General features: G+C 40.9%; 1 protein-coding gene, 2 long non-coding RNA genes and 1 pseudogene across 3 annotated transcripts; 2 read left to right on the forward strand and 2 right to left on the reverse strand.

Moving 5' to 3' along the window:
• Positions 1-10098: 10098 nt before the first annotated feature.
• On the forward strand, positions 10099-52638 carry LOC116037630 (collagen and calcium-binding EGF domain-containing protein 1-like). Its single transcript, XM_031281592.2, has 11 exons — positions 10099-10479; positions 14154-14234; positions 42720-42772; positions 44380-44514; positions 44779-44916; positions 45277-45410; positions 45549-45663; positions 46756-46895; positions 47662-47697; positions 48124-48159; positions 48709-52638. Exons 1-11 carry the CDS (start codon positions 10367-10369, stop codon positions 48895-48897), a joined length of 1170 nt encoding a protein of 389 aa, XP_031137452.1. The 5' UTR covers positions 10099-10366; the 3' UTR covers positions 48898-52638.
• On the forward strand, positions 21717-38842 carry LOC118494694. Its single transcript, XR_004896829.1, has 3 exons — positions 21717-21971; positions 26012-26016; positions 38831-38842. It is a non-coding gene; the product is annotated as an uncharacterized LOC118494694 (long non-coding RNA).
• On the reverse strand, positions 48803-56421 carry LOC118494693. Its single transcript, XR_004896827.1, has 3 exons — positions 56323-56421; positions 51005-51034; positions 48803-48865 (listed from the first exon to the last, which is right to left on the reverse strand). It is a non-coding gene; the product is annotated as an uncharacterized LOC118494693 (long non-coding RNA).
• A 15063-nt stretch (positions 56422-71484) lies between these two features.
• The window catches only part of LOC118494782, a 2030-nt pseudogene continuing 1425 nt past the window's right edge, over positions 71485-72089 (reverse strand).

The raw sequence follows: 72089 nt of genomic DNA on the forward strand, positions 1-72089 counted from the left end.
GCTGTTAGCTGCTAGCTGCCGTCCGTGATAAGTGTATTCAACCAAAATATCACGCAGCAGTTCCATGTGTATTTGTCATAGACAGTATATAAGAATGGACCAACAGATCCCGTTGCTCTGGACGGAGACCAGTGAAGGCCATTAGAAGCACTTTTCCGGTGAGCACCGAGCTCCAACTGAGAGAGACGACGTAAATGTGCCGTGAGCAACGTGTCTAAAAGTTGTAAGCCTTCTGGTAGCTGTGCCAAGAGAAATCTCAATCATTCCCAATCTTGCAGAGACGGAGAGCGTAGGTATATGTAAGGAGATAACATGGACACAAGCTAATTATTGCTAACTAAAATGCTAGTTAACATTAGTAATTAAACTTACAGTACTTCCTGTACTGTGCGACAGTAAGTCGCGTGGTTATGACACAATTGTTAGCCTATTTTTACAAAAACGTCTGCTATGGAGCCATAACGTATGGTACAAGGTAATGGAGCATTTTATACATTGTCGTGTTTCTTTACAAATAAACAATGGACAAATAGAGTCTTTAAACGCTTCAGATGTAAAGTTATTCGCTGTCAAAGTTACGTCAAAATGAATGGCAGTCAATGGAATGCTAACGTGGGGTGATGGCTTATTAGCATCAAAATGGCGCCATAGGAGGTTCGGGTTGTGAGGAGACGCTTACCCCCTTGGTATTTGTAGCTCATCCATTTTGTGTGTGATCAATCTGGTGTTGGTGAGTAGGAGGCTTGGCAGCTGCCTGCACCGATTCAGGTCGGGTTTTTTTTAATTGAAAGTACACGCATATTTATAGCGATCAAGATTAACGTAAAAATTGGCCAGAATTCTCCTTTAAGACATAAAATATTTCCTTTGAGCGTGAATGGAATGATGGATAATCCTGTCCTTTCCATTGTGTGTGTCCTACCACCATCTTTGTGTGTGACTTACTGCATGCAGGAATGTTTGTCCCAGGCCACACAGCTGTGCTAGGTATGGTGCAGCCTGACTGCACAGCCTGATTCACGACAAGGGTTTCACATTATCTTTTCAGAGCTGTTTAATTCGCAGTTTAGTCCACAGATTTATACATTTTCCCCATTCAGTTCCCCACTTCATGCTGTCAGAGTGTAAATTAAAACTCGGCTGGGAGAATAGCGTTCCAACTACACACACTTTTTCACTGTCGTATATCTGACTTTTGCCTGCATGTGGTCCCATTTAGCTAAAGTGGTAGATCACTGCCAGACGTAGGGCTCTGATTCCTGTGACAATGCAGGCTGGAAAAGAATATGCAATCACACAGTATGCTACATTTGATTATGGATTTTGAATGTCATATAGTGCAATAGGCTCAAGTATTTAACCTTTCCTGTGAAGGAGGTCTACATTATAGAGATCCTGATGCAAAAAAACTAAACACTATAGTGTTTTCCTTCCCCCCCCCAAGTATTTGTATTGCAGATCTTTCAGACTAGAGTCAGTCAGGGGGTCTTTTAAACCTTGTAAACCTGCATGTGCAGAAAAATTGTCGAGGGCAGCACCTAAAAGTCACAGACTTCCTTTGTGGCCTTGTGATGTTGCTGATCTGCAGGTCTGACCGCAGGATATGTGTGGAAAAAAAGAAGGTCCGTCCTCTCCCATAGCTTGTAATCCCTCCCGTCCGAGGAGGTCACGGCCGCGTAGGGAGGCATTCCAGACATAGCCACCGTTTCTACCCCATTAAACCGATCACTGAACACACACAAAGTGTGAGCTTTCTTCGCCCGGGTCACGGTGCTACTGCAGCGGGATCCCCTTCTGGCCTGACTGATTAGCATGTAGTTGAGGGTTACCCACCTGAATCAGTTTACACAGCTTTTTATTCATCAAAATACACCCTCCCACTAAGCCAGTATAAACCCTTACCACTGCCGTGACTGATGGAGGTCACACATGGGACAGGATTTTTTTTTTGTGTGTGCGAAAGATAAATTCCCTCCCAATTTCAAAAGATAAACTAATAGCCTACTGTAAGTAAACCATTAGGGAGTAATTGTACTATTGCAACAGTTGCTGCAGGTGGTTCAGCCCAATAACTCAAAGTTGTATCTACAACTTGAACTTCCTTGGTAACAGTCTTTTGTGCTTCTCTCAGTAAATTAAAATTGTCATCTTTTAATTCCTTGTTGTCTGACTTTAGTGATATCTCCTTGCTGTGGTATTTCTTATCTACACTGCACCTCTTGTAAAAAACAAAAACATTGTGACATGTTTTACCTAAAATATTGCATTGATAAGGACTGAGTTTCTACAGGTAGTGCTCTTTTTGTTTATTCAATCATGCAAGCTAGATATTGCTATTGCTCATGTTGGAGGTGATGAACAAAAAACTGAGGTCGTTTGTTTTTGGAGCAAAAGAGGAACAATTAAAAGTGAGCGCTCAGCTTCAATCGACAAACAACGGACAAAGCCAAAAATCGTGCTGTAGTCATGGACTCAGACCTGAATTTCAATAGCCACATTAAGACAATTACAAAGTCAGCCTATTGTCACCTTAAGAATATAAAGGACTTACTGTATGTCTCAGCAGGATTTGGTCTTTACTAGACTCGACTACTGTAACGGTGTCTTTACAGGTCTTACTTTAAAATTAATCCAACAGCTGAAGCTGATTCAGAACGCTGCTGCTCGAGTCCTCACTAAGACCAAGAAAGTAGATCACATCACTCCAGTTCTGAAGTCTTGAATTCAGAATTAATTGATTTCCAAATACTTCTGTTGGTTTATAAAGCACTAAACGGTTTGGGGCCAAAATACATTTCTGACCTGCTGCTACACTATGACCCACCCAGACCTCTCAGGTCTTCTGCGACAGGTCTGCTTGTTGTCCCCAGAGTCAGAACTAAACAGGGGGAGGCAGCGTTCAGTTTTTATGCTCCACATATCTGGAACAAACTCCCAGAAAACTGCAGGTCTGCTGCAACACTCAGTTCTTTTAAATCAAGGCTTAAATCTTTTTGATGCTGCCTTTCTTTAAATAATTGTTCATTTCCTATACTGCACTGTAACTTTTATTTTATATTTTAAATTGTTTTAACTCCTCTTTAATGTTTTTTTGTAAAGCACTTTGAATTGCCCTGTTGCTGAAATGTGTTATACAAATAAAGCTGCCTTGCCTTGCCTTAAAGAAATATTTCAACATTTTGTTAAATTGGCATATTCAATTTCTTGTCTTTCTTTTTAGATGTGAAGATTGATAGCTCTCTTCCATGGACACTGAATAAGAAGCTACAACCCACACCGGTTAGCTTAGGGCACAAAGAGTGGAAAAAGCTAGCCTGTCTCTGTCTGAAAATAACAACATTTTTAATTTAAATTGATCCCTCATTGAAAAAGTATTTTAGTGCCAGAGAGCATAATGTGACAGACACATTAAGAACAGCAAATTATCAAATTATAGTTTGAATGAACCGGTTCCAACATTGCAACGTTTTTGTCCCCCATTACATTGCAGCCTGATGTCTCGCAGCATCTCACCTGTGATAATGCTCAGGCTTTGAAACTGATGTTTCATAATTTGTCCCCAGAATCTTCCTTTACTGTTGTTGTTCTTTTTTCTACTTTATCACGTCATCATCTGCCGAGCTGAGCCAAATCCATCACAGTTGACAGAGGTTCAGCACATGGCTGAAGTGCTGCACAGTGCGACATGTGTTGAGGTCTGAGTTATGTCAAAGCCAGACTTGCTTTTAAAGTGGTTGTGTTTTCAGCTGCTGACTGCTGGGTGCACCTGTGAGAGTAAAAGAAACTCTCCCTTTGAAAGCGTTTCTCAAATTATAAATCATAGGAGCTTGTGCAGGTACAGTAGGTGTAGGATTTAAAGGGAGCACAATTGCAGCGTGAATTCACATGGGAGTAATGGTGTGAGCTGCTGAGAAAACTTTTAGCCAGAAACCAGCTTTTGATTATGGCAATTTATCTCCACCATTACCTCATACATGAACATTTCATAAATTGCTTTGGCTAGGATTGTATTTCACAATGAATATTCTTAAACAACTGAGAAAGCGTGCTAATCAGGATGGTAGAAAACATGTTGCCTCTGTGTCATGTCTATTCATACACTTTTAAAGGTCCCATATTGTGAAAAGTGAGACTTCCATGTCTTTTTTGATTATAAAGAAGGTTGAGGTGCTACATAAATACTATGAACGTATCAAAACGCTCAATCCACAGAGAAATGCCCACAGCCCATATTCAGAAACTGTGTCTTCGTGATGTCACAACTACACTATATATAGGTATAGAGTGCCGCTACAGTGCCGTTACAGTCATTCCCAGGCTGCAATGACGGTGCAGAGACGCAGAGTACACAGATGCGAAAGACCCAGAAACGCTGTCCAATCAGAGCAGACTGGGCTTCTTCGGGAAGGGGGGGCTTAAAGAGACAGGTGCTCCTACAGAGTGTTTCAGACAGAGGGTGAGTACAGGTATATTCAGACAGACGGTATGAGATAAATTATGTGGGGTTTATTTAACATAAAAGTATGCAAACATGTTCTAGTAGAAACCCAAAACACAAGTATGAACCTGAAAATGAGCATGATATGGGACCTTTAAGGCATACAACTTTTCAACTTTTCATGTTCACTATGAGCTGTCAGTCATTCTGATTTGTTTACTACCCGTTGCGTGTGTGCACATCTCCCAATAATGTTGCTTGGAAACCCGTCTCTGTAGACGAAATGCAGGAGACAGGATTTTATGGTTTACAGTGAAATACTGCAGACAAATGGGAAACTGAGAGATTTGAGTAGTTTGACAGTTCTAGGAAATTTGTATAAATGATTTGATTGTACATGAATTTTACCTTTAGTCAACACAGCGAACCTGTATTAAAAATAACATTTTCCAAAAGAGAGCTGGTTCTCAAGCGGAAAGTCAGATGTTGAACAGCAGTTGGAAGGTGGAAGGACTTTTAAAGTAAACCAAAAAATAATTTTCCATTGGTTGTGCCACATCTCTAGAGCTTTTTATAACCAGGAAAGAAATGTACTTTTTCCAGTTTGAATTTCATGAAACAATAAGAAGTGATGCCGCTGCGTTCAAGTTCATACATGGTCCCGGTGGAGCAAAGGCCCCAGGTCCGTGTTAGTATGAGAATAAATACTGTACTACATGACACCTTGACCTCAACTCCTGCCGAAAATGTAACAATGAGACCCAATGAAGATATTTAAAAGGAGTAGTCTGTTGAACAGGCTCTGCTAAATCTATTGCTGTCTGTTGTAATAAAACCAACAAATTGTCCAAAAAAATGATGATGTAAAGAAACAAAAAAGCAAGTCAAAGCATGTGTCCAAAGGTCAGCCAAATGTCAATTTATTAACTTTTGTGTCTGCCAAACATAAACCGACACCAAAACCTTTCAGTTGTGCAATGTATGTCATATTACAAAAGAGGTTTTCCTTCCACAGTTCTGACACTGATGGATCACTTCTGTGTTATTTGGCTTGAACAGTTAGGTGTTTACTAGTTGATAAGAAAGGCATGCAGCACTCATATTTCTGTATCTCCCTCAGTTTCCAAGCAACAGAACTACATTACAATAGAAACGGAATTGCAGCAACATATCAACTTGGAAGACATGAAAACTTTGGCCAGGTTTGCTCTCCCTGTCAGTATTCTATTGACAAGCAGCGTTCGATGGGGGGTGTTGCTAATGGCAGTAAAAGACTATTAATTATGAATAACTCACACAGATGATGTCTGTGTGATGTCCTCTGAGCACACTTGCAAAAATAAGTTATCTCTGTACAGCTCTGCGACAAGCGTTTATGACACTTGGGTTACGTTTATCAAGCAAGGGAGATGTTAATATTTTACTACGAATAGAGACTGGGAAATGTTACATGTCCAATGCATTTAATGATGGACTGTAAGGACAAAAAGCATAATGAGAAAATAGAATAGAGAAAATAGAATTAGTCATAGTCATTTTCTAATTCTGATCTTTTTTGTGTAAGATGACAAATATGTCTCTGTTGTGCAGGCGTTTGACTGGATTAAATGTCAATGAATGCCAAAAACTACAAAAGTGCGTGCAGTATCTTCTCTCTTAACATTGTGTAATGTCTGCAGTGTATAAGACTGTTTTTCTTCTTACTTTATGAAAGGGGACACCGGCTCTTAAAAAAGACTGACAGCACCACATTGAAAGAAGTGATGTTTGTTTGAAGGAGCGTTTGAGAGATGGCTTGAGAAATGATTTGAGAAATGGTTTGAGAAATGGAGTCTATTCAAAGGTAAAGAAATAATTAAACCATACAATTTCTTTGAAAAAGAGTAGAAAGGCGTCAAGCTTATCAGAGTCAAAGTTGAAGATAAAGGAACACTTTTCACACATATTCCTACATTACATTCCTATTTTCCTTCCCACTGCTACTTCTGCTACTTGGGCGGCGTGATTTGCTCGCAGCACCTGAGAAGCCCTGTGGTGAGGTGCAGAAAGTAACAACGGTGCTTTTCAGGTGTTGCGCTAATCACTCCGCCCAAGTAGCAGTGCTTCGCCTTCTGAGAATATAGTTCCCAGTATGTATACGTTTAGAAGATGGCTGTGTCTCATGTGACCTTGTTATTCGTACATGCTGTGACTATACAAATCACAACATGTAAATAGTAAAATGTTGGCATTATTTTGTCACTTATTGGGAGCAGTAGGCTAGATAGAGCTGTTGCTAAACTAGGCTAGCGGTGGGGGTGTCAGACAGAGTTACGACACGCACGGAGATGAGAAGGGTATGTATGGACTTATCTAACTCTGGGGGATACGTTGAATAAGCAAAAGTCCCAATAAGTCGGCATTTTCCTTTAAAGACTGTAGTGTGTAAAAGCAGACAGCTGGACATGCTGTGTCCTGGTGGAGGGAATACTTTTCTAGTTTTGTACGAGTGAAAGCCATGCAGTGGGAGGGATGGATTCATCACATCCTTGAGCTGAGAGATTGCAGCGATTTGGGGCAGTGCCTTGTTTGATGACCAGCAGTAGGTCATCAACTGACATACTTGCGTGGGTCAGTACTTTGAACTGATGAAGGAGCTTTGATGCCTCTTCACCACGTGAGCAATTGGAGCCATAAACTCTCCAACCAGATACAACAACAGCATGTATTACATTCAAGGAATTTGTAACTCGTACCATTTCACATGTGCAAATGCTGAACCTCCACTTGCATGGACTTGTCTGAAAGAAGAGACTTAAAAAGATAACGCTTCTAGAGAGGCTAATGTCTTTCACATACTCAACAGAGATATTATCATCAAGGCCTGTGCTCCTGAAGCTAATGTAGGTCAAAAATAAGAATGGAAACCACACACATCCTTGAAGTACTCCTGATTGTGTGTGTTGTTGCTAAAAACTCATTGGGTCCTGCAATGAAAGTACTTGTAAGTTCTAGATTATATCAGAAAAAAACGCAAAAGACAGTTATGATTTAGTGTGTCTTTTAGTAGACAAGTGGGTGTTAAATGGCTAAAAAGATTATTATTATTTTCATTTAATGCACACTTTTCCCAGGAGTCCCAGGAGGTAGGAGAAACTGGTCTGAACTGAATGGTGTAGAACAGGGGTGTCAATTTCACTGAGGGCCACGCTATGAGAATCACATATAGGGCCAGAAATTTATAGTTTATTGACATGCTTTTATTTAATTGAAAAAGTAAAATATTTTCGACTGTATGATGGCATGTCCCATATAGTTTCTCTTACAGTTTGGTCAACATAAAGCCCTTAAAAAGTCAGCAAAAATCAAGCAAAGCAATCATTCTGATTACATTTTAAGTAGGCTACTGCACAGCTGAGTCACAGCAACCTGTTTCACAGCCTGAATATGCAAACTCTCTGCTTCTGTGGGAAATTTCTGAGTCTCAAAGTCAACAAATCTGACAAATTCTGCTTTGAGTGTTACATAAATACAGTTTTAAAAAACGGTTTTCCATCTTTTTGGTTTGGCGCACAACTAGGAGGGCCAAAATTTATTGTGAAGCTAAAGTGATATATGCGGGTCGGATCAAAACGTGCTAAGGGTGGAATTTGGCCTGCAGGCCTTGAGTTTGACACGTGGTCTAGAAAATGGCTTTGTTTCAACTGTCAAATCATAACAAAATTCCCAATCGCAATTAGTACAATTTTCTCAGTGTCTTCATCAGATCAGTACAAACAGTGCATGCCTTTAAGTAATCTACTGGGAACTTTAGTTGTTATGTTAGCTGATTAGTAGTAAGTTGTACTAAGTGGTAAATGCACCATATTCACGGTGGCTTAAGGTGATGAGCAACAAAGCTGTGCCCATTTTATGCCACAAGTTTACAATCTCCTCTAAAGGTACTGGCTTTTATGTGTTCCACAATTTGGCAGTTTTATCCATGAATGACATGAAGTTGGTCGCTAGAAGGTGGCCCCAGCCCTCAATGAAAAACACATTTATTTCAGTCTGCTTATAAGCAGATAGACAAACACCAAATAAAAACCACAACCAAAGTAAACCAAGAAAGGAGACTCTCCTTCGTGGGAACAAGAGAAACCGTGACCTGTGTGGTCGTAATAATGAAGCAGAGACTGCCATTTCAACAGCTGCGTTTTGCTGCGGTTCTTTTATAATGTTGCTTTATATATTTTATGAATTCATTTGATTCTAGAGGGAATGGAGCCAAAGGAGACCATGCAGTTTAATTTGATGTGCTAGAAGACCAAGTTACCGTGTGCATGCATGTATACAGTATGTGTGTAAGTGAGTGCATGTGTATTTTTAACATGATTCATTTGTGGTGAATAAAACCAGCTGTTTCTATTGAATGGTGGCCAAGAACCCCATGCACCACAGGGAATAGGCGGCGTAAGAGACCATTGAGTACAGAGTTACCTAACATCGCCTGACCATCCACTGACCACCGCGCCGCGCTTTCTACTGAGGTGATTATTGGTCAAATCTGATCTCACAACAATGGAATAACCCTTTATTTCTTCTGAGGAATCATCAGGAACTCAAGTAATGCAACTGGCAACCAAATCACCCTGAATAAAATATCATATTCAGGGACAACAAAGTGTTTTTATTCAGAAAGGGCCTTGTGCTGTGTGTGATACTCTGTGTGAACTAATGATACCTTATTCTACTATCTGCCATTTCTTCAATCTTATATGAAAGTATTAGTATATACATTACTGAATGCACTAACAGTTTTGCAGGGATGTATGTGTAATATGCCACTAAAATGTATTACAGGATTACTATAGTTTTTTTTTTTTCTGAACATGTTCTGTAGGCAGAAAAGGTTAAGCAATACTGGACAATTTGGCTCTGATTTCATTCAATTACTTATTCAGGGTAGGCTCTAATTTGTATTAATGTCATTTTATATTAAACATATGTCAAGCAGACAAATAAAGACACAGCACCTTCTTAGCTGGCCAGCACAGAGATTATTTATTTCACAGTAATAAGAAAGACATGTGAAAGTAATGAAGAATATCTTTTCAGCACCTATAAAAAGAAACGAACATGTACAAGCAACAGGGCTCGCATGAGTTCATTAGTGTTGAGATGTTAATGTGGATATTGCAATTCATCACAATCATGTGAAAAAAAAAACTAATTATGTACATTGTGTGCTTGGTTAATCAGATAGCAGTGTACATGCAGGCCAACTTTAAACTTACAGCTCAAGTAATCAGGCTGTGATTGCAAGTATGATTAAAAAAAACAGAAATAATGAGCAGATGATTATGCATAGAAAATTGACCTCTACATGGAGGCTATTTTTAAAATCTTTCTTTTATTTTTTAGTCCTCCTCCATTCAACCTTAGCCTATTTTCCAAACGAAACTTAACAGATAAGTGTGTTGGGATCTTGTTTATTTCGAAAATTTAAAAATGTGTTGACTTTCAAAATATCAGCACTATAAATTTACATTTTGGGATTAAGGGCGCTGTTCAAGTTATTTGATGATGTGTACTTGTATTATTAGTAGTAGTACTATACGTCATCACCACCAGTGAGCAGTGCGGTGATACTCTTCTCTTCTTTAAAGGCAGGAATGTAAATCCAGAGGGATTAGTGAGAACACACTGGGCTGTAAACCCTTCAGTAGCTCTCTAAGGGGTCTCTGCCTTAGTGCGTAAAGTTAAGGACGGTGCTCCGGACGCACCGCGCAACACTTATTATCCCTCAGGCTCCATGTGCGTCACCTCTGCGGGATACTTGACAAGGATTTCTGATATTTTGATACTACTACCCGCGCAGGTCACTGACGGATGAAAACATTAGCGTTTTGCTGATGTGAAGGCGTTTTATCCTTGAACACATCATCTGTCCCGGAGCGCAGAGGGGACATGGGTCAACTTTATGGTGCGACTCTTTTACCATTTGGCGCTATCTGTGTTGCTTTCCTGTGGGGATCTGGGGCCAGCTCTATCAGGACGACGCTTGCAGTGGACACCTCGAGGTAAGTCTCATGGACCTAATTAGAGGATCCTAAAAAATACCTCTGTCTTTTGTGAATGAACGGCAGTATGATGAAGCCATGTCAGCCTCATCCATATTAAGTTTAATCAGGCATGTGGTTTACAAATGTCGGGGTTTCCATCATGACGCAAAACTCCACGAAAAGCCTCGACAAGACATTCATTTGTATGTTTTTTCAACTTGAACCACACCATCTGAATAATAGTTTACTGATGTGTCTTTTTAAAGATTAATGTGAGATTAAAGTTCTGTAAACGCCTTGGGAACATCTACCGCTCGCATTGTTTCGTCTTTTTTTTTTATTTTTTATTTAAACTCAAAAACAGTATTTCTCTGTCAGATTAGCACACACTGCCAACAGCCATAATAGAGTTTGGTCTGTGTTTTATTGGTTACTGCTCTTTACGACATACTGTGAGAGCAGGCTGTCAAAGAGGAGACCCCTGGATGAACCGCTGTAGCGCGTCCAATCTAATGTGATTTTCAAGGAAATGCAAAAGGCAAAGGGGAAACTCCAAATGGTTGGAATCGGTCGCGGTGAAGAGAGCCAAATGTTACTTGTGCTCAGACATAACATGACAGATAAGGTGCCCGGACACAGCAGGTCAGGAGGTGAGGAGAGGATGTGAGTGGAGCACATGCGCCCAATAATCTGAGGAGAAGAGGAAAGCACTGAGAAGCAAACTGCTGAGCAGCAAGTTAAATCCCATAATAAGACAACTTTATTGGCTGGGTTTTTATGTAGCCTATATACATTCTCTCCATCTTGTTTAAAATGACAAGGGAACGCATAGAGCCTTACGATTTATGCTTTAAAGGTTCAGTGTAAACTCACATGTATATACTGAGATTGATGGACCTCATACTTTACATATTCATTGGAGTCTTTAGTTGAAACCAAGTATACTATAGACTGTGTATATTGTGTCCCTGGCTGTAAAATGTACCTGAATAAAACCTACTATTACCGGTGGTGGAATGTAACTAAGTACATTACTTAAGTACACATTTGGTACTTATACTTTACTTGAGTCTTTTCTTTCTATGCCACTTTCTACTTCTACTCCGCTACATTTCAGAGGGAAATATTGTACTTTTTACTCTACTACATTCATCTGACAGCTTTAGTTACTAGTTACATTACATAAGATTTTTGCACACAAAACACAGTGTATTAAGTAGTGTATTAAATATGATGTTTCATTATAAATGAAACTACCCAACAATATAACGGTCTACAAGTTCAGGTAAAATGATTAGCCGATTAAACACTTGGTTGATTGATTGACTGTTTGGATCGTTTCCAGTTTCTAAAATATGAGGATTTTTCTGCATTGAGTACTTTTACTTTTAATATTTTAAGTAAAATTTCCTGATGATACTTACATACTTTTACTCAAGTAACATTTTCAATGCAGGACTTTTACTTGTAACAGAGTATTTTTACAGTGTGGTATTAGTACTTTTACTTAAGTAAAGGATCGGAATACTTCTCCCACCACTGACTATTACTATTATATATATGTTGTTAATTTTCTTTACATCTTGACATTCACAATATAATTCATTTATTTTCAAGATATTTCTTGCTGTATATATCGGCCAATTGCAACTTATTACAGACGGTATCGGCTAGGGCTGTAACGATACACCAAACCTACGAGTCGGTTCGTATATTGGAGGAGAGTTATACTCAGTAAACATAATACAACTTTTTTTCTGCCACATGGCGTCGTTTTGTCATTGATTACATGCCACTTTGCAACACAGTAATACAACAGAGACCTTATTTATTGATTGATTTCAATATTGATCGATCCAACACAAAAGATTCTTTTGTACCTTAAAATAATGTTTCCAAAATCGTTTCAGTGGTTCATTAACTCGTCCGAATGAGACATAAGAATAATGGTAATGGTAACAGTAATGGACAATTCCGCTTCCAACCTGTAGGGGAACTGAAGAGGAAAAGTGCTTTGGTGCCTACTGTAAAGGTGCTGGTTGACAGGTAGCTAATGCTAATGCTTGGTCTATAACGTTAGCTAATTCTTGGTAGGTAACATAAGATTACGACATCGTTCAACACGCTCAGTTATTTTTAGTATGATTGTTTTGACCACGGTTAACAACTCTGGGCTAACCCACAAATTCACCAGTAACGTTAACTGTATCATAGATAGACGACTAATCTAATGGTAATTTAGCCAGCTAGCACACCCCTGTCTGTCTGCCTCACTCTCCCGGTGGTGCAGGGCTTCAGTCGGGATGAGAGCTGACAACAGCCCCGGCTCAGGGACACATCCACAGTCAGTCCCTAGCCAGCTAGCAGCCAGCCACTATCATTACAGCAATCCAACCCCGGTCAGCACTTAACTCCGGTGCTAAGGACACTAACAGCAGTTTACTGAACCATCAGGAAACAGACCCAGGCACCAGAGTCAGAACAGCGGCCATTTGTAACAATACACCTCCGTTAGCGTTACCGGTGTCCCCAACCCGACAAAAGGGGGATAAGGCACCAAAACGACTAATACTAATAGTAATTTAAAGATGTGGTAGCATTGGATCTGGATGGGAAGGATAACTCTGGGAGTTGGAAGGGGTGTGTCGCGATTCTGCCTTCTCTCAGTCGCGATTTCGGTTTCATATCGCATATCGCTACAGCCCTAGTATTGGCATATATGTCGGCAGATGAGTAACAGAGTACAGAGATGCCAAAAAAAGTTTGAGTCAAGGTGTCTCCATTGCATAGTTTTTCCAGCAGAGAGCACTGACATGTTAGGACAAATGTGTCAACTGTAAAATGTCCCACTCAGTATATCTTGGCCACGATTCTTTAATAACCAAGTGGAAACTGTTTGTTTATGTGTTTTACGGCTTCAACTAACAACTGTTTTTAAAATTGATTGTTCTGCTAATTTTCTTTTTTCGATTATCAGATTAAATGTTTGGCCCATCACATTTTTTTGAAGGACGCCTGTCACAGTTTTGCCGAGACCACGATGAAGTCATCAAACACACAAACAGCCCAAAACCTATATTTATGGAATCCTCATGGAAAATAGGGCTGCAACTACTGTAACAGTTGTTTTCATTATCGATTGATCCGGATTATGTTCATGATTATGCTTGTTTTATTTATTTACCTCTTGGCCCAGACAATGTTGAACTAGTGAAAAATGCCTGTCACAGCCAGGTTTTGCAGAGGCCATGGTGACATAATCAAAACAATCTGTCTAAAACCCATATTTATTTTATGATGATTTTGGTGATTTATGGAAATAGAAAACAAAGAAAAGCAGCAAATCAATATATTAGCCAATGTATTGTTACCTGAATTTTCAAATATCTACGTCGCTATCGGCCTCAAAACTTCAGTATCAGTCAGACTCTAATGCCATGTATGTATAATACTGTATAATGTAGCCATTTATCTCAAAGTACTTTTGAGGTTTTACCCCCTTGACCTTGGGGTTTAAGGGGCCGACCATGAATTGCAACATCCCCTGTTTACGTCCAGTCCTGGATCTTTGTTGCATGTCACTCCCCATCTTTTTCATAATATAGAGCTGCTGGAAAACAGTAAAAAAAAAATTAAATTAAATAAAGTAGCAGTTGATCACATTTGTTTCCAATACATCTTTCTTTTCTCAGAGCGGAGTGTCCAGCTAGTAAGATCTTGACCGTGGAGTATCCCTGTGTCAGAGCTGGGGGGAAGAACAGAACTTGTTTCAGGTAAGACTCCCAACTGTCCCTTAGTTCACAGCTGAGTGAAACAACAGGGAGTTACACTATACATTTATATTTTGGTATTCAGCTAACTGCCTTTCCCAGAACAGTGATTTGCTCAGGGACACTTTGACAGGACAAGTGGCTGCTGATGCCTGTAAGAAGGATTGATCCAGAAACTTTCTGGGGCTATGGTTTCTGTAACCACTAAACCACCCAACTGTGTCATTACCAGAACTCCACACTGTATATCCCCCCTTTGGAAACTATATATCCATTTGGGAGAGAAAAATAATAATAATTTCCTGAAGATCATCACTCAGAGACTGAATGATGATCTTCACTGAAGATGCAGTGTTGAAATTCATCATCCATCAGCAGTGTCCCTTTAAAAGTTAAGAATTTTTTTTTTATTTTTTTGGTACATAGCTTGTATTCCTCACTGTCTTTGATAACTAAACCACACTCTAAAATGTCTTACCATACATTTTTCTAACTTCATGTTGTAGTTTGTTATTTTTGGAAAATAGAAGGGACAGTCTTTTCTTCAGACATTTCTTTCCTTGTCCTGCAGTTTTACTCTGCACTGAACTAACTTCCACCAACCTTGCTTGTAAAACATAATTTGTACTTAAACTTCTTCGGGTTGGGTCCAGAGATAAAACATTTAGGGAAGGCATCCCACTCAGGGAGTTAGGCCTGCATTATAACCTAAAAAGTACAAGTAGTCTGGCAGAAGAGAATGTGATAAGCTATTTTTATTATTTCATTGCACTGTATCTATCTACAGGAAGACATGGACTACAGACTGCGTACATTGATTACAAACACAAAATTTGGTTTAACTATTGGATCATCAGTGTTTTTGTAATGGGCGAATGCAACAAAGATGATATATGAGAGGAATATGCGGCAGTTTTTGAAAGGTATGAAATTGGTTCCTTGCTTGCTCTTCTATCTTTTCAAAATCCCTTTGATATCATATTTTATGAGCATCTTGAAACAAAGGTTGAAGGAAATAAATAAATTCAATGCAAAGATGCTGTGTCAGGTTGTAAGACCTTTAGCTCATGATACAGCATACACAACAGGAGAAAATCAATGTTAATCCCTCATTTTGACGTTTAGATAACTATTGTGAAGCCAAACTTTGGCTTGGATTTGGTTGTAAGAGGATCCTTTAATAAATGAGGCACCAGGTCTGGTGTGAGGCCAGACAATCTGATCTGTTTACTGTCAAGGTTAGACTGTAACAGGCTCTGCGTCTTATTTAATTTCCGGCTCTACAAGAGATGTGTGCTGCAGGAGAAGGCGGATTAGATGAGGTTGTATTTTCCTTGCCATGTTTCTCAAGGCAGTCCAGCGAAGACCTGGATCAAATTGATTTTTGCAAATGACTTAAGGAACGACCAGATTGAGCCATTGTGTCTGCCCATAAATATTACTTTCAATGTCGTTTCAATGAGAGCAGTATGTTGTACAGACAGGGCTGATGAAGCGGCCATCACATATTTCAATCTGTTTGGACAGACTGAAAGTTTAAGTTGTAGTTTGTCTGGCTGGATGTAATATAGGTCTGAGACCAGTTTCACAAAGGAGGTTTACTATCTAAATAACTTAGTCAGACAAAAGCAGGATTGACATTTGTCATTTTAACCAAATGTGCCAAATCTTGATGGAAGATTTAAGCTGGGGAGCAGATCTATTGCGAAGATACAGTAGCGCTTACCAATCTCTTACAATGTTAGTTTATATTCAATTCAATTCAATTTTATTTATAGTATCAAATGATAACAAGAATTATCTCGAGACACTTTACAGATAGAGTAGGTCTAGACCACACTATGTAGTTTACGAAGCCCCAACTATTACAGTGGTTGCCTCAAGAGCAAGCATTAGCAGTAGCTATTGCGACAGTGGCAAGGAAAAACTCCCTTTTTTGTTAGGAAGAAACCTCGGACAGACCCAGACTATTGGTAGGCGGTGTCTGACGGCACCGGTTGGGGGAGTGGTGAATGGTGGCAATAATAGTCATAATAAAGATAGTGGAACAGTGACCACAATGGTAGTCGTAGTAGTTCATGTCATAGTAGGGCACAGCAGGGCGTTATGGGGTGTAGTGTGGCACAGCAGCCTGGGTGGACACGGTTGGACGCAGCAGGACACAGTCAGACACTGCGGGGAATCGCAGAGCATAGCAGGGTGTAGTAGGTCCATAGTGACAGCTGCACCCAAGATCCCGGTCTAGGTGCCACCCTATTCCAAGGCGATATTCTGGGTGAAGAAGAAACATAGGGACTCCGGGGAGAAAACTCCCCAGAGCTAGGTTAGTAACAAGAGACATACATGCTCCAAACTCAACACTAGACTGGACCAACTCAACAAAGAAGAAAAGCAACAGAACAACTTTGGGAGGACGTATAGCTCTGGAATGGTACAACGTAATTTCACAAGGTTCAACTTACCGTGATTGCGTGAGTCTCGCTTTCAACCCATAATTTGAAACTATGTAGGACCCTGTGAGAACGGCAGCAGGATTCTCACGATACCATCATGTGAGAATCGTGGGATCACATAGACGAAAATCCGTCTTCCAATCAATCAGGAGCTACTGGCTGCTACGTGCGTGGTTTATGTGTGCGTGACGGCCACGAGTGTTTGTTCAAAACAACAATGGCGGACGTGACAGTCATCCAATCACCTACTTTTTTTGAAAGTGCCCAAACAGTTTACAATGACAGCTTCTTAGATGTTTCTGTGTATGAAATCATCTGGCATTTCAGGTTATTTGAGAATAGGACCATAGAAACATAGTGATGACCCCGCTAGCTAGCAAATTACGCTGGTGTGAGCTTAATGAGTCCGTTTGAAAATGTTGTCTCCAGCCAAATGTTTTAAAGTTTACAGCTACGTCGTATCAAAACAAGGTTTTAAATATGCAATTGATGGCTATTGGCTGCATACATGATGTAGTGCTAAAAAATTGAGGATAAAGATGCTTCCTCACTAAGAGCAGAACAAAGCTCCTAACGTTAGCATGAACTCCGAACTCATCCATGTCCTGCGTCCTCAGTGGGGAAATACTACACAGTGTATGAAGATGCACCCTAAAGTTTGTAGCCGGAAGTCTGTGTGCTCCAGTATACTTTGGACCAAATGTCTGAAGTCTCTCCTACACTACTGTCACGTGTAGAGAGAGAATGGTGACCCAAATGCAGAGAGCAGGCGAACGAGTAATGAGCACGAGGATTTATTTAACACAAAAACAGAACAAACAAAAGGCGGTCCAAAAATGGAGCAGGCAGAATTAACGGAACAGGCTTAGACGAGCTGACAGGAACAAACACCAGACACAAAACACGCAACATCAAACAATGATCCAACAAATGACAAGGGGAAGACAAAGACTAAATACACAGGGTAACGAGGAAACAAGAGGCAGGTGACACAAGGGCGGGGAAACAGGTGGAAAACATCAGGTAATCACAAGAGCGGGAAAACCGATAGTAAAACAAGACAAGACAGAGAACAGATTATCAAAGTAAAACAGGAAACAAGCAAAATACAGAACAGAAACAAACTACAAAAATAAGACACACCACAAAATACCGAAACCCTGACAACTACACAGTGTATGTGCTTGTCGGGAACGGGGCTTTTTTTAACGTAACTTAACTCCTCTTACAAATAATTAATGATGTGCTTTTTGGCCTTGGAAGTAACACTTGGTTAGCACTGCTGGTAGTAAGGTAGTTAGCTGTAGGCCTATTTCTTATAGCCTACCTTTGCTCTTGTGTTTTTTGTTTTGGAGAGGCGATACTGCTAGAGCAACTGCAACGCATGCGGAGAAACCCTAAGCTTGACAGGCCTGCCGTGCTTAGTTACGGTTGCTAAGCTTTGATTGGACAATTGACGTTTTTAAACTGTATTTGACCCAGACCAGTTAGTCTGTTTAGTCTAACAGACTAATCTTTACCAACAGCTCTGCCGTGTTCAGACAGGCTGGACATTTTCCAATCATTTCTGGTTTTCTTCTCTTATTTCTTCACCTGGCACTACTCTCTCACATTCAAACAATCTGGGAAATGGTTATATTTCAAGAGTTGATTGAAGATGACATGTTAACCATTTGGAAAAAATTCACACCTTTCCAAAGAAAGTGGGCTAAGTTGCTATCAAAACAATGAAGCAAATTATGGTACTTATGGTACTTAAATAATGGCAGCACTTAACATGATGCATGAGATTTTATTAAAAAAGTCTAACAGGGATATTTAAGAAATATAGAACAATTTCTTACGCTTATTTATTTATCCCAATAGAAACTGCCTGTATTAAATTTGTCCAACCTGCTGTCGTGCAATTTGACTCTTTCTACTTCTTGCACTTTGTTGCTGGAAATGTTGATCTTCCCGGTCTTGACGTTGTCTTCTTCTGTGGATAAGACCGTTAGGCTACATGCCCAAAATGTGAATGTTATGTCTCTGTCTCAGAGGGTTTTGTGGTGTTGTGCAGAAGTAAACCCTCACTGCTCTCACCATCTAAACAAAGACCTTGCCGGCCGCAGGTCTCCTCCTCCTCCGCTGTGGCTTTCACAGCGATGAGAGTGAATCAGCTCAATTTCTACATTTCTATTGTTCTGGCTGTTTCATGTTCTCATTCTGTCTTCACTGGAGGTCAGATTTCAGCCGTGCCAATCCAAATATACATGGTTCGAACGCAGATTCTGAGAAATATCAGTGTGAGCATGCATGTTTATGCATGTCTCTCTATTGTCTGTGCTGGAAGTTACTGCAGGTTTATGATGATGAGAGTTCATTTTCTGCTGCTTTCTGAACCTTCTCTCTCTAAACACTCTCAGCTGTGGAGTCCAACTGTGACAGCACTGATGAGCTCCACTAAACTGTAAACCATCCTTTCAGTTGATTGGCATGTCGTTTTGGTTTAAATACCCTGCATGGCTCATTACTGCAACAGATAACACCCATAATATCTCACTACACTATGGGAGCTCAGGCCGTTACTCAGATTAAGTAAGGGATGATGATAAACGTCATGGAGGCATGATTGATTTTTATTGTTTCCATACTCTATGCTTCTCTCGTTGTTACAATGATCAAGCTCCCCCAGTGGGATCATTATTGTTTTGTATTCCATAGTATCTTATGAGTTCATAAGCAGAGATCATTTGTTTCTGCAGTATCATCTCACAGAGGGAAGGGTATCTTAATGTAATTATTTCTGCTAGCATTTTGAGAAAAGTCACCTTTGTCTGATTCCATTTCAACAGAATACACTTGAATGTTTTATATGTAGAAGAAACAGAAAGTAGAAATGGCTAGCTGGAGCTGAAATGTATTTTGTACATCACAACAAGCGGGCTGTTTCCAGCACCTGAACAGATCAGCACTTATTGAGATTAGCAGCATCACAAGTATTCAGTACTGTACCACTGCCAAGCTAAGTCAAATTTGAATGTTTCATATACAAGCCACACATGAAAGGTTTATGCTAAAGTTTAATGGTGAAAAATCATCCAAATGCACACCTGTAGTAGTCCTGAACTGTCCAAAACTTCACAGAATTGGAGGAAGTTGTGAGGATTTGCTGCTTTTATTGGTCTTAGATGATAGTAAACTAACTATCTTTGGGTTTTAGACTGATGGTCAGACAGTCCTACTAATTTGAAAATGTCCCCATGGGTTTTAGCAAATTATGATTGGCTCTTATCATTAATTTTATAAACAGCAGATTAATCGATTATGCAAATCGATTATCAGCAAATGAATCGATGATGAACATAACTGCAGCTGCAAGTTGATTGTTTGGGCAATGTTTGGGCTGTTTGCACTACAGTACATGATCTGTGCAAATACTGTACACATAGAAAAGATGCTTATCCAGGTCTTATAATACAGTAATACTGCATGTCATGCCTCAAGCGAGAGGATCTGAGCGAGTGAAGGTAGTAACTGAATAAGGATCATGCCTCCATATTCTTCCGACTTCTCCTATTTTACTTTCTCTGTCTCACCTTCCTTCACAAACACATATCCACAGTACAACCAAGTGCAGAGCATGTGGTTGGATGATAACAGTGCAACTATATTAGAGAGAGAGAGAGAAAAAAAAACAAACAAGGTTAGAACAAAAAAGGAATGCTTACAATCAGTGTTTCTGGACTTTGCCTCCCGAAATATCTCAAGGCTGAGTCACACAGGACTTGGTCATTTTGGCAGAGTTTTCGCCTCTGAAGCGTCTTTGTGGGGGTCTCTGGTATCATTACACTGTTGGCCCCTTACGTACATTTTTGCTTTCAAATTCACCATTCATCTGTTAAGGATGAGGTGTTCACTCACTTGCTTTCCACACATACAGCCGTGCGGGATGTGACTACATGTTTATCAGCATCACTAGATATTAGACACAAGATTTTAACCACAACCACTTCCTGTCTTGACTCATTATACCATTCATGCAGGGTTTGCCTATATGTGATTGCGTGCTGACTGTTGGAGGCAGGAAGGCCTCTTTACAACTGGCATTCACATGCGTCTCATAAGATATACTATAGCTGCATTCCCTTTCCTCTTTCTGTTGCCAAGCTACAGTTTGAGCGAGTGTAATCTTGTGATTTCCAGCCTTTAAAACGATACACATGGATCCTGAAAATCCCTTTCATGAAAGTATTGTTCTATCCAAGTTGTTTTTCCCTGTGTTTCCGAGTGGAATGTGGATGACTGTTTATTGTGTAGCTGTGCGTTTTAAAAACTCTTTGAGTCCTTCCAGGAATTAACAAAAAATTAACTAATCCCTGCACCCATTTTCAAGATTTTTATCTCAAACCCAATCCCTTTAATATTTATGCAACAAACGATCTAATTGGAAAAATGTGTGCTATGTTTTTTTCCCACAGAAAGCAATCCAAATCAGAACCATTGTTACAAGCCAAGGCAGAACAAACCACAATTCAATGAGAATTATCCAACTTTCTGTGCAATTTAAGAGGTCTTCTCAGGCAAACCTTCACTCCCAGACTGTGTGTCACCCCTAAAAAAGTTATTTCGTGTCAGCCTTACAAATTTTAACATGTATCTAATTTTATTGCAAAAAATGTGAAAACAAAATTAAAATGCTGCAATTTTCATCCTAATTTTTAGCCAACCTGTTGGTTGGATTGCTATGCTATTTTGTAAGGACATTCATCGCCCATATAGAGGAAACCTACCAACTTTGGTGATCCCCTGACTTTTCCTCTTCATCACCATTAGGTAGAAATTTGTAGTTTTGAGTGAAATTTCTTCACGACTATTGGACAACTAATGATCTTCCCATCAGTCCCAGCTGTATTTTTGTTTTGTGCTAAGAAGCGAATGTTACTGCACTATAAACCCGCTAAACTAAGATGGTGTACATCAGGGGTGTCCAACAGAGTTTCTTGTGAGCTTGATGTTGGCAAACGCAAGTCGTTTCTGCTACGACAAGGCCATTGTAGGAAAAAAAATAATGTTACAGACCCGGGAGAGAGGGGTAATATTCAGAGAAAAAAACCCAGAATTTCTAAGATTAAAGTCACAAATTTACGGAAAAAGAACTGGATATTCTCTGAGATTAAAGTGGTAAATATGGAATTGGAATGAATTACTTCTCTGCAGTTTTTACACTTTGAAGTCATCCAGTGGGCCTGATTGGACCCTTTGGCGGGCCGGTTCTGGCCCACGGGCCGTATGTTTGACACCACTGGTGTACATGGTACACGCTAACCATCTATATATTAGCATGCTAACATTAGCCTTTAGTTCAAAACGCTGCTGTGCTTAAGAACCACGTCACAGAGCTGCTATTGCCCTAGACTTTTAGCCTTCAGTCATTTTTTATAGTTCTATAACCAAAGACAGAACTGACTCAATACATTAACATGTTGCTGTTAGTTTGACCAGGAGCCTCATTTATAAACGTGGCATACGCACAAAATAAGACGTCAAGCGCATCTCCGAGTGCTCCTCTGTAACGCTGGGCCCAAAACAGCACAGAGATCCAACAGGACAGCTCGAGGCAGTCGGAACCGGTTCTGAGGCCACTCATCCTCGTTTGCCAGAAAGTCTTCTTGCGGTCGGTCTCCCTTTGCCACATCTCCCAACAGTGCATGCAGCCATTTTCTACCAATTAATTTGATTGTACCTAAAAAGCTAAAGGTGTCGGAATTAATCTAATTGTAAATATAGTTCTGCGCAACGAGCATGTAATTAGTAAAACTTTCTATTGTACCTTTCACAATGGTTAAAACATGCTTTAGACCTACAATAAAAACCAACATTTAAAACAAAAATAAAATGATCTAAAGCCATTAAAATAAACACTGTAGAAAACACTATGATACTGTATATAATGACCATATTAAAACGATGTGCTCCGCCAGACAGAGGCATCGAAAACAGCATCAGTGTAAACATTATTTGTCCTGTTTATCGTATTATTCATGAGAATAAATTCCATAGCATGCCAATATAATTACAGAACATTTGAGGGTTTTTTGCAAATATATCTTCATTTGAATTTACGATAGTATCTTGTTTTATTTTGTCCGTTTTTCAACAGGTGTTTGTGTAGGATATTAATCATACGAATGGCTTTGTGAATTCTTCATATCATCAATGAGAGGCAATATTTCGATTTATTTTACACAGCGGTCTCAGTTTCACATGTTTCATCCATCTGCCATCTTCTCATTTCACCCGTTTCTGTGCATACACCTGGGTCAGAGTTCCCGTGAAGTTTGCTTTTTATAAATCCCAATTCTTGCGTAGAGAGTGACGTGCGTCTTCTTTTCTGCGTACGCCACGTTTATAAATTAGGCCCCACATGAGCTTTAAATTTGTACTTGGTTGCTTTTAGTCAGTGAACATTGTTGTTGGCTTGACTCAGTGAGTTCAAATCTTTGCTGGTTTTAGTTGTTGAACTGCACCGTTTGCTTGTTTCACTGTGTGTGAAGTGAACCACAGTGTGTGTCTTTGTTGGGCTGAGTTAGTGGGCTGGAACTTCAGGTTTTGCTTGATGTTTTATGCAATCCTTATGACTTCCTAGGGGTTGTTGAAGGTTAAGTATTTATTTGCTGATCTCTACACATAAGTCATTCCCTCTCTTTACTAAGAGAGAGCTAAACATCTTTGCTCATTATACAGGCCATGGCAGCTCATGTAATCATTTTTGGTCATTGGACATGAAGGACAGTCACACAATGCCTGGAGAGTGGATACCAGTGGTTTTGAAGGTCATGCCACAGTGTGTGTTTATAACATAATTTGAACATCCTGCCAAACAAAAGTTCAGCATGTTACTTTGGTTTTGTTTTTAGTTTTTTGATCAGAAAGGACAGGGTGGACATGTGAAAGACCTTGTTAACATGTTTGGAAACTCTGAAAGTGGTCTTAGAGGCGTACATTTCCTTCCCAAGCACCAAGTCCAAACCCACCCCCACCCACAGTTGCCCTGTGTGTCACCCAGAAACATTTAAAGTGTCCATAATGAGACCCGACTGAGCCTGACTCCGGTCCAGGCCTGGACTCCATCTCCACTCTATAGCTTCTCTCTTTCTTGTTGGACTCAGATTCTCTGTTTTGCTCCGGAGAGACAGAAGCCAGGCCTCCGTCTAGTAGCCTGAGTATTAACGCTGGGGTTGAGGTCAGGTCAAATGAAATAAACAATACGTTTTGTACATTGTTGTATTGAGGTGCGCATAATTACAGAAATTGAACCTACTGACGGGTGCCAGAGCTTTATTGGTAACCAGATAAGGTCAGTGAGGTCAGACATTGATCCTGTCATTGTCCTTGTCAAAAATGATCATGTCTAAAAATATGATAGGAAACGCTATAGTCTTAATACTTAATTTGCTATTTCATCTGAGCACCAGCATCCTCTATTTGTGTCCTGTTAATTCCATTCCACCGCTTCGAAACGGTGGTGTCTTTGGATAAGGGGTAGGATGAGGCCACAGGGGAGCATCTCTGGTGTCATTGTCCCTCTGAGAGATGAGGATGTGTAGAGTTTCAGCTGTTAAAATAACACTGAGAAGGCAGACACAGAGTCTGCTTACAGGGTGAATGATATCCTAATTGAACGCTTGACTGACCAATTTGCTGACTGACTGATTGACTTGCTGGGATGATTGATTAACATACTGACAGCTGTTGCCTGAGATCCAAGCTTGTATGGTGTATTTTGTATGGGATGCATGTGTGTGTGAGTGTGTGCGACCTTTGCTCCTTGACACCTTCATTGCAGGATTTGAGATTAAGCGTTATCTCAGAGTCTTGAAATCCCTCTCATATCCTTTGTTTCCTTCTTGATTTATGGCATCACTAAATTGCCAAACAGGCCAACTAAAACAGGACTCATTTAAAATAAATTGCGTAAACAAAAGAGCCATCAGCAATTCAGAAAAAAAGCAACAGCACACCAGATTAGATATAAAATAAACGGAGGTAATGTGTCATCCAGCTAACCAGGCACTGACATGACAGCTATTGCGACTAACAAGACACATGCAGCGTAAACAGGGCAGATAAAGACATGAAGGCCACATTAGAGAAACAGCGTCCCCAGTGAATGAGTTCGACACTCTCTAACATCATGGTGACTTTCATGCAGTCAACAGTCTCTAAATCAGGGATCTTCAACAGGGGGTCCTCACAGTCAATGCAGGGGGGGCCTCCAAATTATTGTTGATTTTGGAAAGTTTTTTCAGAAATTAAAAAGTCCTAACATGAATCCAACATATTATAAGCAAATATAAATCCCCACTGCTTACTGGCCTAGGTGGTCACTAAGGCAATCCACAGATACATTAAGGATTTACTTTGCCACATGTATGTTTTAACTAGGGCTGTCAAAATAACGCGTTTATTTTGATTAATTATTCTGAGAAAAAATAACGCAGCGTTAAAAAAAATAACGCAGATTAATCCATTCCATATTGACGTTTGACCCGGAGCTGTTCTAGCCACCATTGGACTGTAAAATGAAGGAGGGAGACGAGAATGTGCTGCCTGGATCATTAACTGGAACATTTACTTGTAAAAATCTTCTTCCTGCCAACCCTGGCTACCGAAATCCGGTGCCACTGATATGTCTGCTCTTCTCTCTGATGCTCTGAAACAGACGATACAGACAACACAAACACCGCTGCACGTGACGCTAGTTAACACTATACTCAACAGCAGCTAACGTTAGCCTACAGCTAGCTAGTTAACACTATATTCGACAGCAGCTAACGTTAGCCTACCGCTAGCTAGTAGCTGGATTAAACATGGTTAAAATGCTGACAATGCTAAACGGTGTAAAGTTTGACTGTGTTTTACTGTAGAGGGTTCAACACCGGTATGTAACAATCTGCAGCTGCCATCGGAGAAACAACACAGACGGTGCGTTCAATGAAACTGGTAAACTACAGCCTCGTGGTGCATTTGAAGTTATTGTAAATGTCCTTTTCCCATCTGGTGGTTGTTTTTGTCGTTCAACAGCAATTTACTAGTGAAATAAGTTATTGTTATTGTTATACATTATTATTAAATCATTTAATTTTGACCATATGGACTTAGCAATAAACAAGCCGTTCTTTAATGTCACCGACTGATGGTTAGTACCCTTTTTTTTTTCTTTTCTTTTTTTACTTTCTTAAAAAGTATCGGTTCAGGCACCGTTAATTATGTATGCGATTAATTTCGATTAATTAATCACAGAGTATATAATTAATTAGATTAAATTTTTTAATCGATTGACAGCCATAGTTTTAACATTATAACATGATTAATAAAAACATGCCAACAATAATTAGGCTATTTTAATAGCTTAGTATTAGGTGTACATCAGTTACCATTACACCACTTTGTTTTATTTTGTTTATATACCACGTTGGTTATGCTAATTAATCTGCAGTTTTATGTTTGAGCACTGGGTCGAGCATTGCCTATGGGAAAGCATAAATGTAATCAGCCACAGGTACACAGGTGTGTGGAAAAAGGGGCAAGCATACAGCACCGTGTCAGGTTTGCATGTCATTGTTTGATTTGTGTGCAAAAGAAAATGAATGGAACTAAACCAGAAAGAAAATGAAATGGACTGTATTGCTTGTGCTACGGTGAGCAGGCCGTCAGGAAAATAAATGGGTCACAGCACCGAAATGCAGCCAGATTGTGGACATTGATTATTGGCACGCAGAACACACATCCAAGCAAGTTCTTCCCTGATCCCACCTCATTGGCCTAATGTAGGAGTTGGTAAAAGACTGTATGCTTTCCCCTTTTTCCACACACCTGTGTAGCTGTGGCTGATTAAAGGTTTTAGGCTGCCCTTCACGTTATTGTAGGCCCAGTTTATTATGCAACTTCATTTTATACAGTATATGTAGTAGGGGGTCCCTGCTCCATCTCTCTTTCAGTTAAGGGGTCCTTGGCTTAAAAAACATTGAGGACCCCTGTACTAAATGAATCGGATATACTTGGTCTGATCAGTGCTAACAAGGATCATTGAGCATTTATTAAATTATAATTTAAAAGTTTGTTGGCAGCTCCTAGGCCACTAACACACAGTGTAGGGAGGATAGTGATACAGAAACATAATAAAAGAAATGCAAAAATATAGAGCTTGGAAAACTACAGTGCAGAAAGGTGGCAGATGTAGAAAAGGGAAAAAAGTAAAGTAAAAGGGGGGGGGGGAGCTTTGGAAGCAGAGGTATTTGTTTGATCCAAATGCAATATAGCTGCACCCTGGCAGGCTGAGCGCACTGCTCAGTGGGGGACTTGCCTGGAAAACCACGTAAAAAAGAGCAAGAAGGGGAAATCAGAGCAGGGAGGGAAGCTGCTGAGTGTTTTTCTCTCTCTTCTGTAAGTGGCTTCCCACCTCGATGAGGACATGTGTTGGGATGCTGACTGATGGTCGGCTGTCAGTGGTTCAGACGCTCAGCAGGAAAACAGCAGCTCCGCTCAGTAGACATCGACATAATATTCATTTTACGCTCGCTCTTGGATTCCCTCTCTACTTCTTTTTTCCCCATTCTTGTCATTTTGTATCCATTTCTGTCACTCTATTTTTTTCTCCGTATCTCTTTCTCCCTTTCTCTCTGCTGTCGATTTTTTCTTTTATTCTGCTTTTACCAGTTTCTCTCTCTGTTGCTCTGTGACTCACATTCACTCTTCCTTGTGTGTTTCTCTGTCTTCTATTACTCTTGCATCCTCCTCCTCTTTGTTTTCCTCTTTGTATAAGAAACATTAGTAATTTATAGAAAAGCACAGAAGTATACAGTATTTGGAATGTTTCCTGGTCAATTGGTCCCAGGAAGCATGAAATGTAGAGCACCTGCTCCAAACGCACACAAACTTTCCGCATATGTAACAATGCTGTTTAGTCTAGCTTCCTTGTGTGAAGTCTGACATAACTGCACATGTACACAGTGCACAGGAACAGGGATTTCTCCTCTCCCACAGCGCCTGAACTCACCATGGTAGATTGCAGAGCATCCAAGTGTCCAGTCAGCCATCAAAGTGTGATAATAAGCTAGTATGCACAATAACAGGATCCTGATACTGAAGCAGATAAATGAAGTGTAGCCATCGTTTATTTTCCTTTTTACATCTGTGCTTTTCCTACTGCGACATGTCAAAATATCTTTGTAAAAAAGTCAGTTTTGCTATGCCTGCGTTCTTCTGTAGGCAGCGAGTAGCAACCTACAGCGCGAAACGTTAGCAACAATACACTGTTAGCCTGGCTACACTACCCAATGAGTACTGAATGCAGACGGAGAGCAACCTATGCAAGCTAACATTAGCATGTAACATTAGTCAAGATGAACACTCTTTTGACTGTTGGTCAAATGAGCACAATTGTTTATTTTTGCTCACAGAACGATGGGCTCATTGTCAAAGACAAAAAACCTAGGTCATTTTTGTTCACTTGTACTTACAGTAGCTAATATTTATGTCAATTATGTGGACTGCAAACTGATAGTACCTCTTTCTCCCACTGTGTCTGAGAGACAGATGCAGAGAGAAATGAGGAAAACTGTATCACCTCATTGAAGTGCTATTCATCTGTATCTGGTTGTAAAAGACAGAGGGCTGCTTTCTATAGCAGATGATGAGAAGCAGACGTGTTTGTGTGTGTGTGTGTGTGTGTATGTGTGTGTGTGTGTGTGTGTGTGTGTGTGTGTGTGTGTGTGTGTGTGTGTGTGTGTGTGTGTGTGACACCACATGTACTCTCCTCTGCATGCTGCATGTTGGTGTGTTTCTCCAACTGTACGCTGTACGTTCAGGGCCTGCTGGGATCTGCAGTCAGAGGTCCCCCTCTTACAAGTCATGAAACAAGCTATTACGTTGCTGCTGTCACTGCAAAAAAAAAACCATCCAATTGCAAGTATGATGTTGTAATTTTTCTCATGTGAATTGGAAAACATGCATCTGTATTTTCCTCTTCTTTTCTAAGAGATGTGCTGTTTGTACATTATCCCTCAATAAAACTCACACAATTTACATTTCACCAGCAGCCCCAGTGGCTTGTCTCGCAGTGATAGGGTCAACACCAAAATGGACATTAAACAGTGAAATTAGGTGCTGAAACCTGTTATGTCAAACAGCAGGAAACCCCCCCGAGTGAAGAATGGAAGGAGGTGATTTGATTTAGGTTTTAAACAGGTAACAAGGACCAGATGCCTGCGTCATTGTGTGTTTCTTGTGTCTGGACATATGTTAATGTGTATGTGAATATGTTTGTGCATGGATGCATGTGTAGGTTGTTGTACTTTGTAGATGTCTGGATTGAATATTACGACATTTGATATTTTTTATGTGTGTTTGTGTGTGTGCACAGGTGCACATAAATGAGATCATCCTTTAGGCTTGTAAACGTGCACACAAGAGGGGATGCAGTCTTATTTTGTAGATGTCTGGTGGTATTGATAAACTGCAAATATGTGTGTGTGTGTGTGTGTGTGTGTGTGTGTGTGTGTGTGTGTGCGTGCGTGCGTGCGTGCGTGCGTGCGTGCGTGCGTGCGTGCGTGCGCGTGTGTGCGTGTGTCTGTGTGTCTGTGTGTCTGTTCTGGTGATTAAATTCCCTCTAGCAGCAGTCTTTATTATCCAGAGGATTTTAGTAAGGCACTGACAGCTCTGTCTTCAGCTCAGTCCTCATCATTAACACAATGGATAAAGTGAAGTGTTTTGCCTTCAGCTAAACATTAAAATACTCGGTCAAAATCTCTGCTCTCGTCAAGTGGAAACAAATAGTCGACTCGCACATGATGGCAACATCAGTCCGAACACGATCCGCTTACGGATTGTTTGCACTGCATCAGAAGTCCACAGGGACATCTTATTCAAACTATCGCTCTCTTCTCTCCCTTTGGCGTTTTCTCTCTGTATACTTTGGATGGTGATCAACAAATCCCAAGCTGTGGGAACATCAACCTGGTCATTTTTTCAAGAGTTTTTCAGCAAAGCTGTACCGCCTTGAGTTTTGCTATTTCATTACACTGAGAAGCACTTAACGTCGTCCTCTGTCTTCATTTTCACAGAAAAACTTTTACAAGGCCTTTGAGTTACGCTTCCTGTGTTTAATGGAGGTATAATTGTCTTTGTAGAGCTGCAGACCAGAGTCGGACCTCCCAAAAAACTCCAGTCATCATTTTACATCTTTTTCTGATTAGTGTGCACCTGAACGTCCCTCTGGACAAGCACAATGGATGTTTTTTTGTTTTCTGTTTTGCGTACAATCTGCTCTACATTAGCTCTTTTCACTCCCTTTATTGCTGCACTGTCACTGTCAATACCTCAACACAACAAATTACCGGCCAATTAATAACAGGTTGGAACGACATTGTTGTTGCAGTATTGTTTGAAGTCATCAAGCCCAGTGGGTTTGTATGTTCCTGAATGCAAGGAGCTTTGTCTCATGTAACAAAATTGAAAACGGAGAATAGAGGAGGTGAGTGTAACACCTGGGGAGTTACAAGTGACAGCGGTTATAACTCTCTCAATACCTCCATGTTTTTTCAACATCAAGGCAGTCACAGGGCCATTTAGAAGACTTAGAGGCCCTTCTTGGTCTTATCAGTCCATTCATTTGAGCCTCAGTTACAGTCTCTAGTGGGACTTTTAGTAAAAGGTCCTCCTTTAAAACAGCTTTACTGTCATGGCATGAAAACTCAACCAGACACTTCATTATGAGCGGTCTGTCGTTAGCTTGTCCTCACCGCTGATCTCATTCACCCTTATCTTGTGCTTACCCATCACACTTTGGTCACTGTTTCCCTCATTCAGTTAAAGTGTGTTTCATTGGAGAAAAAAAAAACATTATTCAAGCAGCATCCAAGTAAAAATAAGTGTTATTTTTGAGAGCTTCTCTCTTTTTCGCACACACATCTGAAGATTGACGTGATTCGTTCTACCAGTCCACAGCTGGGTTTTCATCCACTTATTTTTATGCCAAAAATGATTCAGTGAATAATGATGGAAACGCATTGTCCTGCTAAATAGCGATATTTTAATATTTCCTGCAGCTTCCCAGATACATTCACAATGCGGGCAGGAGGCATTAACATCAGGGTCAGTGAGTAAATCAAAGTATTTTTGGCCTAAAACATTGCAGCTGTTACATACATTAAAATGCCATCTGTTAAATATTTGTCCATCCAAAAGTGTAAAGCTGACGTAAGATCAATACTAATCAATACAAAAACTTGCATTACGATGTGTGTGTGTGCATGTCATGTGCGTGTGCGTGCGCGTGTGTGCGCATGTGTGTTTTCTGATTAGTCAGGACTGAGGGCCATGATTCACTTCAGTCATGCTCATGGAAACTAGCCTAATTTACCTTTTTTATTTCTGCCAACATTTTAAAGTGCTCATATTATGCTCATTTTCAGGTTCATAATTGTATTTAGAGGTTGTACCAGAATAGGTTTACATGGTTTAATTTTCAAAAAAACACCATATTTTTGTTGTACTGCACATTGCTGCAGCTCCTCTTTTCACCCTGTGTTGAGCTCTCTGTTTTAGCTACAGAGTGAGGCATCACACTTCTATTCCATCTTTGTTGGGAGTCGCACATGCGCAGTAGCTAGGTAAGGACTACTAGCTAGACAGTTACAGAGTATGAGGGCGTGCCATGCTAGCAGCTAGGCGAGCATTATAACGTGTGTTACAAAGTGACGCACGTTTGTCTCTGAAGTAAAGGCTGGACTACAACAGAGCTGTTTGGAGCAGTTTGTGAACAGTGTTTTCTGTTGGAGATGGTAAGTGCCTTTGGGGTGGACTTTGGTCTTTTTCACTTTGTAAACCTATAACGTGCACAAAAAAGATATATAACACAATAAAGGAAAGGGAAAAAGCCAAAAAGCATAATATGAGCACTTTAAACATTTACTTCCATTTGTAGAAATATAGCTGGGAACATAGCATGTCTGTGAATTCCCCTTCATGTCCTCCATCACATGTTCTAGACGCCGACCACTCTTTGCTGTCAGGTACAGGAGGATACTGTGTGCGTCCAGGCCCGTATTAAGACAATGTGGTGCCCCTGGGCACTATACCTCAAAGTGCCTATATATTCTATATATATAATATTGAAGACTATCAATATTAGATCTAAGAATATGGATTTATTGCACAAAGTCCTCTGAAAGAAATAGGAGTTCTAGGAAAAGAAGCGCAGACTGTGGACCGGTCTTTTAAGGCTGTTATATACTGGACGCAGCCCAGCTGGCGCGTACAAATGTGACATCATGGGATCTCCGTGACTATTTATACCCGCGCTGGTGCTCGCGACACTAGTTGCAGTCTTCTCCTGAACAGAGGTGGCGCTAATGAGCAAAGGCTACAGACGTTGCTCTTTCTACGGACTAGAAGAAGAAGAAAAAAGTAAACAACGGCAGAACTGGCTGCAGCATTGCCGTCAATGCTTCGATTTGATTGGAAGACCTACTTGGTCGGATCAAGCCTTTCATTCACCATAAAAGAACTCATCTTAACCCAGTAAGTGAGACTTGCAGTCACTCTGAGAGTCCTGGCATCAGGTTGTCGGCGAACTCGTTCAGGCCTCCTGTTTCCGCTTTGTCGCGCGCCGCTGAAAAAAAAATTGTGATTCGTCATTTTGACGTCACGATGGCGCGCGCCACCATGGATGCATCTAGTATAATTCACGTATTACACTTCTCTGCTTACTGAACAAACCCACGAAGCGCCGGCTGTGCTATATGTGCTTAAAAAACACGGAGAAGGGTTGGGCGCAACCAAGTCTCACCCAGAGGTGGGGGGGGGTTTGTGTGAAAAATGTTTTTCTTTGATTGCCAATTACAATGAATCAAGAAAGCCAACCACTTATCATTTTTTATAGCAGCTCATATTTTACATTCATCATTATGATAACATTTTTGGGGGGTTAAATTGGCCACTTTTGATTATTGTTATTGTTATTGTGCCCTTATTGATAATCCGGGCATGTGTGCGTCTGTCACAGTTGAGAGTGTCTGAAAAGCCATATTCCTGCAGTGATACTGAGCCTGGACGAGGTCTCAGAGGCCAGAGACAACTGGAAGAGTTTAAGACATCATCATCACAATCATGAAATCCTTCTTTTAAACATGTGAAAGTCAGACAACAATAAACGTGTTGCCTCATAAATGTTTCAGTCTCTTGATGGCAGAGCACTTACATAACAAACCAAAGTACTAATGAGCCAATTTGAAAATCTGGCATCAAGTGTGAAAATGAATCATTCACCCACGTTTCATTAAAATCTGGTCAGTGGTTTGTGGAAAACCCTTCATGAAGAATGTAGGGTAATTTACAAAATGTCACAATGAAGTGGTGAGATTCTGCATCATTCTCAATCATCAGGAAATCTGGTCTGTGGTATCTGAGGTTTTGTGTTTAATGGAACAACGAACAGACAGGAAGAAAGGGGTCTGGTCTCACACAAACACTTTAAGTAACCCTAACAGTTATATGATTCCACTTATTTTCCTTGCTGTTCATCATATCTTAAGGATTTGACTGGCTTTTAAAGACATGGTTCATCATGTTGGGGGTAATTGGAAAATGGGGGAACCCACACTCATGTAATATTCTTAAAGTTTTAAATACAATTTTGAGATGTAACACAGGATCATGAGGATTAAGGTTGTTTTTTTTGACAAACCTACCGATTTTCTTGAAGTTGACATTTCAGGAAATACACATATTCACTTTCTTGCCCATAGTTAATTTACAACTGTAGTTAGCAGATACTATTCCTAGGGTGCTGAAATGATGACAGTGGGGAAATCCACGAAAGGTTAAAGGGTGTTTTTGAAGAGGGGGGCAGGATGGGAGAATGGCAGGAGAAATGATGGAAAGATGAGGCGAGTGGGAAGAGGTGAGGCATAACAGAGGGGAGGAGAAATGCCGGTCAGCCTGTATTCTGGTGGAAGTGGTTCAGACCTCCTGTGCTCCCAGTCAAAGCTTCCTCTGTTAGGCCAGAGCACTGATGTTTCCCCTGAGGCCTGGGTCCTGGAAGTGGGCTGGCAGAGCAAATAAACAGAGGAGGTGCTCACGCTCGCCACACTAACACCTTTGCATATGTATACTCACAAGAGTTTAAAAAGAATACACACACAGTTATACGCTAACAGTAAAAGAGCTGTGCATGCGGCTGTGCGCAACACCTTCACACCTCTAGGAGGAAGGTGACGTAGAGGCTTGTTTTGTTTAATTTGTGGAGACCAAACTTCCAAGCTCAAGAGAGGATTTTTTTTTGGAGTTTAGGACATTTGGAATATAAAGATTTGAGACAAATGAGTGGGAAAATACAAATTAGTTTAGCCTTCTTATAAAGTAGAATAAATATGCTTTCACTGGTGATTTAAAAACACACAGAAGGTTTATGTACAAAACACCTTATCAAGAAAAAGCTCATCCCAGCAGTTAGAGCACATTGAAAAGACTCCCAAAAGAATATATATAAAGAAAGGACATGGCAGCCCTCCAAAAATGTGTTTCAATGTTAGTCTCATCATGCTAATGGGTTTCAGCATAATCCATCATCACACCATCACACACAACCAGACCAGCCAAGTTTTTGAACTGCTTGCGACTGTGTGTGTTGCTGAGCAAATAAATCAATTACAGCACGGTTGATGAATACAACATGCTGTAATTGTAACATATATACGCCACATCAGTAAGAAGCATCCATCAAACTGACAAGTCATACACACACATATACACATACATGGCCGGTCTCCTGTCCTGGCGTGTCAAGAGGCCATTGACCTCCACTGAGCTCCACTTCCTGTGTTCCTCCCACCAGTCCCAAGAGGGAAACTCTAAGCTGACAACAACCTTCATCCCTGTCTTTTAACCATCCTCCTCCTCCCTCCTTTCTTTCCATTTCATCCCCCTCATCTCATTTTAACATCCCCCCCTCAGTTAATCCCACATTTCTGCAATCTGAGGCGATACACAGATGATTTATTTCGAAAGATATCAGAAGAGAGGGATATTGAAGCCTCTTATAATCTCCCTCACATGTAGAAACTCTACCTACAAACTACCACATTCTGTAATGCGAGTGGGACTCATAATAAGTAGTGACAGCATCGTCAGTGGAAAGCATCATCCATACTGTGCCTTGCTCTCAGGACTGTCTAGGCTGAGGACTTGGGGATGTAGTGGGGTTTTCTTGGGGTGCTATAATGAATATCACTGTCTTTGTAGCGCATTCCTGCCTGCAAATGTGCAAATAAATCACAGTTACTCTGGATGGGAACCCCCACACCCACCCCCTGGAAGGAGACCCCTTGCTAAAATACATAATCTTCAGTGTAAACTTATCCAGGCCCAGGCCTGCCTCTGGATCCTGTCTCAGTGTTTCTTCCAGTGCTGCCGTGCTGATTTTGGCAGCAGCTGCCGTAGCAGACAGGGGTCGTCCATGGGCCCAACTGCACCTCTCGCTGGGCAGGTAGCTGCAAGGGACTAGTGAAAGTTGGTACCCAAAGACTAGAGAGGAGGATGGACAGGGATGGAGTTTAAGATGCTTTAAAGGACAATTACCGCGCAAAACAAACCTAGGGGTTAATAACAGATGTGTATCCACTCGATCATTCACTGGGACATGTTTTCATGCTTATCGAATGTGTTTGTAGCTTGAAACAAGCTAGCACGGACCGCTGATTAGCTTACAACGCTAGTATTCGAAGCACAGGGAAAGTAAAAACAAATTGCTTATTATACCACTAAAAAGGCTCAAAATATCACCACACTTCAATGGTAGCATAATGAGGGTCCCTACATGTTAACCGAAGCATTGAGAACATTGTAAGTGTACAGACAGTTTATTAAAAGGATAGTTTAGAAAGACAGCAGCTGCCAAGACGGTGGCCGCGTGTATACGAGAACGCAAATAAATAATAATTTAATAAACTGCCTGTACACTTACAATGTTCTCAATGCTACATTAACATTTAGGGACCCTCATTATGCTACCATTGAAGTGTGGTGATATTTTGAGCCTTTTTAGTGGTATAATAAGCAATTTGTTTTTACTTTCCATGTGCTCCGCATACTAGCGTTGTAAGCTAATCAGCGGTCCGTGCTAGCTTGTTTCAAGCTACAAACACATTCAATTAGCATGAAAACATGTCCCAGAGAGCGATCGAGTGGGTACACATCTGTTATTAACCCCTAGGTTCGTTTTGCGCTGGAATTGTCCTTTAAATGGGATCAGGTCAGTGTGGCATGCAGACTCAGCATGGAATAGTAATCACATGCTCGAGGTTGCATGTAGACACCATCAGACATCCTTAAGACACACCACCAGGCCATGTCAGAGGCCTGTCAAGGGTGACTAATATTTTCTTACACAGCCAAATTAGTCAATACTGCTGGTCAGCCTAAAGAAGGTAGAAGATACTACCTGCTACAGGCTGAGCGATAATCAACAAGTACAATTCAACAACAGATAAACTACCAAAAACGCTTCCTTAGTAACAATATCCTGCTTTGTGTCTATCATTTAGTACAAGGCTACAATTCATTACAATAATTGCAAAGAATTGAACAATTCACTACTCATTTATTTGGGTCACAATCCACTGAACACTACAGTGCTGTGGTTGTTAAGCTTAGTTGATTTCTTGTTTATGTCATGTCATGCCATGTCTGGCTGTTTTTGTTTTATTACACAATATACGCTGTTGAGAAAACACTTGAAATGTGTCAGTATAGGGCCAATACTCAATAGCAACAATAACAATAGCAGTATTATTTGCAAATGTGTGTGGAGAGTTGTGACACTTTATCTCATTTTGTATGTACTCGGGTACACAAATCTCTAAATGTGCATAAGATGTGAACATGTGTACATGTGTAAAAGATTGAAATGTACAAAAAAACCCTGAATGTAATAAGGTAAAAGGCATCAAGAGATGACAAAACCGAAGAAATTGATGTCTTGAAATCGACATCAAATGGCTGTATATTTGTGTGTTACATGTGTACAAATCTTATGCACATTTATATTTTTGGGTACATAATCATTAAGTATGAAAATCTAAAAACACAGAAATTCAAGTACACATTCACAAATCTGAGTAGTACAGATCTGAATACAGTTTCACAACTCTCAACACAACTCTCTTCATTGTATTGCTTCAATATTGGCCCCATAGTCAGTCAGGTTGTATTCTGAATCCTAAACATTATACAGTTAAAAGTTATAATCTCCGGCATTCCTCGATATTGATGCATCAAATTAGACCCCACCATAACATTTGGAATTTAATGTGAATTTTGTGAATCATTACATACACTGCGAGTTAGTAAGCAGGCCCAGTATTCAGTCCTTCATGTGGCCATACTGCTGTATGGAGAGGTGTGCAGGATGGCTAACCCTCTACTCCAACCTCGCAGATAAATCAATTAGATAGAATCAATTAATTGCAGAAACAAATTGATATAAATTAAAACTTAAAGGGGCCCTGTGAAGTTTTCTTGTAAACAAACAAGTGTTATGTTTACATTCAGTGTTTCTCACAAAAACATATTGCGTATATATCCTTGGACACCATAAAACATTGGCAAATCTTTTTGTTTTTTTAAACTGCATTGTTTACCTCCATGTTCATAAAGCAGTCTTCTGCTTCCCTGCCTTTTTTGCACATTGCTGTGTATCTTGGCACAGTACTGCCACCTATATGTCAGTGGAATAGTGTTAGAGTAATACAAACTATTGGAAGGGCTGTGTATGGCTGTGTTTACATTGACGACAATAGAGGAAGCTCTCAGTTGATCCTGAGATGTGTATGAAGTGTTTTGGTTGCATTTGTGCATTTAGGAGCTGCATGCTGGTAAAGAAAACTGGTTAAGGAGTTTTGAAAAATGTGTGTAACCAATTGTAAAAACAAACAGACAGATTGTCTTGTTTAGTGCTGTAGTTTAAAAGTGGCTGTTAAAGGCTCCTGGCCTGAGCAAGTCTTGTGAGGAAAGAAAAATATTCCTCTGAATGAAATAAAGATGGAAAAGGCAGACAGCTCATCAGGTTTTAATGGACAGAGGCCAATAACATGTCAGTCTGAAGAGAAGAGAGAGAAAGAGACAGCGATTATGTAAACAGCTGGTGAACCAGTGGAGTTCACTGTGAAACAAGAGTCTGATAGAGTGGCCGGAATATAAATCGGTGTGTTTCTGATATCCAATATCAATTTTTGTCCATTTTCATGCCAAAATAATACTACTACAATGTACTGTATATATACTGATAAAAGAAGCATACTTGTATTCCTACCAGACAAACATCTACACACACATACAGTAAGTCTGATTCCAGTGAGTGTAATGATCTGTGTTTTAAAGGCCGTGTCATGCCTGTTGCCTGTCTGACTAACATGCTTTCACATTCCAAAACAAAAACACACGGGTCACCTCTCTCTCCGCCCTCTTCTGCTTGTCCAGAGGCCCCGGGTCTTCCTGTCCTGTCCATCACAAACACCCAGGGGAGAGCTGCTGAGGTTGCTGCATTTCTGACTGACAGACAGCCTGTCGATCTATATGCACTTGTAATGTGTTGTAGTCAGATCAGCTGGCTTCGCCGCTCTGTGGATCATTCATACAAGTTGTTTTTTTCTGTAATTTGCCGCCATCTTGGTTCTGGTCTCTGGTTTTCATGTCTTTATCTTCACTGTTTACTCTGTAAGTTTCTTGTGGAGCTTTCAGTTGGTCTATTATGGCTTGTTTCACATTTGACCAATGTGCAAATGTGAGATGCTTTACCACTAACATTAGAATGCCAGTATGTACGGATGTGTGTGAGTGTGTGGGGGAAGGTTAGTAGCTATAACAGTATGTGCAGAGACCATGAAGGATCCAGAGTTGAGGTGAGAGTTGAGAATTACCGCATTAGAGGTTAGTCTGATCCCGTAAATCCAGAGGGAAACGAAGGAGATGAGAGGGAGCACAAGACTGAGATAACGCTACTTTATCTGTAGTCCTGCAAAGATGGTGTCAAGGAGAAAAGTTCACACACTCTCACACACACACACACACACACACACACACACACACACACACACACACACACAGACACACACACACTGTGACTTGGATTGTTTTAGCATGCTGATGTTTAGCTCAAAGAACTGCTGTGCCTGAGTGGGCTACAGCCTCACAGAGCAGCTAGCATGGCTGAAGACTCTTAGTCTGTTTTCACATAAATTGAACTCTGAACAGTGTCCATTGAATTAGGTCTCGACATAGTCCGAAGTTTCCCTTTCACACATGTGCGCACAACAAGAGATTGTCTGTGTTCCCACTTAGATGTATTCCCACTTGGAGTCTCTTACCGTTCCCTGAATTTGTCTGACGATTCAGGTGTTGGCCCTTACCGAGAGAAATTTCTCAATCTCGTTGTCTCTCCAGTAAGACATTTTCGCTTCCGCCTTCGTGTAAATCAACTTTCTTCTTCATGCTCGGATGTTTGTTTTCTTCCAGTTTCTCCCAAGCCGACAGCAACTCCCACTCGCACACTGTGAATTCTCACACATTAATCGGACATTACATAGACTTTGTACTAGGGAGCTGGCAGTGAAAGACTGTTTGTTTGATATCCGATCTAACTGAAATGTTGTTAACTCGCCTGTACAGATTATTGAATGTATCTCCTCTTTTAAACTTATCAGTAATATAAAAAAAGTCTACTCTTTGGTACTTGCATTACTTCCACACACCCCAGCAATCTTTTTGGATCAGTAAAATAAATTAATAACAGTCTTACAGTTTAGACAGTATTGCTAAACTGAGAAAACAGATTACTCATCTGCAATACATTTATATTGGTACAGCATAGGAATTGATTTCAGTTGCTTGAAAACACTTCATCCAGCTAAAGTGTAATGCGATTTTTATGTAAGGTAACATGAGGCCAGAGATTGCTGTGGCACTAAAATAATAAAAATAAAAGAACCTTAATGTGGATCTGTCATGGCTGATAACCGATAAGGTCAGTCTGTACTCTTAAAAAAGTAAGAATTGTGTTATAATCATATTAGCAATCCCATTGTTTAGGATGATCAGGATGAATTCAGTGTTAGTGTAGTTATAAAATCAGTGTCGTCATCTTGAATAAAGATGTTGACAGTGTCAATATATTTGAAATTGTGACTTTTTGGGTCACATGAGGACCAGATTGACTTGAAATAAACTTTTTAGTGGCTTGCATCTGCAATGCATTATCCCAACTGAGATGACTGACTGACTGACCTAATTGATTGATTGATGGATTTATTGACTAATTGACTGACTGAATGGCATCTTAGCATTCACTCTCCTGTCTCCACCTCAGCTCAATGCCCGGACTTATCCATCCCTCTCAACACTCCCAGCTACAGGCTGCAGATTAAAGCTGCTCTCATCTGGATCTCATCACTTTAGGCCGGCCTCGCCAGTTTATAGGTTATTTTTCATTCAGGAGAAGGAGGGGGGATCTCAGAGTGATTTAAGGTTACACTGCATGGAGGCTGGAGGAGAATAAAAGCAACTTGTTGTCATGAGGGGGCCGTGAATGAGGCAGCACACTAACTCCCCTCCAGTAACAGCATGCAGTTTTTAGGACAGGAGTCGTGCATTCTTCCCCATTTTGTGTGTGTGTGTGTGTGTGTGTGTGTGTGTGTGTGTGTGTGTGTGTGTGTGTGTGTGTGTGTGTGTGTGTGTGTGTGTGTGTGTGAGAGTAATTTGTTGCGTGGCTGTGCTGCTCCAGTTTCTGAGCCATTTCCTCTCTGTTTTTCCAACTGTAATGTCTGTAACATGTGCTGGATTGTTGCGGGATTGCTGGGCAAGTGTCATTGCCAAACACCATAAATCAATTATGGGAGAAATTGTTTCCCAATATTCATTGCACAATACTTTATTTAAAAAAATACTGCACTTACTGAACTGTTATGAGCTTACATCACAAAAGCAGAAACTATAAAGGAGTTAAACACTTGAGTTTCAGTAATAATTTTTTGTTTAGTTTACTTGGTCAGGGTTCAAGTACTGGTCAGGGAACAAAAAGAGAAATAAGCCAAATCAGAAAAAGTAGTGCCAAAACTGCAGCTAGTCCTCAGTATATATTTACATGTAGACTTCTTTTTTTTTACTGTGTGGTGAAAACAGTGGAACAGACCAGAAGCCCTCTGACATTTGGAGTGGCAATCTGTTTATAAGTGTTTTTTCTTACTATATATTCAGATTTTCATTGCTTTTGTATGGGTCAGCAACCTTTTCTATGATGAGCGTCAATGTTTAAATCGCACTATTGATTTTAAGGGACTGTTTGTTATTTATTTAAAGGAGAATTCTGGCCAATTTTTACGTTAATCTTGATCGCTATAACTACGCGAGTACTTTCGATAGAAAAAACCCTGACCCGAATCAGTGCAGGTAACATGGAGAAGCTGCAGCTACGTACTACAAGCGTCCCCTGAGCTAAAACGGCAGTAGTCGGGGCAAGTTTTAGAGTGCCTTTGTGCCTCTTAACAGACACAAAATGCAATTAATATGTCTGTGCCACATGAACAGGGCCCTTACGTGTCAACAAGTTTTCAACTCAGACATTGTTTAAATTCACCTACCCTGGTCCTTGTATCGATCCTGCCGGTAGCTAGCTTGCCCTGCTAGCTGATAGCAGTTAGCCGTTAGCTGCTAGCTGCCGTCCGGTGAGTGTATTCAGACAGGCTTCTGTGATAATCATCCCAATAATAATCCACGGAGCGGCGGTGGTGTGGCTATGTCCTACACTTCAAGACGTGACATGACCTGTCCTCTGGAGGACATAGCCACACCACCGCACACAAATTACATTGTAACAATTTAATAATTCGCCCTTATGAAATCCAATCGCGGCACGGCTGTCTTGGAACGCAATAGACAGAATGCCCCGACACTTAAATTCTACTAAAATGTAACAGTGAACAATCAGTGTTGGACCTACAGTCTGTTGAGATGCCTCTCCAAATGCAGAAACGAAGCGCAGTCACACCATAAAACGTTAAGACACGTTGAGAAAAAAGATCCGTATTTTGCCGTAATCCAATGACACGGAAAACAAAAAGTAATCCACAGCGATTAGTAGATCCACAAAAAGGGTCACGGTGTATCCAGCAAGGCCGATACGAGCGTCACATTCACTAGCCAGCTCCAAACAGGTGAACGAGGCCTCTCCACTTCGCCGTTTAAACAAAGTGGAATAAACGTGTAAAAATCCAAATCTACACAAAACCCGAAATCAATTAGTAAGCTGACATCACATGTATATACATGGCATTTAGGAAACCTTTATTGCAAGGTTGGCACGGCAAGATGTCCAGACTAGTGCAACAGTAATTTTCGTTTTTTGCGTCCTGCTGCTCCCATCGTCAGCCAGGTAATATTTTTTTACTAAAACAGTATATGAAATCTGATGTATTATCTACCACCATTTAGTTGTTTTGTGTTATTTAAGATATTTATAAAAGATCTGGTCATGCCAGATGTAATTATTCCACTCATTTTTTTAAACAATGCAATTACCCGTTTCAGCCACCAGTGGGGCAGTGCTCCCCCTGCCCCCCAGCAAACTCATGGGTCAGACCCATCTGGTAGCGAAGGAGGGCCGAGACTAAAAGCTACATGAAAAAATATGCACCAAACAAGCCACTTTGAAATTTAGCTGTTTTCATGAATAGAAAAGTTGGATGACCCTCCCCTCAACAAAGAATAAAAAGACATGACCCTCCCCTATTTTCCTCCGGTGGTCCATTCCATAAATACCGAACGGTCCCTAAAGTAAAAGCTTAGCTTATGCTGAGCTAAGATAACCGGTTGCTGGTTGTACCACACACAGAGTGCAAAATGTCAAAATGTCAAATGATGATAAGGTGAAAGGCTGGCCCTGCTGATGTGAAAACGGTGATAGAAATACAAACATCTGATTACTTTTTGTTTTGTTTTTCAGGAGGAAATGCTGTGACGGATTCAGGTTTGTGATGGGCCAGTGCATACCTGAAAGTAGGTAAACCATTCACACTATCCTCTAAAATTGGCTCGAGAACTCTCACATCTGATTCACATGCTCCAAATCTGATAACATTTCTCCACTACAGCAGTTTCTAGATTAAAACCACATTTGTCTATATGGACCTCCACAGAAGACCAGATAATCCACATACTATAGTCGACTTTTGTCATTTTGGAGTAATTATGTTTAAGGAGTCGTATCAGATAACTTGCACATTGCAGTGTACTGCACTGGAACAAACAAAATCAGCCAACCAAAAAAGAAACTGCCCATAGGTTTGGCACAGAGAACTGCCCTATTGTGCTGTGGTCATTCATATAAAAAACAGGTTTACTGTCTATAGCATCAAAACTTTGACTATATACTGAGGTATGCCTCCATAGAATAACAGTGAGTCGGCCACTAGGGGACACTGTTCCTCCATGAACACAACAGCCTTTCAAGGATGGATGTGCCTGAAAATATATTGCACATGATGTGTGTATATACCATATCAATATATGTTGGGCATATGGATCTACTAACATTTTAAAGTTTAAACTAGAGTTACTCAAATGTGGACCACACCAGATTACTACAAAGTCTGATGGTCCGCTATGACTTGAGACCGATGACTTACTTGATGCATGCATTTTTCACAGACAGTTTTACTTGATATTTACAGCAGCAGTGCTTGCTGTAATCTATCCATAACTATGTCAAACTTTTATCTAAAGTACATTTCATGCAACAAGGTATAATGTAAACACTGTCGAGCCACAGAGCACATATATATAGTTATCTTTCATTCAATACAATTACAATTATCTTTGTTTCTCATTTAATTTAAAAAGATGAAGTGTTTTTGCACTTTTCATAGCCCCCGCCAGAGGCTTCAATTAAGAGTGGTATCAGATAAAGGAAGTTGTTGTGGGTTCAGTTATTATAATAGGCCTTTTTCACAGCAGACACTTTGACTATATACTATTGTATGGTGCATTATATTAACCCAATGTCCAATTGTATTTGGGTGTCCTAATTCTGTGTGAAACTTACAGACTATTTTTTTCTATCTATAGTTACCCTAAAAAATTCCCACAGTGGAACGAAAAAAGTAATGTCCATGGGTGTGGACTACTTTCTGTTAACAATCCAATTTACTTTCAATTTACTGCTCACCATAGAGCAACTACTGAGTAGGGAGTAGTAGTGTAACATTGCTCCGTTCTCCTCAAGTGTCCTAGTAAGCCGTGACAGTGTGCCAGGACCCTGAAGCTGAAGCAGCTAAATGGAATTCAGCATTCATTCATGTTATTATTAGAGCCTAAGGGGCTGTCTGTGGGCTGACAGTAGAACCTGTATTAGTTTCCAGTTGTGGATTTGGAACAGTAAGAATGTAAGAAGGTGGTGATAAAGGCTAATAGTGATGTAAAAATGCTCAAGGAATGGCAATTTAGTCTGCTTTCAATCCTTGAACACAGAGCGCCATCTATTGGGCTAAAAAAATGAAAGAAAATGCCTCACTAAGCTTCACTAGTGATTACAGTAATGTTGGCATCAGTGATCCTGAATAACTTGCTCAATCTGCGTACTCTCTGCCTCCTCCCTCTCTGCGTAGGCGTGGATGTGTGTGCAGCGTCGCCCTGTGAGCAGCAGTGTACTGATAACTTTGGACGAGTTGTCTGCACATGTTACCCCGGCTATCGCTTCGACCGAGAGAGACACCGCAACCACAAATCTCCTTACTGTCTGGGTCAGTACACTCCCTTCTCATCTGCCCGTGCTGTGAAATACTTTTGACTATGATGTCTATTGCTGTCATGGAGTTTTTCTCAAACCTTTCATCACACAGTGATCCACATGCATATTAAAAGAGGTTCCTCAAATAAATAACTTCCTTAATGCTTCTTTAAACAGCACTTAAAATGAGATTTTTTTTTTTAAAGATTTTTTATTTTGTTTGTGATAATGTACTTTTTTTCTCTCCCCCCCCCCCCTCCCACACCTTTACATAAAGACATTGATGAGTGTGAGCATCCAGACAGCAGCATGTGTGACCATGAGTGTGTGAACACAGTGGGCAGCTTCCTGTGTCGATGTCGCAGTGGCTACATACTCGCACCGGACCAACACTCCTGCATCCCTGTACACAACTGTGAGTTTATGTCACAACTGAGCTGCGTTTGGATGAAAATTCAGTAGCAAACTCAAAATCATTGTCCATTAGTACATGGGTTCATTGATTATTTGTCCATTTTTAACAATAGGGTATAATACTGATGATTCTGATATGGATAGTGGTTGTTTTAATGCTTGTACTGTAATTGTTTTACTAATTTACACTCTGGGAATTAAGTGAACTTTAATTGTGATTAAGTGTGATTTGACTGTGTATTGCTCAGCACAGTGTGACACCAGTAATTGGAATGCTAAGGGTTTGATTCCCAGTGCAGCCAAACACCCATGACAAAAATGTGTGCCAGACATTTTTTTAAATGTATGTTTTGTTTTGCAGTGAGTTCATCGGGGAAGTCAGACACCCTGATGAGTGCTGGTACCTGCTCGTTCACCTGTCAGGATTTTCTGAACATGAAAAACAGTCTGCTGCAGCTAAAACTGAGGCTGGGCAACACACAGTCACCCAACCAGGTAACTTTAGAGAGGTAACCTAAAACTAAACCACCCAAGATAAAAGATGTCTAGAATTACTCATCTAAAATGTTGTCATCTACACACCCCACCTTTTCTCTATTTATCCTACTGAGTCTTTTCTCTTTGTGTTTGTAGGTACCTGGCCTGGCCAACAGCAGTGACAAGCCGTCTCTGGGGAGGGCAGGAAAAAGTCCTGATAGCCCTTGTCTTCCTGGTTTACCCGGTCCTCCAGGAGCTCCTGGGGTCCCAGGTAATGTAGATACACACTACCATTTAAAGATTTGGAATCGCCTGCCACATGATTAGGTGCAGTGAGATGGCTGAGAAGACCAGAAAGTCCTCTTTACAAATAGATGTTGTTTTGTGTGAAGGGTTTGCAAAAAAATGAAGTAATGTTTCATGGAGAACAAACGCTGTACTATGGTTCAACCAGACTGGCAATTGAAAGGCCACGAAGAGACAAAGATACCTCTGAGCAACACTTAAATAAGAATAGAAGAAATCAGTAACATAAACTGTAAGCTAAAGTATCAAAATGTGTGCAAATTTAAATAGGAAGACGTTCCTGTTTCAGTGTCAAGTGCACAATAATGCAGCCTATAACATGATGGAATTAACAGACGTGTTGCTTTAGCAAAGCTATTCTTCAAACTTCACAATAGAAATAGAAGGTTAGTCTAGGGTTAGCACTATAGGAATATCAGCGGAACATACATACGTACATACTACATACAACATCAACCTCTATAATCTAACCATTGAGTACACTGCAGAGGGCCCAAAGAAAAATCAATATTAAGAGCCCAATTTCCCCGTTGTGATTCAATAATGATCAAGGGTCACTTACGCTTTTCTGGACCTGAAAACAAATCCAAGTTCCAACAGTATTCTCCCCTGTCATGCAACACTGTGGGGACATCGACTAAATGGAAGTTTGATTCATTTAATCCTTCTTTATTCAGGCCAAAACCTTTTCAAATATAAATAACACATTTGGTGTCTAAATTATACTGTTTTTGTTAAAATAGCCATTAATGAAGGAAAGAAGAAATGCGTTAATATATGTGATTCCAAACTTTTTAACAGTACTGTAAGGTTAGAAAAGTTTGTGATTAATGCAGTAAGCAACTGCAACTAAATTAATGTTGCTTTGTTGTTAGAATAACAAAAAGGAAGAGGGTAAAGAGCAAACAAGTAGGGTTTTAGATGACCTGTCTAAGGAGATACAGTAGTAAAAAGAAATACTCTGTTTCCTTTAATGATATTGCAGTTTGTCACTCTGATGCTAATGACTATCCGATTTGAAATAGCTCTGTTTATCGCTGTATCCATCTTTCCTCAGGACACCCAGGAGAACCAGGAAAGAGAGGGGATCCAGGGGAAGGGGGCCCGCCTGGCCCTCGGGGGCCACGGGGAGACATGGGTCCCATGGGTCCAGAGCCAGACCTAAAGCACATGAAAAGAGGCCGCAGGGGACCAGTGGTAAGAAAAAAAAAACTGTTTCATAACGTAGGGGTTACCACATCTGTTTTTCAGTTAATTTCCTTCTGGAACCTCTACCTCAGAACATCAAAGTAGTGTCTCAAAACCTGGAGATCACACCTTCACGGTGTCTAATGATCCAAAGTGTCAGCAAGTCATATGAATATAAGTTTGGTGCCACTGGTGTTACATGAACAACCAAGTATATCCATCCACTGTGCAGTGACAGACCACATGAGACGGCACAGTCAGCCACTGTCCATCGCCTTCATATCCCATGACGAAGGGAGGAAGTAAAGGTAGAGAGGAATTTGTCAGTATTAATTTAAACCTGTATGGTGGAATTTCTCTGGTGGAAATTTCTTCATGTAATGTCTGAGAAAAACTGCCAAACCATAGTGACTCAAGATGTATCTTTAGCACTGCTACAACTTCTTGTCATTACTGCTTTAAACAGACTAAAGCGCAGCTGTACGATGGCTCTGTCACACTGAAATGTCGTGACAGTGAGGCAGCATACATGATACTTTGGGCCGCAGCCCAGAGTGTTATTAATTACATCTGTGCTTTTCCTGCTGCGAGATGTCAAAAAGTCCCCAAATAAGTTGACCACCTGATGTATGATAATCTCTTCAGCAGGACACCGTTACTCTGATTGAAAGGAAGCCTGCTTCTCTACAGTTGTAACAACATACAGTAAATGAATGTTTCCCCTCATAGAATTAGCTTGACAAGTGCTAATACATGTGTCTTATCTTTCATACAGGGACCCCCTGGGGCAACAGGAAGAGATGGACTAAAGGTCATTATTATATCTTAGTTTTCGTAATTTGTGCTTTAAATTCACGTCTCTATGTGTGTCTGTGTGTGTACTGTATCTGCATGTGTGGAGCTACACTGTTGACACCTGTCACATTGGCTGCTGTAACTGGGTTACATGCAGTGATAAAATAAAATGGCCATGCAGTTCTGAACAGCTAGTTCTGCTTTGTGTCTGGTGTCTGATATGTTATACACTACACACACTGTTATTCCAGTAATAATCATTACAGTTTTTACCTGTTTGACATTCAATTGAATGTTTTTCAGGACATTTTAGCGAGTTGTTACTCACTAAATAGAACAAAATGTTAATGAATCTGAATCAATTTGCTGCTCTGCAGTTTGTACAGCTCTTAAAAAGCTGTCGGTTGAAATGGGGTTAATTGGTGCTGTTTCTCCTCTACAGGGTGACAGAGGAGCTCCAGGTCCCAGAGGTCCACCTGTAAGTTAATGTAGAACTAAAGCATCATTTGTAAAACTCCTGTATAAATCTACTCATAAACACGCTCTTAAAAATTCATTTTTCCATCTTGAACCTTCATCTACATTTTGCCCCCAATTCTATAAAGTATTCTAATTGTAATGTAATTGTTTTATTTTCATGTTTGAAGTGGATGTAATAATTAGTGTAATCAGTGAGGGACTGTAGCTTTTATAGGCCAGCCTGATTCATACAAGAGGGTGATGCATGATATGTATTTTGTGAAACAAATTGTGTTAACAGTGTCCATGGACATCAAGTGTCCTAGTAAGCCATGACAGTGAGCACAATACAAGGACCCTGGAACTAGCTCACCAAACTGGAATATCATTTTTAATGTTTAACAGTTTGCCTGTTATTACATGCCATCATGTCCTCTGTGAAAAGGGGCTATTGGGCCTCACACCTCCCAAAAGGAAACTTTTTGTTCTTTTTACTGATTGTCAAACCCAGTGACAGATGACATGCAGAGCATCTTAACCAATTCCTCACTTTGCCTTCTGTCCCCAGGGACCACCAGGCTCCTTCGACTTCCTTCTGCTAATGATGGCTGACATCCGCAATGACATAATTGAACTGCAGGAGAAGGTGTTTGGGGAGCGACGGGGCATCTCTATGGACAGTCCTCCTCATTCCAGCGGGGAAATGGATTTTGTAGAGTGGGGCTCTGGACAAGGAGATCTCCTGCTCAGTACCTGACCTTTGACATCCCACACACAGTAACATTCTATCAAACCCACCAAAACAAACACCAAACTTAAAGGATGCTGGTGGTCAAGTTCCAACATGTAAATAATACCAAACCCCACAGCTGGGATGGACTGGGCAAGGAGCCTTGATTGCATTCTCGACACTGCCACAGACAGTAAAACGGAGAGATATATGGATTATAAAAAAACGGAAATTGGACCACAGCCTCTCTTAACCACTGCAAGCACTGTCTGGCTGCTTTTTATATGCTGTGGTGTGAGTGAGGGGTGTGTGTGCAGGACATAGAGGGAGAACGATGCAGTGCCTTTATGTCTGAGTCTGAGCTGAACCACTTCAAACGATGAACTTTATCGTCCACATCTCTTCCTGTTCCTGAGTCTGCCCGTGGAAGCTCTGCTGTCAGACAGACAGTTTGCCTGCAGGGCGTTGGTATAAAGACCCAGGACTCGCACTGCGAGCCTCCCCTGCACCCGCCTGCAGTATCAAGTCTGAGCTCTGCAGCTATTCTCTACACTGAGGCATCTTCAGAAACTAATTCATGAGATTCATGGGTATTACAATCGTGTTGCCAACTGTTGGACAAAAACAGTCTGATGTATTTTTGAAAATGTACAATTAAACAACGTCAAGTATGATAAACAAAAAAATATTTACCGCAAAATATGTTCATAGATAATCTCAGAGAGACACTAAATATTTAAGACATTCAATCTTTTGACAATACATTTTAAATAAGTAGAAAAGCTGGTATCTGTTTAGAAAGAGAAATAACATGCAGTAGTATGTAAATATTACCCTAAAAGGTTGTAGACAATCAAATTGAAAGGATAAAATTGATTTATGTATTTGGAAGAGTGCAGGAAGGCAGAGACTCATTTTTAAAGTGACTTTTAACCCATATATTACCAGGCAAGTTGACTGTGAGCATATTCTTACAGTAATAAGAGAAATGACCTGAAGGGAACGGTTTCAGGCGAATGAGGGTTGCACATGTTCTTGTACTTTCACTTGGTGGTTGACCAGAAACAAGAGACATGAAGAAGGAAGGCTGCTTGAAAGTTATTTTATTTTTATTTTTTTCAATTTCAAGCAGTTGCCAACAAGGGCTTACTGTTATTACAATGGGCAGCTCAAATAGATCAGCTGGGGCTCTAATGTCTGGATCAAGGGAATTTTAATGTTGACCAAAGCGTGAGACATGCGTGTACCTTTTCCTGCCCAGATAATTTTAAACCATTAGTGCCTTAAGCAGGCAACAGTTACCCAGAGAGTCAAAGTAATCAAATCCAACAGTAAGCAGGGAAGACTTTTGTGTGGAAAGTGGATATATAATACTCCTCTCCTCACTCTTCTTCGTCTTGCAACTCAATTTGCACCAGTAGCACTGCTGGTGCTCAGTAAACCTTGGACAAATAAAGTTTAAAAAAACTCATTTTTCTGACCACACTATCTTCCTGCTACAAAATAACATTTTGAATTGCACTCCTGCTACCTGAAGTAAAGCCTCTCCACCAGCAGAGGGTGCTAAGTCCCAGGTTATACCCCTGAAAGTTGGGCCTCACCACTCTATCACTCTGAATACCAACCAGGTGAGACAACCAAAGTCACAATTTTCACCGCATTACATGTATAATTACCATCCAAAAATATTCATAGTGTCCCAAACACGCAAGTTATGTAAAACAAATAAATCATCCTTGAATTCATGTGTGAGGCGCATGCCATTATCCTGTTCACATGCCACTGAACTGTAGCGTGGCTGAGTGTCATTATGAAAGGTGTAAGTATCAGAGGTTAGAGGTCAAATGCCTGGGTATAAACAGCTGGGGGGGTGATTATATACCACAGGCTGTCAGACGGGGCCTGTCTGGGCTCGTACCCACCACCAAAGAGAAGTTTGAAAAATACACTGTGTGTTTGATCTGTTGTGTTTAAAGCTCACCCTCTCTGGCCTTTTGCTGTGTGTGATGCTTTTATCCTGAGGAACAGATCTCAGTAAATCGTGTGTGTGCGCGTGTGTGTGTGTGTGTGTGTGTGTGTGTGTGTGTGTGTGTGTGTGTGTGTGTGGTGTGGTGTTACTTGACAGGCTTCTCACCTAACAGCTCCGGCCCCTGCCGTGCAGGCACTGCTCACAGTAGAGTCGTTGCCGGGGCAACCAGGATCAGGAAAAACAACATGAAACAATTTAAGAACCATGTCAGTGAGAGAGTGAAAGAGATTATCTAATTTCCTTCACCACTTGTCATGCAACTGGTGGCTTTCCTCTGAGCCTGTAGGGGACAGCAGAGAGGAGGTCAACAGAGTGCACGTCGAAGCAAAAAGTTCACTTACCCCCTTAGACGATAGATCTGTCATCTCCATCATAATGAAATCAGCAAAAGGAGAAAAGACGTCTGACTTTCAGTAAGGCAAATGTTTAATTGTCTTACATTTACAACTTTTATCTTAATTCATAAATGGCAGCTTATGAAATTGAGTGACATCATTTTTTATCACAGACTAAATATACTGTATCTCTAGTTATGAAAATCATCATATCTCAGACTATCTAGCCATTGGGATGCCAAACTCCATTGATGTTGAACTGTGAGGAGAGTTGTGTAACTATTTGCTATATAAAGATACAATACATCAAATTTGGCCAGATGTTTCCTAGTATGTGAGGAATTTCCTCACTGGCACACTATGGCCATTGATAAATACACCTCTTGCATGACAGGGCTGTCACTTCAAACTGTGTGTGTGTGTGTGTGTGTGTGTGTGTGTGTGTGTGTGTGTGTGTGTGTGTGTGTGTGTGTGTGTGTGTGTGCGCGTACGTGCGTGCGTGCGTGGGTACGTGCGTAAATTAGCTTATGAGAGTGGCCTGTGTACATGTTTCTTAGTGGGGTTGCGTGTTAGGCAAACACATACTGTGGTTTTGGAAATGCAAATGTGTGTATTTGAGTGTGATTATGTTCTCCTGTGTGGATCTGTGTTTGGCTGCCTTCAGGGCAGGGTCAGATGTCAGACTCAGTGATTCATTATCCAGTGTTTAACTCAAAGATGAATAAACAGGTCCGAAAGGGTCACAGACGGTCTCAAACTCTCTATGCCCAAATTGCTATCAAAGGACCATAACAGTGTTTTTAAACAATGATACATTTTTGGAATTGATTTTATACATTCCAGGCAGTCATTGACTTCTGCTTATTACAGCGCAGTTTAAAATCAACATGCATAAAACTAGAAACTTCTTTGAAAATGTTAGATAATCCATCACAATGAATGTCATTTAAAGTTATGCCATCATGGCAAGGTATTTTAACTTTTGTTTATTTCAAATGAGCCGTACGCAATCTTTCCCTGTCTCAAGCCTTTGGAAGTTGATTTCCCTACCTTCCACTCTTAGCCTTGAAGGTGGTCAAAACCTGATGTAACCTGGTGGTCTCAGAGCCAAATAAGCGAGCTTGTGACCGGGCGGTCGTCGGTTCAATCCCCAGACCGACAGGATCAAATCTGGGTGGGGAAAGTAATAGAGCCTCATTACCACCACTGAGGTGCCCTTGCGCAAGGCCCTCAACCCCAACTGCTCCAGTGCATCTGCTCAGTGGCCAGCAAATCAAACTGTGGTTGCACTGGGCAGCTTCCAGGTATGAATGTGTAACTGTGTAAATGTGATCAGGGTGTTCCTGCCAAATAGAGGCTTCCTCTCAGTGAACTTTCCCTGAATAAATAAAGGTGAAATAAAAAGGTGCTGACTATGACCCGCAATGTGCCCGTTGGCAACCTGCCAGGAACCTTTGTTGCATGTTATTCCCCTTCTTCTCTTTACTGTCATCTGTCGGGTTTATATAAAAGAAATACAATCTTATGTTGGGACTGAGCAGTGTGGTTAAAATATGATGCTTTGTTGAATGTTAATTATAATGTAAACTGTGTGTAATATGCAGTAAAAGGGCTCAAAATGTGCATACACTCATTTGTCTAATCTACATATGAAATTATGTGTCAGCAGATAAACACACTTATGATGATGGGATTGACGGCCAAGGAAGCTACTGAATCTTCTACAGGCAATGATTAAGGAATTCACAGAGCAGATCAGTTTCCACAGTGCAACAAAAGAAAAATCTGGATTTTGCCAGCTTGTAGAGGCCAAGTTTCAGATAACGTTCACTGTAGAACACAGAGGTCAAGGGACAGCCAAGACCATCCGCCTCTGGGGGAAAATAACAGGTAAGTTGTGGCATGCACGTACCTATAGATGTCACCTACAGGATTGATTTTTGCTTTACAAATGGATTATGTAGTGATTACAAAAATGTAACATTGCTCAATCACAACACAGGTTGGAATAGGCTTCTGTCAGAGTCTGTGAATCAAACACACAGGTATTTGGGATAGTTGCAGGTTTATGTAACCAGATTGAATTTGTCAGCATAAGTGCAGGTAAGTTGCTTGGCCCAGCAGCTGAACCGCTGCAATCCTTGATCAGCATTTAGACGTTTCCAGGGATCCGAATAGCTAATGCAGAGGTTAGGTAAAGCGCAGGTGTCCATCATCACTAGGGTATGCAGCTGCGTGCATGAATAAGAGGGAGAACACACGCAAAAAGACCTGTCTCACTATCTAACATGCAGCTATGCACGCACACATGATCTCCTGAACAGAGGCATGCCACAGAACACCTGACAGGTGCAGGTGTGGTCTGCTGCAAGACACGCTATCTTGACACGCTAACTCATTCTTAAATCTGAGTTACGTGCCTTAGGCTGAGTACTAAGCACCCTAGTTTACTCTCTGAAGCCTGTTCCTCTTCCATTCCTTGTCTCTGGGCACACCCTCTTCCGATTGTAGTCCGACTTCTGTCATTCTGTTCATAATGGAACTGCTAAGAGGCCTGAGAATTGGAGATTGTCTGATGAGTAATGGACATATTAGCTGTGTCAAAAGCATGTCACCAATCCCATGATCAGTATGTATTACTTGTTGTCCTGCAGGTGTCTGTTTAAGAAGCCTGTGCATGATGCTCTTTCAGAGACACTGATCCATGACAACAGTGGTTAATCTGACATTTTTAATTAATTAATCTGAGGAAGTTGTCTGCTGTACACACTGTATTGGTTTTAGCGTGTTTGAGAATTTGTTTCTGAACAGATCCCTCTAAAGCACACATGCTACCACAGTGAAGTTCAGTGTAGGCAACAAATCAATGGTTGAAACACAAAATGGTTTAATGTCAAAATGCATATAGCCATGCCTTCAAGAGCAATAGATTTCCACATATTCTTTTTCACAGTTGAAACAGCCTGATTTATTTCCATGTAGGCCTACTGTATATGACACATGCATGATCTGATTGTCCACAGTAGTGCCTCTTGGAAGACTTTACACAGATACAATATCCCATCTGTCAAGAATGCACATCAAAAAGTTGCCAAGCAATTTTGCTCAGCTTTACAGGAAAGTTGCACTTGATTGACACTGTTATGGCAGAATTGAATAGAAAAATCTGAGAGGGCGGATTAATGGCAACACGTTGTGTAAACTCCCCTAGCCTGAGGCACTCAGTCTCCACACACCTTGGCTTCCTCTGTTATTTACAAGCTGTTCGCATGCACACAGCAGAGCCAGGAGTGTGAAAAACTGGATGAGCAAGTTCACAGCTCTCTTGTCTCTCTTGTCTTTTAGGAGAAAAAAGAGCGTTGCCTCTGGTTGCAGAGTTGCCTCGCGTGAGGCCAACAGCTTGATCTTTTTAGTCCTACCGACCTCCTGACCTGGCCTGTGGCAGCGGTAATTTTACAACTTTTTTTTTCTTTTTTCTTTTAACATCCTTAGAGGAATACAAATTCTCAATTCAGACAGGCGTAAACATATGAACATATATGTATGCCCCTGACTGACTATTTGGAGCATCTTACCATGAGCGACGCATCTCTGCACAGTGATCAGCAACACAAGAAATAAAACCTCCAGTGTTAGTAGATGTAGCCAGTACCTGGAAAATCTGGTTAAAAAAAACTTAAGTCCTGGGAAAGAGGCTGTTGAAATAAATTAGGTTCTATAAAATACCTTAATGTTTATGTAGTATTGCAGATATTAGCTATCAAAAAAATTAGAACCCATGAACCCATGCCAGTGTCCTTAAAGGTGCACTAATAATGTATTTAATATTATATTAACAATGGCAAGTAACGGCCCACTACTTTACTGTTTGATTCACTTTCAACGCTCTAGTCAGTGTTGTCTCCAGATGCAGCAGGCCAGGCAGTTGTTATAAGCTAAAAGGCTCTGATAAATCCACTATACTCTACCTGTTCAGAAGTAATGTCACAATGAAGCTTTGAGAAGCATTCTAAATCAGGATTTTGATTATTAGCCATAATGTTTTAAGCTCAACATAAGGTAGACTTACCACGAACTATGAGATTGGGAAACGATGGTTTATGCTTCTGTAGAAGCCCGTATAATATTAATCTGGTTTAATTTGCGATGTCATGGAGAAGTGCTACACTACTGACAAGTGTAACAGCGACGTCTTTAATTGGCGGAGCTCACTTTTACCATGAAAATGTTTACTGCACTTAACGGCTAGTGAGCTTTTACCACTAAATTGTTTCTGTACCTTTGCCTTTTTTCCGTTATTCAATTTGTTTTGCCCAAAATTGTAATGACAGTGCACTCTAGTGGCTGTAGTAACCAACACTAGTTGGTTGGCTTGGTTCCAGGCTTAAAGCTCTTTATATGAGGATTTTCTGAAACGTTAATTAAGTGAATGAATGGGGGGACAGTCTCCCTGTTTGTGCATGTGTGTGTGTAATGTGTAAAATAACAACAGAGTGTAGAAAAAAATTCCCCTCGAGGAACTAATAAAAGTACGCTTTCTTTCTTGGCATTAGCTTCATCAGCAAGTCCAGACATTTTACCTGCAACATTGCATACTTTGAGTAGGTAGTACTTTAGCTATTGAGATTAAATGGTGGCCTCTTGGATGACAGATTGGTACATAATCAGAAGGTCACCTATTGCAAGTACTTTACCTGTTACACATTAGCACTCTGAACTTTGAAGACATAAAAAATACAATTCCCCTTTGCTCTGTGTAATATGCAAACAGTCGTGGGCTCAGGCACCCACCCCCACCTGTATATACAAATATCAGTGATTGATACATTGGTAATAACATGAATAACTGCAGCAACTCTTTGCACAATGTCACCCTGTAAATCATTCCCCTGACAGCAACATAATAGCAGCACCTTACACGGGCTTGTTTAATGAATTAGAAAAATAACATTGGTATGATGACTTGTATTCACATTCTTCAAATCAAATGAAATTCACATTCTACAAAACAAGTGCAAGTTGTAACATATGACAACAGTGTTTGGTTTTGCAATGGCAGTTGATCTCCTACGTTTGCTTCCCACTTACCTGTTGATATTCTGGGGCCAAACCACAGCTGGGTAACTGTGATGGTATGCCGACAAATCACTAAATCAACCAACAACACTCATGTTGGCAAAAGATCTGTTTAAGACTGATCTGACACTGGTGAAATGGACACACACATACTAGTCTATATAACAAAGTTCCACTTCCTGGATTGTTCCGGTGACACCGGAAATTCCACCGGATGTTCCTCATTTAGGCCGGATGTCCGTTACCTAGGGCTTTCTTTGTGTTGGAATTTTAAACTCTGGTTGATTTATGAGGACTATGGTTAACTGCTCCTCAGATCTCTGCAGGGTAAATCCAGACAGCTAACTAGACTATCTGTCCAATCTGAGTTTTCTGTTGCATGATTAAAACAACCTTTGAACATACACATGTTCCAGAAACACTCAGCTCAGCATCAGAAACTGTTGTTTTTGGCCCCGGTAGACTGAGTTTTCTGGCAGGATAGTGGTATCTGTGATAATGGCCTTCTTTGTTAAACATGCTGATAATTCAATTATTATTGTGCAGACACCAGCAGCATTACAAAATGACTCCCAACATAACAAAAGTCTTGCTTAGACAGCAGCTGCCTGTAACTGACATGGAGACAGTGCCCTTTTTACAATTGTTATTTATACACAGACATTCGTAGATTTACACTGCTGGCCTGGACAACAGGAGCTTGTATTTTTCTGCCATTTTCTCTTTCTATTATTGTATTTCTCTCCTTTACATGTGCTGAATACTGCTGAACCGTTCTCATATAAAATAAAGAAAGGGTTACTGTTATAATAGACTACTTGATGTCTTTGGTTTTTTTTACCTTCCATGCAATGATTTTCCCTGTGAAAACGAACTTGCAGAGACTTGATACCTGCTTGATCCAGGCACTCCTTTAGTGAATTAATCTTGTTTAAATTTTCACACTGACACAATTATTAAAACACAGTAAAAGAAAGACGTAAAAAAAAATGAACAACCCAATCTTTAAGCACCCACCAATCTATCAAGATCCCAAATGGTATCCACAGTAGATAGATTGTTATCAACACTACTACTTACTCTTCATATCTGTAAGCACTGGGAGGTTTTGTATTCCTATCATTTCACAATCTGTTGACTGGGAAGAAAACCAAACATGTCAGAGTCAACTCAGCTTTACCCATGTGGCTTTGATATGAATTTACAGGTGCAGGATGAGCATTTGCACCTGTACATTTTTTGTTACGTTTTTTTTATGTAAAGAAAAAGATCAGCTCACAGGGGACACTTGAGTTTTTTTAAGGCATAAGGAAACAACCTAAAAATGTTCAAACTTTAAAGACAGGAAAAGTACGGCTTTTTCATAACAATACTTGATTTTCTGTCAATTGACATATATACATATCAAACATGTATCATCTACAGTAAGAAAAGCCTCCCCAGGTTAAAAGCAACTGTTCCACTGATTAAAGGACCAAAATGGCTTTAAAAACACTTTTTGATCTGAAGAAAAGAGAAACAACACTTACTTACTTACTACATCACACAACTGGGGCAACTACACTTAATCCGGCAAGATGAAAGCCTCAGTGTTTTCATGTTCAAAAAAACCCATGATCAGCTGTTGAAGGTGTAGTGGTAAAAAATATTCTTTATGCAAATGCATAACATGTACAGTATATGTGCTGGTATAGGTGCATGGGTGCTACTGTGTGAGTGCATCACCAGGTGTGTAGAGGAGTAAGACAGGAAACATCCCACTTATAAAAATGTTTGACAGACAGTTCAAAAAGGAATTTTGATTTACAGTCTATCATAGAAATCAGGGAACATCAACAGGCTGTGGTGGCGTTTCATCGTGTCTCTTTGATGGATTCAGCCTGAGGGCACAGTGGCATTTCTGCAGCACTTAGATCTATACAATTCTTGACTTGGGAAACTAAATGGAGTAAATGTAAGGACATCAGTGCTGCCAGCCTGTTAGATGTTAATGGTTTTGCTACAGCAACACCAAAGAGGTTGTTTCAAGACTGATGCTTTTCTTTCTTTCTTTCTTTCTTTCTTTCTTTCTTTGAGACAACATGGCCCTGTTGATAATAGTTAAGGTAATAACAGAGCAGCCTGCTGTGTCATGAAAGGTTGTTAATAAAACAAGAGCATGTAATTAACCCTGGCACTGCTCTCAATGTTCAATTGCTCAATGGGAATGATGTTTTGTACTCAATCAATTACTCAACCCTCGCTAACTGTAATTTGGGTTACATTAAATATTGTGTGAGCATGTATCTATCAGTGAGTTTTCTTCTGTTGCATAACTGTGACTCATACACATTTATACCCTCGCCACTGACTCCCACAGCTTATTGAAGGGTAATAGTTATGCTGACATTTTTTTTTTTTTTGGAAAGAAGCAGCCAATTCTCTAGCAAGGACCACACCATCAGCCAGATGCATTTGAACTATTTATTAATTAAATATGATTGGTGTGCAAGGCCTGAAGTCGCTTGTGGTCATCCGACAGACTGTGTTGTAAGGATGCTTCAGGAGGGAATCCAATGTAGCACCCGGGCACAACAGACCCTTTTAGGACCTAAAGGAGAGGAGAAAGGTGAGGAAGAAAGAAACAGGGTGAGAGGGAGGGGAGCAGAATGCGAGAGAAAATTAGAGCAGCGGGTTAGTTAAGGCGCGGTTGAGGTGTGACCCTGCTCCCGAAATTCTGCTAGGTAGCTTTAATTGCTGCAATCTTGTGCCAAAATGTAAGAGAGTCCAGACTACTGGTTGTTAAACCGTACATTAAGGAGGAACAATTATCCCTAGTGCACAACAGTGGACCAGCTTTGTACCAGATAACTGACGGGTCATGTGAATATCCTAATCTGGTGTACATGTATTTTGTAATTCGGGAAAACACTTATGTTTACCTATTTTCCAGTATGTACTGGATTATGCAGGGGTCGCTGGAAGTTAGAGAGCTATATTTAAATTCACAACGTGAAGTCGGGCATGTTGACAAGGGTGTCACATCTCCCATTATCATTAAAAGTAGCTCATTGGAGTCCTTTTGCGCAACACCAATCTGCAATTTTGGCTTTGCTCACTATGGTCTGACAAGGCCCAACAGTTGCTTGCTTGGGACAGACAGATTTTAATACGGCTGTACAAAACATTCACTTCTCTCCTTTGCACCATTCTTTGGGCTGTCACGGGTATTTGCGTCTGATTTTTAGACTTTGTGTTGGTGAGTTTCCAGACACATATCTGTCAGGCTCAGTCAACTTTCCATCAGTGTTTTCCAGATCTGAACCCCAAAGTGAAAATTGATCTGGCATAACATAGCCTTACTTTGCACGTTATATTTTTGCCTTCTGATATTCACACCAAATAAACATGACCGAGAGTGTAATGGTTACTTATGTAAGATGCCTGGTATCTCAGCTGCTCACCCCTTCATTACAGCCATAGAAGGTTGTGATAAGGGTTGTACCACATGAAATAGTAATGTCACATGTACAGTACAATGACATGTACAATACATCACTTCCTGTGTGCCAGAAGACTTTTTACAGGAAGACACATAGTGATTACCGATATAAACCCCTCATAGGTATTGTCATCATATTTGAGCAAACTAAAATATAAACTAATTGTAAACAGATACCATGCCTGTACCTGCCCTACAACTTGCACGTCGCTAAGAAAACAGCTTGTCCTCAGTACGAAAGGTCTTGAATGACAGACAGGAGAGAACACTTTGTCAAGCAGCTGCTGTCATTCACAAAAAGTTTTCATTCATTTGTGCCTGGGAGTGTCTCCAAGATTGTTTATGTGCTCACTGTGGAGCCCGGAGTTTAATGACTCTGATTTGCAAATAGAAAAACAAGGATATCTGCAAAGCTGGGTTAACATGTGGATCCTTCTGTTCAGTGTGTTCTTTATTATGCATCATAGTTGAATCAGAATTGACTTCATTGTCATTGTAAGTACATACAAGTGCTACTGCTATGGCGCAAACATAAAAATACACACACTGACTAAGAACATAGAGCAGAGAATGCATGGTGACTCCTATAAGATGACACACAGAGATGAGTGAGGGAGTAGCAAGCAGATCAGCCGATGAATACTGTATTCAACAGATTTTTTTTTAATTGTTGCAGCCACTTCCACATTTCTTCACAGAAAATGTACATCTGTTACATTACAGCACTATTTGCAAGTCTGGGGCATTTATGCTGACTGCTGGAAAGTGTAGCTGTGGGAACTGGAATGCAAAGTGGCATACCTGCACATTTACTTGCCTTTGTGCACATACAAAAAAACTGAGGCGTATACTTAGCGAAGACATTGTTGGGGCCCCACCCATGCATCAACATCTTTATTCCTTTCATGTACTGCCCGCTTTATACACTCTGCATGAATTTGCAAGCAACATTTATTGTTTGTATTGCAATCACAAATATTTTATTTGAAGTTAATTTTACAGATGTCTAACCCTAGTGAGGATATCTACCTAGCATTTATGACATTGTAATTTGTAATCAAGATACAAATATTCCAGTTTATTACAACTTGGGTCTTATTTTTCTAGTTATGGCAATCATTTGGCCATCATTTATTACACTGTTTTCACCAAATACAAATGCTGCGATTTGGGAACATGGCAGAACCACAATTATTCTTTGAAGGAATAGATCGACATTTTAGGAAATACACTTATTTGCTTTCTTGAGATAGAGCAGAAGATTGATACTGCTCTTATGCCTGAGAGTGGTATCGATCTTCCCCTCTAACCCTTGGCAAGAAAGCAATTAAACGTATTTCCCAAAATGTTGAGTGAAACTCTGCCAAATAAACACTGAATGGCAGGCAGCCCTATGAATATTGCAACATATGACACATGTACCTTAACTCACACATTGTTGCATAATGCCTTGTATAGCGGGATCTAGTGTCCCATTGGTTGACCTCTTACACAATGGCTCAAGTTCTGTTATTGCGTCATGACGGATGGTGAGCCTATAGAGACAAACTCAGAAGGTTAATCATGTCTGAAAAATAATTATATTTACTTGTGGTAAGTATTTTTCCCTGATTGCACGCAGAGACCACGATCATACATTGTGATGTAATGATGGTTTTGAAAAATGATGTGATGTCATGGCTGCAATGTGAGTAATAAATAAATAGCATGTAGTGTTATACGGAACAACAGTAGGTGATGACATGCCCTTAAACGAGTGTCTTCTGTATCAACATAATGCTACTTCTATTGGCTGACTGCAACATTTGCAGGTCATAGTTGAACTTCAGAGCCAGCCAGCAGCTCGCACCAAAAGAGGAAATGCAGTCTTGACTAACTAAAATGAATAGGAGACGAAGTAAACATTTACAGAGACTGGTGTTGTCTTAACTTCTTTTTTAACTATAGACAGGCTCCAGTATGTCCAAAACTCTGCCACACATCACCCCGACCCTCATCCACCTTCACTGGCTCCCAATCAAGTCTGCATTAAATACAAAATCCTCCTTCTCACCTACAAATCTCTCCATGCCCTGGCCCCACAGTACCTCTCCGATAGGGTTGAGTACCAAACTAGGTACTTTTTTGGGTACCGACCGAATTACATCGGTACTACCGAGGACCGATTCACTTTAAATCAAACGCAAATTTCGCTACCTGAGAGCGCGTAAGCGCAAGCTTATCTGTCCTCTCTGTATATTGACAGAGAGCGGAGCTCCGACACACACACGCTCGCACGCAGAGGTGCGGACGGAGTAAACTCGAGCAAACTACGTTGGCTCTGCAGTTTTGTTGAAGTCACAGTGAGTTACGGCAATATAAAGTGGTTGCAAGTGTGGTTACAGTTTCTGCTACTTCACGCAGATACCATTCACTGTGATATGCTCTTAATGGCGAGCCGAAAGCAGTCGTGGTGCTGTTGACCTTACAGCTGTCTTCCTCTGAGACAAGCAGGCACAACAGTGGTTTCTATGCCCTGGTGACTGACTGACTGACAGGCTGAGGTTGTAAGGCAAGGCAACTTTATTTGTACAGCACCTTTCAGCAACAAGGCAATTTAAAGTGCTTTACATGAAACATTAAAGAGCAGTTTAAAACAGTCACGATGAAAATAAAACAGGCTAAAATAGAATAATATACAAATACAAGAATAAAAGTTACAGTGAGTATGAAATGAATAATTATTCAATTTAATATGTTGTAGGGACGGGTTTGGAAGGAGAGAGGGAGGGGTTTTATTTTTATTTTTGTTTAATTTCTTTAGCGTTTAAAATATTCTAAATAAATAACATAATGTTCTAAGTAAATAGGATTAATAGGTTTGGAATTATTTTTACAACTGAAATAAGGGAAAGTACCGAAAAAGGTACCGTTGGGTACTGGAACCGAATTTCAGGTACCGGTATCGGTACCGATGTTGGTTCAGATGCGAAACATACCCAACCCTACTCTGCGACCTCCTCCATCCATACACCCCACCCCGAAACCTGCGGTCTTCAGACGCTGGCCTGCTCTCCATTCCCCACACCAGACTCTGTACCTTTGGAGACAGAGCCTTTAGTGCTGCAGCCTCTTCCCTCTGGAACCCCCTCCCTGAAGATATCCACAATGCTACATCCTTGGACATGTTTCAAACTCCTCAAACACCACCTTTTCATCACAGCCTACAACCTCCCTAGCTTAGCTTAGCCCCAGTAATTCTGTCAAATGTTCTTGGGTTTCGTGAAAGGCGCTATATAAATAAAAAGTTATTATAGCAGCTATAGTATCCACCTTCTCTCCTGATATCAATGGGTCAGCTGCTTAGGCTAGTGTTTGACACATAAAAAAATATACACTACAGCTGATACTAAATCCTTTTTACTAATAAAATATTTGATCATTTACTGATTGAACTGACAGCCAATGATCTTTAAACAAACCTAAATACTATATGTACAAGTTTACCATACAATTTTAAGGCCACTTAACATGCTACAAGTATCGAGAAGGATCTTGGAGTATCACTGTGCATAACTCATAAACATCAAAGATACTCAGTGTGACAATAAAAAGCTACAGTACAACCACTCGTGGCCAAGCAGTAACGCATTAGGCAGTTTTTTTTTTTGATCTGCTACAATAATGATTGCTCATAAATTACATTTGGAAGCAGAGAACTGGCTTGAGATCAAATTAGAAAAAGGTTTCACTTAACAGGCAGGGTAATGGGCTGTTGGCAGATCTATTTGTAACTTAACTTGATGTGGCAATGGAGGGCAGACTGTGTGAACCCTGTGTCCTGTCACCACCATGTGACGTGACATCAGTAGCATTCCCTGGTGAGATAGTCTTTTTCTTTCACAATCCAAACTACATTAGCAAAAGTGATTTCCATATCACTCATCAGCTTTTATTAAACATGCTTGTTTGAATGCAGAAGGCCTGCAGAGTGTGGACAGAAAAGAGGAGCAGAGTTTTGTTTCTGTGAACATGTGAAGGCGTGGAAAAGGAGATGGGAACAGGAGGAGAGCCACATTTTTGTTGTAATGTTTACGAGATGCTCACATCCCAGAGATGGGTGGATGACAAGCAGTGCTGCCCTGTAGGGATCGAAATTTATTTAAGCCAGGTTACACCCATTGGCAACAAACAACTTGACTCCTCTCTCTGTCATTCCCACACACTGTTGTCTACAGCTGTTACACATACCTACAGCAGTGAACATGCACACAGGTATTGCGACGTATATGTATGCCAGGTGTGGCGGCTCCTTTAGCTTTGCTGTTGTGTCTCTTTAACATTTCCGTGTCATGATCACCATCTTTAATCTCCTGCTGTGTGAGCACTTGCGAGCCAACAAGCTGTTGGATTACTGCCTTTACTTATCACACTTGCCAGCACAGCACACAGCAGCCAGCGCTGCTGACTCACCTCTTATCCCACTTTTTATCTGTCTGGATTGCATAATATGTACATGCATTTATACATACATCATCACTGCATATAACTTTAAAATAAGATGTGAAACTGCACAAATACACATCACTATCGGCTCTGTCACCCACAATTACCCACATGCATATGTACATGCAAAAGACCAGTGGCCAGATGTATTTAGCCATCGTACATTTCTTATCTGCCTCCTTGTCACTCACTGTGTTGCATAAAAGAGCATGTTGAGACACAGAGGGATGAGATTTGGAGTGCTACACAATGCACAGGATTAAATCTATTCTCGCTGGTACAAAAGGAGGGCCGGTGGCTGTGTAATTTACACCGCTGTCCAATGGCTAAGTCAGCACTATCAGCCGGGGTGTCATCATCCTGCCCCTGTTCTCCCACTGCGTGTAATGAATCCAATGTGTCTGAGCCCTGGCATGCACAAATGATTAACTGGTGGCAAAGATAACTGATTAAGGAGATAAAGCTTGGCACATAATAGCCTCAGTGCTACACGTGTACATGCATAACTGGAGCTTCCTCACGCAAGGGAATTATTCATGTCTGCCAATCATTCTGTTTGGATTCTAACACCCTCTACTCCAAGATTCTTGAATGCAGAGGACAGACAAGGTGTATCGATCTGTTATGAATTTACATTTTTGAGTGTTTCTGTGGAATTGTTTGATACCTTAGAATTCAATAACGGTATGACAAATCACGGAGAGGTGCAGTAAGTTGTGTTAAATTATTTGCCAATAAAGTAGTTAAAGCAATAATAACATTGCGCTATTATACACAATATGTACACAAGTATTATGGACCTAACCAGGGAGTACCAATAGAAATGTATTTTGTTGAATCAAGGGGAAAAGCAACACAGTGCAGTGCAGCGCACTTTTGGTAGTTTTTTGTTTTGGAGATGGATGAGACACCCGCAGCCACATGGAAGCGGGGTGGGCTTAGAAAGAATTCATTATCATACATTCTGTTAGTGGCTGGTAATAATCATTGACATTCACTTGGTGTCCTCTCATCCACTTAAAAAGCCAGTGTTCTCCTCACCATGGCATGGTGACAGTTTGGTAACAGAGAAGAAAGTTCAGACCAGCTTCTCCTCAGAGGAAATCATATTCTTTCATTACAGTTTTACCGTATTACCGTATTTACATTTCCTTACTTACCATAATAGTTTTTACAGGACAAGGTCATCAAAAAAAATACTATTAATTATTCCATCAACAAGAAAAGAACTTGGTAAAACAGTTTTCTCATCATATGCACCAAATGTCTGGAATTAACTCCAAAACACCTTAAATCTAGAATCAATTCCACCTTTTAATACTTTTAAAAACCTTTTAAAGTCAACTCTGACTGAACAGTGTAATTGCTTTTAACTAGGTGCTTAACTAGGCGCCTGTCTTGGCCAGGACTCCCTGGGAGAAGAGTTACTGTAACTCAATGGGACTTTTCCTGGTTAAATAAAGGTAAAGGTAAATAAAAAATAAAATAAAATAGAGCTTGGTGATGGTTGAGCAAGATGTAATCAAGGTAACCAGCGGATCTGGAGTGCATAATTGCACTACGTAAATGAAGAGATCAATAAAGTGAAATGGAAAGCCTTCATACATGTAAATGGCCATACATGGCTGGTACCGGCACTGGTATCATTTTCATAATTGGAATTAAACTATATTTTTGCTGTGCATTTAAACGGGTCTTCTGATTAACCTTGTGTTGACTTTGGGTCACATTGACCCGTTTAAAATTTTTGTTTTATATCAGAAAATATGGTATGTACAAATAAGCGCTGAAAATGTGTAGAAGAAAAATTTAAAACGTTGGAAAAAGCAAAAACAAATTGTGAAAAAAAGGCGTCAAAAACGTCGAAAAAAAATGTGTTTTTTTCAAGGTTGAAGGGAAGACAACACAAGGGTTAAACTGTCGGTAATGACAGTAAAACAGGCAAGTAGAACATAATAATCATAATAATAGAGTAGAGAGAATAAAGTTCATTTATATAGCAGCTTTCAAGAGCAGACATCACAAAGTGCTTCACAACAGAAAACACAATTGCAAGTAGAGAAACAGAAGAAAGACATGCAGACATCAAGCTAAAAACATAAAAGACTAAAAAAAAAACTAAACTAAATAAAAGCAAGTGTAAACAGTTTTGACATTTTTTAAAAGTGTCCACATTGTCCACATCTTAGGTCCAATGGGAGAGAGTTCCAAAGTTCAGGAGCTAAAACCTCAAAAGCATGATCTCCTTTAGTCTTGAGCCTGGACCGAGGAACAACAAACCTTGATCAGAGGACCTCAGAGACCTGCTGCTGATGTAGGGCTGCAGAAGCTCTTTAATGTCAGCAGGCGCTTGACCACACAAGGCTCTAAAAGTGATCAAAAGGATCTGGAATCGCATAGCATTCGGGGATGTTCGGGGATGAGAGGAAAACGTGCTCTGGTTTAATGGCATTTCTTTAAACCAATCAGAATCGTCATTGGCGGCGCTAAGCTCCGCACGAAGCCGCTGCAAAATAGTCGTGCGAGAGAAAACTCAGATTAGACAGAAAGTCTAGCTGGCTGTGTCAATTTACCCTGCAGAGATCTGAAGAGCAGTCAAAAATAGTCCTCATTAATTCACCGCATTTAAAATTCCAACAGAAAGAAAGCGGAAAGAAACGGAAAATACATGCATCCGGTGGAATTTCCTGCGGCACAGGCGCAATCCCGGAAGTGTAACGTCAAGGATATAGACTATAACTTCTCCAACACTAGTGGATGTCTTCTTCTGAGATATTCAGAAACCAGGAGGATGTTATTCACTAACTTCCTCCAATGGTTTTCTTTCCAGTCACTGTACATTTTGGTATCTTCTTTTCCATGTTATTTTCAAAGAAGAAAACATTTATTTATCTTGCATCTTAGCCCAATATCAACAGGCCAGAGTTGCTTAATTGAAGATGATACTGCTGTACCACTCTGCTAGATTTGGCTTCGCCTGATTACATTTTTTGTTTTGTTTTTCCTACTATATGAAGCTATAGCACCGACACTCATGAGTTCACACCAAAGAGGTTCTGATTTTCTTTGTCCCTGGCTGTGTTCTCCAGTTTTGGCCTCAATGTTAACTTGTTTACCTGTGTCCACAATTGATCCTTAACCTCCTCCACCAAGTGGTTTTGTTGCCTAAACTTGATGAGGGCTGGAGATCAGCAAATGCTGCTCATTACCATATGATGAGCTGATCTAGATATGTAAAGTTAGAGGTTTTTATGTATTCCTTAGAATTACCCCAGAAAAAAGCTTATTTAAGTGAGGGTACTCATCTTTAGAAACGTGCAGGAGACGCAACCAACTTTTACAGCTGATATAGTACAAATGCACACTTGGCCTGCACATTCATAACTTTTTTTTTTTTTTTTTTTTTTTTAACAACTTAGCGTGCTGTCTAAAAAAACGGCCGATGATTGTTTTGATAGAAAAGGGTGACCGATACCTCCCTCAGCTCTTTCTGTACACAACCTCCCGACCCTTGGCTCTGCCCAAGCAAACACAGTCTGCACGCAATGCACAATGATTAACCCGTAGATCGTCTATTGAGGGAGACATCACTCTGTAGGCAAAAAAACTGGCCCAGTTTTCTGTGGTTGTTGTCGTCTCTATAAAGGAAAAGGAAAATACTTTCCTAGCAGGAAGCACCCTTTTAAAGTTCTCTCAACATGGAAATGTGGAAAATGGGAAACTATATTTGACAAAAATAAAATTGACTTGAAGCAAAAAGCTTCGGGTCACAGTTACACAGGTAAAGTGCGAGTAATGCACAAGTTATTATACAGCTACTTTAACCACCAAGTTCACTAAACCTGCTTTGAGGCAAAATAATAATAATAAATCAAATTAATTAATGAAATCAAGTTTCTCATTGTTTACCTATAGCCTACGCCGACTGCTGAACTCACCAATGTCTAAAGTCTAAAGTCTTACATCCACAAGAAAGAGAAGAGCTAATTCAATCAAACCTAACATGATTCTAAAATAAGTTATCTACAACAACTGATTATGCTAAATTTCCCATTGATTCCAATCTACTGGCTACCATACTATGGCTCATTCCTTATGGTCCCGAGAAAATGAATCAGAGTGAGACCTCTCCCTGAAATCATTCTCTGTGGATTAACCCGTAGATGATAGGCTGGTTGACCCCGTTGGTTTACAGAGAGAATGAAGGTGGTGGGGGCAACGTGTGTGTGTGTGTGTGTGTGTGTGTGTGTGTGTGTGTGTGTGTGTGTGTGTGTGTGTGTGTGTGTGTGTGTGTGTGTGTGTGTGTGTGTGTGTGTGTGTGTGTGTAGGGGGGCAGAAGAGGTTAATTTGTATCATGCATGAGTTGAATTGCGTGCCAAGCTTATCCATATCTTATTTCCCTGTAGAAAAAAAGGAATTGGCTACCAGAACAATTTCCACTGCAAAACTATACACTATTTATCTTATAGAGAGTAAATGGGCTAATAGTGACCAGTAAGACTGACCATAGACTGATGAGATCAGTACTGAATCACTGTTCACTACACAGAAAGAATATTATATAAAGATTAGTCTATATCGACACCGTTTCATTTCCGGGATTGTTCAAGTGCCGCCGGAAATTTCGCCAGATGTCCCTCATTTCGGCCAGATGTCCCTCATTTCGGCCAGATGTCCCTCACCTTCCGCTTCCTTTGTGTTGGCATTTTAAACTCCGGTGGATTTATGAGGACTATCGTTAGCTAGACTATCTGTCCAATCTGAGTTTTCTGTTGCACGACTAAAACAACCTTGGAACGTACACAAGTTCCACCAAAACAAGTTCCTCCCCGAGGCTATTTTGCAGCGGCACCGTTGCTCCGTCCTGCGCTTAGCGCCACCCAAGACGATTGTGATTGGTTTAAAGAATTGCCAATAAACTAGAGCATGTTTATCTCCCATCCCGGAATGCTGTGTGGACTAGCCAGACACCAAAATACTTATTTTTTCACCTTTCCTTTCAGGGCTTCCGTAAGCTGTTAAAAAATGTTGGTTCTAAAATTTTCAGTTTTGGGGTCGGAGATCACCTACAAGATTATTTCAGGAGTAAGTCATGTGATATTGAGTTAAAAGGAATTTTATTGTTTTTCATGTCAAAATGTAAATATGCAGCTCTTCTGTGTTTCTCTTCAAGGCTTTTACATAATGGGTTTATAACAAAACACGTATTACCATTAAAAAGTGTGAAGGGAGAGCTATTGTCTAGATTTGTGTCTTAGCTAGGCTACAACAACAACAAAAAGTCCCGGTTTGGGATGCTTGTCTGACTAATTTTCAGGTTGGTTGTCACCTGGACCGCCAGTGTATCAGTGGCGTCCGGCCCACAGAGGGCGCTGCCCCTCATGCTCTACATCAAAATTATTGTTTTATTAACGTAGTATTTTCATTCCATAATTTAAAATTGTGAGGTCAGTAAGAAGTTTGCAATGCACTTTATGCAATAAAATAAAGTTCAAGCTACGACTGCAATGCAAATAGATGTTTTCCTTTGTGGAGGTTGCTGGCAACAGAACGATAGTTACGTTATTGTAACTCCAGATTCTATGAGTATAGGCGTAGCCCTCTAAGCCACGCTATTGGGTTTATCCCTTCGCGCATGCGCAGTCATGAAGATTTTCTTTCCCGCCCTAGCGTGCCGCTCGGGCTTCAACTACGTCCGCAAATACTGTATATAAACAGAGCGGACCCGTAGCTCTGCTCCCAACTTTCTTCAGCTAATGTAACTGGAGCAGGTGGCCCGGATCTTAGAGGGCTACGCCTATACTCATAGAATCTGGAGTTACAATAACGTAACTATCGTTCTATTTCGTATAGGCTTCGCCCTCTAAGCTATTGAGTTAGGGCGAAGCTGATGTAGTCAATGCCACCTGCGACCCAGAGCCCACAGTGGAACATAGACTAAACTTTTCTCTCTCATGCACTGACAGGGGACTGTATCAGATAATCCGTTATCTAGGTAACAGGGCATGCCATGGTAATAATTTGGCCTAGCCGAGAGGGCAGGCGTGCATGATTGGTGAGGGTAGTACCTGATTGATAATTATGAGACGCCCGAGTCCCTCCCAGGCACCCAGAGTAGGGGGGGGGAGGACCCCAGGCATATAGGCATATATATATATATATATATATATATATATATATATATATATATATATATATATATATATACATACATACATATGTACATATATACATAGGCTACACATGTGGGACGCCGCTCTCCTCTCGGCACCCGGCCCACATACGACGGGGCATCATCCGTCGTTGAGTGAGGATAGGACCGAGTGAGTCTGAGAGGACTCGGACATATCCCGCAAATAAAAACGGATGAAAGGGCATGGGGATGCCCAAGAGGCTGCCGCGCAGATGTCGGCTACTGACATGCCTCTGAACAGAGCTGTTGATGCCGATAGTGCCCTTGTAGAATGTGCCTGGATGCCCTGGGGGGGCTCCGCCCCCTCCGTGTTATAGGCTTGGGTGATAGCCTCACACAGCCAGTGAGACAGACGCTGTTTTGACAGGGCCGCTCCTTGGGAGTGTTCCCTATAGTGTACAAACAGCTGTTGTGTCCACCTTATGTCCGCCGTGCGTAAAACGTACTGTGATAACGCACGCACCGGGCACAATCGGTGGGAAACCTCCTCCACGTCGTTGTTATGAGGCGGGGGGAAAAAACCCTGGAGGGAAAAATCCCTCGACCGAAAGGAATTTGTTAAAATTTTCGGTGTGAAAGGAGGGTTAGACTGTAGGGTGGCTGCGCTCCCGTCCCCTCTAATGGAGAGACAGGACGGTGAAACTGACAGCGCACATAAGTCGCTCACTCGCTTGGCTGACGTCAGGGCAAGGAGAAGCGCCGTTTTTAGGGACAGCAACCTGAGAGAGGCTTGTGCCAAGGGCTCGAAAGGAGGCTTCCCCAGAGCTCGAAGCACCAGGGCCAGATCCCATTGGGGAGTGAGAGAGCGCACGGCGGGTTTTTGTCGTCTGACCCCTTTCAAAAAACGCTTTACTAGGGGGTGCGCAAAAACCGTTCTCTCTACATAGCCTTCGTGCAGGATGAAATGGCCGCTGCGTAGGCTTTGACTGTGGACGGAGCCAGGTCGTTATCTACCAATGTTTGGAGATAAGTCAACACGAGAGGCAGGGGACACGATATAGGATCTGTTTCCCTCTCCGTGCACCAGCGCTGGAAAGCGGACCAACGCGCCGCGTAACACGCTGTTGTGGAGGGGGCTCTCGCGCTCTGAATAGTGCGCACCACGGCAGGAGGCAAGCCTAACCTCTGCAAGCGTTCCCGCTCAGCAGCCAGCCCCACAGTCGCTGGGTTATCACCGGGGGGTGGAATATCGCGCCGTCCAGCTGTGACAGGGCGTCCTTGCGCCACGGCAAATGCCAGGGGGGACCCGCCAGCAGCTGGACCAGTGTCGGGAACCAGGATGCGCTCGTGCGCTCCGGCGCCACCAAGATGACCGACAGATTCTCCTCCTGGATGCGTTCCAGGAGACGAGGAATCAGAGGGACCAGGGGAAAAGCGTATAGGAGGGTTCTGGGCCAGGGGTGGTGGGAGAAAGCGTCCACGCCGAGGGGTGGATTGTCCCGTGCGCTCAAGGAAAACCACAGAGTGTTTTCTCGTGAGGCGAACAGATCCACCTCCGCTTTCCCGAACCTGCTCCACAGCTTCTGAACAATAGTGGGATTCAATTTCCACTCGTTGTGAGAAGGCCCTCCCCTCGACATTAGGTCTGCCGCCCGGTTTAGCATCCCGGGGATGTAAACA

Source organism: Sander lucioperca, chromosome 3 (assembly GCF_008315115.2).
Source record: "Sander lucioperca isolate FBNREF2018 chromosome 3, SLUC_FBN_1.2, whole genome shotgun sequence".
NCBI lineage: Eukaryota > Metazoa > Chordata > Actinopteri > Perciformes > Percidae > Sander > Sander lucioperca.

Coding starts and splice junctions, on each gene's coding strand:
- LOC116037630 (XM_031281592.2), top strand. CDS start 10,367: ATGGGTCAACTTTATGGTGCGACTCTTTTACCATTTGGCGCTATCTGT. Junction 44,515..44,778: donor CAAATCTCCTTACTGTCTGG/GTCAGTACACTC, acceptor CTTTACATAAAG/ACATTGATGAGTGTGAGCAT. Junction 45,664..46,755: donor AGGAGCTCCTGGGGTCCCAG/GTAATGTAGATA, acceptor ATCTTTCCTCAG/GACACCCAGGAGAACCAGGA.